Source organism: Nuphar pumila, chromosome 3 (genome assembly GCF_984573655.1).
Source record: "Nuphar pumila chromosome 3, dmNupPumi1.hap1.1, whole genome shotgun sequence".
Taxonomy (NCBI): Eukaryota; Viridiplantae; Streptophyta; class Magnoliopsida; order Nymphaeales; family Nymphaeaceae; genus Nuphar; species Nuphar pumila.
Window position 1 is genome coordinate 31904134 of NC_143251.1, and position 72089 is coordinate 31976222.

At 38.0% G+C, this 72089-nt stretch overlaps 1 protein-coding gene across 1 annotated transcript; it reads left to right on the plus strand.

Moving 5' to 3' along the window:
- The first annotated feature begins 41641 nt into the window (after positions 1-41641).
- LOC149842498 (putative serine/threonine-protein kinase PIX13) lies at positions 41642-45574 on the plus strand. Its single transcript, XM_089999231.1, has 5 exons — positions 41642-41745; positions 42817-42952; positions 44228-44370; positions 44492-44615; positions 45102-45574. Exons 1-5 carry the CDS (start codon positions 41686-41688, stop codon positions 45557-45559), a joined length of 921 nt encoding a protein of 306 aa, XP_089855357.1. The 5' UTR covers positions 41642-41685; the 3' UTR covers positions 45560-45574.
- Positions 45575-72089: the final 26515 nt, after the last annotated feature.

Sequence of the window (72089 nt, forward strand, 5' to 3'; positions counted from 1 at the left end):
TCCTATATTCATTAAGCAAAGTGGCTAGTTCTAAAACTCCATTCTTTTATATGTAGTTTAACTCATCTTTTATTGCTTTCTTTCATAGTTCAAACTCATTGGAAGTAATTGCATCTTTAAAACTCAAGTTGTCAAGAGTTTTATTCAAATCCATAGAATAACATATTCTCTCACTTAAAAATATATAATAATCATTCAAATATGATGAAGGAGTTCTTGTTCTTTTTTATCCAATTACTGGTTATGAATTATGCTCATTATTCACAATAGAATCGTTATGCTTTAACTCTTGATTTGGTACCCTAGGATCATTTATGATATCTAGAAAGATACCATCATCTTTAGGATCAAAATTATTTTCTTTAGTTTTCAGGAATTCTACCTCTCTACTCTCTATAAATCCCTTTTAGTATTATATAGACAATATCCCTTTAATCATTTTGGTTATCCTATGAAGATGTATTTGATAGTTTTGCTATCTAACTTGTCTCTTATTTGACTAAAAATTAACACATGAGCAGGTGACTCCCACTTTCGCAAATGACTCAAGTATGACTTCCTACTGGTTCATAATTCATGGGGTGTAAGCTTTACAACCTTAGAAGAAACCTTATTTAGGATATACATGGCAGTACAAATTGCTTATCCCCAAAATTTCTTTAAAAGATTTGCATGTGCCAACATGGACCTTATCATATCCATTAAGGTTCTATTCCTTTGTTCTGCTACACCATTTTGTTGTAGTGTATAAGACATAGTTGTATGAAGAGTTATATTATTATCATTGCAAAAGGCCTTAAATTCATCAGAGTTATATTCACTTCCTTTATCAGATCTAATAACTTAAATTTTTCTTTATAGTAATCCTTTAACTTCATTTTTATATGCCTTAAACTTTTGTAGAGCTTCCGATTTCTTAGACATTAGGTATATGTATCCATACCTTGAGTAGTTATCTATAACTGTGATGAAATATGATTTCTTTTCATGTGTTTTTATTGTTAAGAGTCTGCATATATCTGTGTGTACTAAAATTAGTAAGTTACATGATCTACTTCTCTTAGGAAAAGGTTTTCTAGTCATTTTACTTGATATGTATAGTTCACATCTTTCAAATTCTATATTTTTAAGAGATGGTAATAGTTTTATGCCAATTATTTTTTTCATTTTATTGATATTTACACACCCTAACCTTAAATAAATATGCATCAACATTAAATACATAATCAATATAACTAGAAATATTCATTGTATTATTTATAGAAGGAGTTACATTTAGATGGAAGATACCATGGTCAGCATCATAGCGACTCCTGAGCTTCACTTTTCCATCTTTTCCAATAGTGACCTTGTCCCCCTAGAAGTTGATTTTGAAACCCTTTTTAGCAAAATCTCTCACTGCTAAAAGATTTCTTCTCATGAAAGGTACATAAAATATATTTGTTAGTAGAAGACTGGTCCCTTTTACCTAAAGCTTGTTGGTCCTTATCCCGACCACATCACTATAGGTGTTATTTTTTATATACACCTTATGATCTCCAGGCTTCAACTCCTTCATCTCTATAAGTCCTTCATTTGACTTAGACACATGTCGCGTCGCCCTTGAATCAATCCACCACCCTAGGAGATCACTATCTGCGATTAATGATTAAGATACAATGCATACTAATTCTCATTCTCCATTTACTTGCTTTCTTGGATTCTCTTTCTTGATTCTATTTGGGCAATTATTCTTAAAAATGCCCAACTTTTCTGCAAGAAAAACATGCTCCCCTGGTTGCACTCTTAGAGTTTTTTGTTTGCATTGGACGCTTCTTATTGAGTTTATTCTTCTTAAATTTCTTGAAGAACATGTCTTTAGGGTTGAACTTGTGAGAGACTGTCGGGAAGGATTCATGGGCATTCATAACTTCTTCCTTCCTGTCTTTTGACATGTGCTCTTACTCAAGGGTTAATTGTAGAAGGAGCCCAGTTAGAGTAAGACTTTTCTGATTTAATCTCATGGCAATTGACACCATCTTTCAAGTTGGAGGAAGGTTGTTTAGTATGGTGGATATTTACATTCGTTCGTGAATATCATTTTCAACTATGACTAAGTCCTTAGCCATTACTAGTATTCGATTCACATGATCGACTACATTGTCTAACTCTTTCATCCTGCATGAATTATATTTCTCCATAATAAGTTGAATATGGGTTTCTAAAGTTATATCATACTTTTTTCTGACTTCTTACATCATTCTCTTTGCAGTGTCAAAGTCTTCAAACACTCGGATGAGGACATCTTGCATAAATGTTAGAAGAGTTGCTCGAGTAAGTTGATCGTCTTCGATAAATTATTATGAGTTTTATTCTCTTCTTCACTTGATTTATCAGTTAGTGAAGATTTTATATTACTCAATATATATAGAGTCTTATCATATGTTAATAGATATTCCATCTTCCTTTTCCACATTCCAAAATTCATTCCATTGAGTTTTTCGATTTTAGACAACTCAACCATGACTATTCGATTTGCCATATTCTTAATTATGAATAAATATTAAAATTAATAAAGCTTATTGTAATTAATATTTATAAATGTAACTAGTTTTGATCCTTCTAAACTAGTTTAGCATGCAATATGATCTTTAAGTACGCAAAAAATTTACAAAAATTGCTAAATATTAAGCATTATTTGACAAAAATAAGTAGTAGGTGGTTTTCAGAGACTCATGATTACTTTTCTGCAATTTCAGAAAAATAAAGTAAGATGTTTTGTGTAAACAAAACCACAAAAACCTATTTCTGCAACTTTCTGAGTTAAACAGAAAGTTCTGACCCTCTTTCTGTAAGATAAAAAAAGATCTAATGCGTTGTTCTGCAAAAATTCAATAAAGCAGAATACTTTCTAAAATTTCTGAGTTTATTAGAAAAGATAAACCACCTTTCTACAATTTTCAACAAAATAGAAGCCTTTGTAAGCAAAATTGAAAATAGAAACTTTAAAAAAAATTCTTAGTTAAACAGAAAGATTCTACTCTCTTTCTATAATTTCAGAAAATATTAGTAGCTTTTCTGTAATTATCCAGCAAGCTATATATATATATATATATATATATATATATATATATATATATATATGAAATTTCTTGAGTTTAACAGAAAAGAAAAGAACCACTATTCTGTAATTTTAGAAAAGTCGGCGAATTGATTTTTTATTTTTTTTCAGAAAAACCGAATCAGCAGATACCCTTTTTTGAAATTTTCTTCTATTTTTTTTCTTTTTGTTCTTTTCTTTGAGAGAGAGGAATGACAGCTAGAGCGACATCGGGTTTTTCGGTGAGTGATTTTCCAGCAACCTCCTCTGACTTGTCCAGTGACGCCCAGGCAAGGTAAAAGCCCCTTTTCCCTTTATTCTTTCTTCTTTTTTCGTTCGTCTGCCGTTGCGGGCGAAACCCGGTGATCGGTCCGGCGGCAGCACACCACATCCGACGGCACCCGACGACCAGTCTGGTGGCAGCATGCCACACCAGACAAGGTGATCGGCGGTCATCGCACAACCTCAGAGGATGAGACCTCCACTGGCAAGGTTTTGAGGGTTGTAAAAATTTGGCCAATCACTTCCTGGCAATGGTGCCACTATCGGCACCATTGGCGACAAATCCGGCCTCTGATAAAAAAGGATGAGCGGTTCTGGGCCCCTTTTTTATTTTTTAATCCCTGCCCTCTGCAGCTGGAGTCACTCTCCAGTGAGATTGTTAAGGTGTGCCAGGAGTATTAGTTTGCGGTCTGATTCCATTAGCTTTGCAATATTTAGAAAATTCATTTGAGGTATATTCTCCACCCTAATCAGACCGTAAAATTTTAATCTTCCTATCAAGTTGGTTTTTGACTTCTTGAAGATATTTCTTAAATTTATCTAATGCTTCATACTTATAAGTTATAAGATATATATAACTGTATCTAGAAAAATCATCAATAAAAAATATAAAATATTATATTCTTTTATGGGTTTGAGTCTTGAAAGGACCGCAAATGTCAGTGTATAATTTCTAATAATTCTGATGCTCTAATAACATTTTGTGGAAATGGTTTCTTTGTCATTTTTCTATAAATACAAGGTTAACATCTATGAAATAAAGATTTAATTCAATAAGTTTCATCTTTTTTAATTTAATGTGTCTAAGTCTTTGATGCCAAACATTTACATCCATATTAAAGATAGTATCAATATAAGCATAATTTGAGAAAATTTATTCACGTCAGAATCATTAATTTTGAATAATCCATGATGTTTATCAAAAACTCCATAAAATAGCACATGATCATGTTTCTTCATAGTAACTTTCCTTAGAAGAAATCTAACTTCAAAACCTTTAACAACCAGGGCAGGGACATATACTAAATTACATCTTATAGATGGTATAAACAAGACATTGGACAACAATACATTGTTTCTAGAAATTTCAATCCGATAGGTTCCAACACCCATAACATCAGAGTAACTGTTGTTGCCCATATACACACGATGTCCACCAGACTTATACTCGACCATGTCCACCATTATCTTCTTGCTCATTGCTATATGATGCGTTTCCTCAAAGTCCACTCACACTCACCAACCAGAAAGAGCTTGATCCACATAAGAACATTATGATATTATGTAGATTATATCTTACCTCTCATTTTGCGATCGTTTTTGTTCCTTCCAGTATTGTTGTTTAATCAGCTCTTACAATCTCTCTTGAAGTATCCAAGTTTTTCACACTTGAAGCACTTGACATGGAAGGTGGTTGTCTGCGGCTAGCGGAATGTTGAACATTTCTTCTTATCAAATTTGTCATTGCCTTTAATTTTTTTTTTCTTAAAATGTGGGCGTTTAAAAGGGCTATAGATGCGATTGGAAGCATCTTTCGCGAAGTGTAATTCACTTTTCCTATCTTGTTGCATATGTTGATGCTCAATTTTCAATTGATTCAGAAGCTCTTCTAAGGTTAGTTTTTTAGAATTTAGCCTAAGAGCAGTTTGTACCATCTTTTATGAAGATGAGAGGCTATGCATAGTGGTGGATATCTGTATATGGTCAGGGATCACATTCTCTACTATTGTTGGGTCCTTGGCCATAAAAAGCAACTTTAACCTCTTTGGTAGCTCCATCACCAGGGTCCCTCATTTCATTAGTGAGGGTATTTTCAGTGCCCTCTAAAGTTAAAACAAGAGGGATCCTCCTCTTCCAAATATAAAAATTGGTGCCATTAAGTTTGTTAGTTTTAGCTTATTGAGTGTCACAAACCCTACTTGTCATTTTTCTGTGTTTGGTTATTTTAAGATGGCAAAGCATGATAAGAATAAATGCAACATTCAACAAGTAGATAAATAAAAGAACATTAGCCATAAGCTCATGAAATATAGCTTTCATAGTTAGAAATTTCATGAAGAGCTACTAAATTATTGCATGTAAGTGCCAAAGAAATATATATGACAATCAATTGCTTGATTTTTTAAGAAAATGAGCTGATTTGCACTTTCTAAACCATTTTTTGTAATTTCAAAAAAAAAATAGAAAAGAGCTCTGCAATAAAAAATATTATCCGAAGATAAAAAACAAAGTTAAAGGAAACATGAGGTTTTCTACAAAAAATCAGAAAACTAACCCTGTTTCAGATAATATTTTTCAGGTTCAGGTCTCTTTCTAAAATTACCAGAAAAATCGAGGACCAATGTTGTAAATTTGGGAGACAAATGTAAAATACAACAAAATTTAAGGGTAGTGCAGTAATTTAATAACAACAGGATATAACAGGTAAAAGGTTAAGGTAAAAAAATGTAATTCTCATGTGAAGGGGCATGATCATAATTACAAAAAAGGCCAGGGATTAAAAAATAATACAATTATTCAAGGACTTGATTAAAATTACCAAAAAAGACTAGGAATAAAGAAGTAACTTACCCGTGCAAGGACTTGACCAAAATTATCGAAAAAGACCAGGGGCATGAATGTACTTTTACTTGTGCGAGTGTATAAAAGCCTACGGTTCTTGAAAAAATAAAAAGTTTATGGATGAAGCTTCTGCCTTTTCCTTTCTTTTTTTTTCAGTCGGCAAAAATGCCAATCTACGTCAGTTGTTTGTCGAAAAGAAAAAAAAACTGACGAGGGGTTGTATAGAGGTCATTCGTCAGTCGTTCACCGAAAAAAAGAACAATCTGTGCTGGTATCTGGTTTGGTCGTCGAAAAAAACAAAAAAAAATGCCAATGAAAAAAATAGACGATAATCTGCCTCCCTTTTATTTTGTTTTGTTTGATTTATATCAGAGTTGTCGGATACCATATGTCGACGATCTTTCCTTTTTTTTTGTTGTTTTCTCAGTCAGTGAGAGAAGAATCTGGGAAGTTAGTGACGAAAATTGATCAGGCAATGATAAAGAACATGATCAGTTGGTTTGATCACCTTGTCAGGGTTGTTGCAAAAAAAAAAAATCATGCATTAATGAGGTCGGCGACTCAAGAAAAAAAATAGATCGTTCGGTATGTCGGTTGGATCTCCCAACAAAAAAAATATGTTGCCAACGAAACGAGAAGAAAAAAAACAATAACTTCCCGATTTTCTTTTTCCCTTTGTTTTATTTGAAAAAATATTATTCGGAAGAAGAAAAAAAATATGTGCCTCCCCTTTTATTTTGTTGAGGTCGCCTGCAACAAGCAATATTCCAAAAAGTAAAAAAAAATAAAATCCTCTTTTTTTTTACTATCACTAACAGACCCGAGACGCGGTCTGTTTTGCTTGTTATTTTCAAACAGAAGCAGGAGTTGCCAGAATCCGACGACCTCTTCTGATGAGCCTTATAAACAGAAATGACTGACCTTTTTGATGATTTTCAGTATTCGCCTGAACTATGAATGAGGGTCGATGGTCCCGAGAGATTACCAACGAACTTGAGTTACGACAGGCGACCTGTGGATGAGTGTTTACACGCAGCAAGAGCCTGACTCTGATATCATTGTAGGATTGAACAACATGGAAGAATTAAGGGAGTTATTTATGGCCTTCTTCAAGAGGGGTTTGCTCTCACACAATATGTTGTGTTCCGGTGAGCGAGTCTTCTCTCATTTAAATAAGAGAGCGGATGAGTTGAGGATTTTACTCCCTCCTGGGTAACCGATAACCCAACTGGATAAAGAGATAACTGTTTCACGATTGAGCTTATCCAAAAATGAATCAAAGTTCATTTTGGATAAGGCCCTCATTTGGGCGGTTTCACCCGTTAGAGAGAGAGAGTGGGCCCACCTCTCACTCTCCGTGAAACATGGCTACGAAAGTCACGTGTGACCTACAGCATGTCCTTTTGCCCCTTCTCTCTTTGCACCTAATCAGTAAAAAATACATCTGTCATGAATGAAACAGCAATTCCTCCATGCAGAATTTGTGCATAGCTATCCCCTTTCACCTTCAATGTATAAAGAGAAGGTTTAATTTAAGCCCTCAGAAGATGTTCCATCAATTGATGATAAAATATCAAGTGGCAGTGATAGCCATAATGAAGCCCAAGAAACTTGTTAGGATCTCTTTTTTTTCTTAGGATCTTTTGAATTTCTCTGTGATTAATGATGAACATCCACAATGTAAAAGAATTCAGACTAGCGGACGACTCAAAGTGTGCCACAAGTACAGGCATAGATGTATCACAGGGACCCCAACTCACATTGTTGCAAAGAGAGACACCTTTGTTGATGGGTATTGTAGGGGACATCGGAGAAGCCTTGCTGGTTGCGTGAGGGATGGTGAGAGCTGCACAGCAATATGGTAAAACCTTTGGGTAAATGGGAACCCGTGGAAGGGCCAATTAAAAAGGAAGGAGAGTTTTGAGGGCAAATTAGTAAACTTACCTTATGAACTCAACTTGGGTTAGTGATAACTTTAAGTTAGATGGATGAAAATTTCTTTTTGATTAACTCTGGAAAATTTTAAGTGTATTTTTAGAAATAGCTAAAGCTTAGGTATGTTTTTTGGTTAATGCCAAAACTTTAGGTGTTTTTTCGAAAATTTCCCATTCCAAAATGCAACAAATGTTGATGATTTTGAGGTTGTGTGGAGTCAATTCTGTTTGGGTTGGCTAGAGGAGATTTTAGTTGGAGTTTTCATCTTGACCCAACCTTGACAAGCTGACAGCACTCTTGCTTTTTAAATCTTTTTTTTAACCAAGGAAAACTACCTCACTAACTTGCAATTAGGGATGACAGTGAATAAAGGGGAATGACCCCACCCGGCCTGGGAATGGACCCACCTGGCCTCGCCTCATTTGGACTAGGAATGGAGGTTAAAATCAAAACCCATACGGGGATGTCTAAAACACAAAAAATAAAATGGTTGAAAAAAAAAGAAGATATATGGTGTTAGGGTTTCTGTTCATCTCATGGATGAACGGCATCCAACGCACCTCTTATCATCAGAGGTTTTACTCTAACCTGATTACGGTAGAGTTAGGTATCATTTTGTCAAAAGATGGACATCGATTATCTTAAATAACTAATGGGTTTATAATCACTTCAGTGTCAAGCACCTTGTTCCCCAATTCTGAGAAATTTGGTGTTCGACTGTTGGAAACAACTAAACCTATCACTCTAATGTATAACAAAGTAACCAAAGTCTACATGAGTAGGTGGGTTGGCTTCAAGTCTAAAAAAGCCAAGAATTTGATGCCTAGGCTGGAAGGACGGGAAGATATGTCCTGGGATGGGAGCAATGTTGTCAAAGTCGGTATTGGCCGGTTCCGATCAAGTCGGCGGAGCCAGAAATCTGAATTAGGGTGGGCACAAACTCTAGTGCTGGGAAAACGAGATGAACAACTTGCCATTTGGCTCGGCTTGACTCAGAAATTAAGCTCAACGAGCCAAGCTATCATCTAGCTCATTTGGGTAAATGAGCCGGGCATGAACATGGCAAGCTCGATTGGGTAGACTTGTATAAGTCATTTTACATATTATATATCTATATATACTTTTATATTATATATTTATAGATATATTATATACATAAAATGTAAATTATATATGTTTTATTCATGGATTAAACATATATTTATATGTATGATACATATATTTTATATATTATCAAGCTTTAAAAAACATTTTTTAGAAGACGAGCCAGCTCGTTATTGGCTCACAAAGAGGAGGGGTGTAGCTTTAACGAGAGCTTGTTTACCAGCCCTAAGAAATTAATTAACCCCTCCATTAAGGGGATTGTTGGGTTGAGAGAGAGAGAGAGAGAGAGCTTCATCCTTCTTTAATTTATTGTGTCTGGGTGGGCACTGCCCACCCTTGACCTGAGCCCCTTATTAAAAAGTTTTTGTTCAGGGTGGGCACGAGGGTGGGCACGTGCCCACCCTGACCTCAATGTGGCTCCACCACTAAGTTGGCCTAAAGGCAATTCAAAAGGTGCTGATTTAAGGTTGGCAATGGGTCTCTCTCTCTCTCTCTCTTTTAGTCAAGCTAAGATTAGGCAGACTAAATTAATTAATGAAACGTGTTGACCAATGACTTTCTTGTGAACATAAACCTTTTGACATGGTAAAGCCGTTTATGTACGTAATGTCTTTCTCTTAGGGATGGCAGTGTACCCCGGGGGAGCCGCCGTGCGGACCGGGGATGGAGGCGGAGATGAAGGTTAAAATCAAAACCCATTCAGGGATAGAGGCGGAGATGGACTTAAACTTTTTCCCGCCCCCGCTCCAACTCCTTCCCCGATTCCCGTTAGTAAAATAACTAAAATGCCTTTAGGGATGGCAGTGGACCAAGGAGAAACGGGGCTTCGCCCCGTCTCACCCTGTTTAGACAGGAGATGGAGGGCAGAATTTTGAGACAGGGGGGGATGGACGGCAGAATTTTGAGACAGGGCGGGGGTGGAGACCTTGTCCTCTGCCCCCTTCCCCGCCCCGGTCCACTGCCATCCCTACTTTCTCTTAAAAATGACAACCATTCTTAACTTTTGAAACCATAATTTTATAAGTGTGTGCACAAGCGGACGCAGTGGTATTTTCCCATAAGAAGGCAAAGGGCGTGCCCAAAAAAAAAGTTCAGTAAGAACTAATTAGGCAAGTTATTTTGTTAATCTTCAGGCTGGCCTTTGCCTATGCCTTATAGCTTGGTGTCCTTGGCTTCTTCTTTTGTGGTTGGCTTAAATAGTCTTCTGTTAGAAGGAAGAGATCTCATACAGGAAAATCTAAGCTCCCTAGCAGTAGTATTATGTTAGGGAAGCAAAAGAAAACGTGTGAACAAGAGGGTCGCTCGGAAACAGGCTACGTCTTGGTAACTGATGTTAAATTTAACCTGACAAGGCACCAACAAGAGGGAGATAAATGAAATAATCGTGTAATGCAAATCACTACAATTGCATGATATTCTTGCGACTGAGCCAATAAAAAGAAACTAAAGAAACTAACATATTATTTTAAATAAAATAGCAAAAAAGAAAAGAATAAATTAAATCTGTAGCTTGTGCTTGTTAGGTGTAAGAATGAAGGGAGAGAAAATTCAAAGAAGAAAATGGGTTGTTTAGAGAAAGTGGTCTTGATGAGGTGGAATAGTCCCATATTGCTTTTGCTTGAGTTTTCTGAGGGCTTTATAAGCAACTAGTGAACTCATACACTTGTTCCTGAGAACAAGGGAGTGAGATGTCCACCACACACGCGCGCGCGCGCCGTGCCGTGTCGCGCCGCGTCGGGTGGAAAGAAAAGGATAGTATATGCCGTGGCTGTATACTGTTGGCTCTGTCCAACACATTGTTCAATGTGTATTGTTCTTCGTCTACCACTGCTAAGGGTCTATGGGATCAACTTGACAAGAAGTACAATACCGAAGACCAAGGTTTCTGCTACTGCTCCATAGTTTAACTGAGGCCAAAATGAAACTTCCTGAGAAGTTTCAAGTTATGACCATCGTAGAGAAATTTCCTACTCTCAAGCACCGTAGAAGGAAGATTTCCCTAGATGATCTTATGGTAGCTATTGCCATTGAAGAGGAGCATAGGAGCCAGAAACAGATCGTGATGCCAACTGAACCGCCTAAGGTGAACATGATGACCAGAGCTTTTAAGGGCAAATGACAAAAACCGAAATCTGCAATGAAAAACCAGTTTAAACCTAAGGCCAAAATCCAGAAAAAGGCAAAGAACAAACCGTGCTGGAACTGTGGGCAGGTTGGGCACTGGGCTAAGGAATGTCCTTCCAAGAAGGCTAAAACTCATGGGACCACAAAAGGAACACCTCAAGTCAACATGGTGACTAAGATCGTTGGGACTAGTACTGGGTATGTTTCTGTTAACCCACAAATCTATCACGTTTATGAGCCAACTGAGTGGCTGGTTGACACTGGGGCTAATGTGCACGTTTGTGCTGATAAGTCTGTCTTTGTCTCATACCAGGCTGTTGCAGGCAGATCCGTGACTATGGGCAATTCAACGGCTGCAAAGGTGTTAGGGATTGAACGCGTGGATCTGAAGTTTCCTTCAGGACGAGTTCTATCTTTACACAGAGTGCACCATGTGCCTGTAGTTAGAAGGAACATTCTAAGTGGTTCATGTCTTGTTAGAGAGGGTTATGAATTTAACTTTAAATGTAATAAAGTTGTGATTTTACATTCTTGAACTTTTATTGGCAAGAGGTATTTAGATGATGGTTTGTTTAAACTTCGTGTTGAACATGTTTGCAGTGATAAATTAGAAAATGATGTTTCATTTGATTCATTGTCTAATGTTGCATATAACATAGAATCATGTGACTTATGGCATAATCGATTAGGTCATGTGAATTTCAACTCTGTGAAACGCATGATGAACTTGAAAATGATTTCTGAGCATTCCATAGATAAAACTAAAAAATGTGAAATTTGTGTGCAAGCAAAACAATGTAGAAAACCATTCCATACGATTGTTAGAGATTCTGAAATATTGGATCTGATGCACACAGATATCTCTGAGTTTAATAGAGTGTTAACTAGAAATCATAAAAAGTATTTTATCACTTTTATAGATGATAGCACTAAATACTGTTATGTGTATCTGCTAAAATCAAAAGATGAAGCTTTTGATAAGTTTCTTAATTTTAAGAATGAAGCAGAAACACAATCCGGTAAAAAACTTAAAAGATTGAAGTCTGATAGAGGAGGAGAATATACCTCTAATAAACTCGATGAATATTGCAAGTCTGTTGGAATAGTTCATGAGTTTACTGCTCCATATTCTCCTCAATCCAATGAGATTGCAGAAAGAAAGAATAGAACCCTAACTGACATGATAAATACTCTACTTGGGAGTTCTGGATTACCTACCTATATGTGGGGGGATGCTCTGAATACGGCTTGCCATATTCTGAATAGAATACCTCAGAAGCATAAGGACAGTAGCCCTTTTGAACTCTGGAGAAATAGGAAAGCTAGCTTGAAATACCTTAAAGTTTGAGGGTGCCTTGCTAAGATACTTGTCCTAGAGCACAATATGAAGAAGTTGGGTCCTAAAACAGTAGATGTTGTCTTTTTGGGTTATGTAGAGAACAGCTATACTTACAAATTTTTAGTAATTAAGTCTGACATATCTGGCATAGATGTTAACTCTATTGTAGAGCTTCGAGAAGCTACATTCTTTGAGGATGTATTTCCCATGAAAGTTGTGAAATTCCACTAGAGGGGGGGTGAATAGTGAAATACGATAAAGATCGATAAAATAAAATAATCAGGCAATAAAGCACAACACATAAAACACAGAATTTATACTGGTTCGGTCAATACCCAGACCTACATCCTGTCCCCAAGCAAACCACTTGAGCTTTCCACTATAACATCCGAGTCACCGGATAAATAATACAACACCCTCTTCCTCAGAGGTCTTCTTCTCTCAACAGAGAATGGGCACACCCTCTTCCACATAGGTCTTCTTCTCTCAACAGAGAAGGACAACACCCTCTTTCTCAGAGGTCTACTTCTTTCAACAAAGAAGGAATACAGTGAATAACAGAGTTACAATACTTCCTATAGAACCTTCAGAATGATATGAATGCACGAATGAAGGATTCTCAGAATGTTCTGTTTGTCACTCAGAGGATACTCTTTGTCAAAGAGCTGGACTTGACTTTTTCTCTTTTCTTTCTTTTTTTTTCTCTTTCTTTTTCAAGGCTCTCTTTTCAAATAATGAATAAAAATTTTCTCGTTGTAAGCTCATACGTCTATTCCATTCCATGTTGAATAGTTTATTTGAGTGTGTTTATATAGCTTTTAAAAAAGTAGTCGTTACATTTTGAAATCGTAGCCTTTTTGAAATGTGAAATGTTATGTCATTTCAAAAACATCTTTTAGAGAAATTCGAGAATGCCTTTTTCCATAAAAGTAAAATATAGGGTACACTAGTCGTTGTAATATTTTAGGTAATACATATTTTATGTAAAAAGTCTATTTATTACAATAGTACATTGAACGCTGGATTGTAGTTTTGTCTTTATTCTAATTAATGATTTGAGGTACATAAGTACTTCTTTACTTTAAATGAGTGTAAGTACAATGAGTGCTTTGAGATATTTATTTGTACATAGTCATGTCAAGTGTTTTCTTTATGTTGTGTTTTTCAAAGTCTTCAGAGAGAATGAGGACTACAAGAAGGTCGACATTCTTGAGAAGGATATTAAACAAGAATTTCTTACAGGAGGTATTTAATGCTTGTATAGAGAGAATGATGACTTCAAGTAAGTCGACATTCTATGGGTTTGTAGAAAGGTAACTAGAGTCTTTATCAAAACATATTATATTTGTTTTTCTTTATGTAGCCAATTTCATGTTTTGTCTTTTACCCATATTTAAAATTATTTCTTTAAAGAAGATAACTAGAGTCTTTTCAAAAAACATATTATATTTGTTTTTCTTTATGTAGCCGATTTCATGTTTTGTCTTTTTCTTACATTTCTTTTCATGTTGTCTTGTATATGATGTAAGGTACAATTATTACATTTTAAAATCATGTCAAAATACCTTTTCATAAATGGTTGTAAGAAGGTACAATTATTAGTTTTCAAAAAAGAGCTTTTTGAAACTATCGTATACTTTTATGATATAGTTTTTATGAATGAGTATCTAATATGCAATATGCATGTTCCTGAAGGTTCTGTTACATATGACTCTAAAGAAGAAAAAAATCTTCATCTTGAGGTAGCCGATCTCTTCAGTTGAACTTTAGGAATGCATGGCTCATCAAGCTTTTTTCTTCAAGGAGTATGATTGCACTAGTTGTACTTGAACAGGAAGTCTCCATCCTTTTTGGGTGAGATATCCTTGCATCAAATACTCGTTAGATTTATGGCAAAACATATTCAGTCATAATATAACATTTTTTAAGAGGACATATTATCTTATCATATAAAATCAAATACGACAGTGTATCATATTATGTGACATCAAAACAGAGTTTCTCAACATTCTCCCCCTTTTTTATGATGACAAAATATGCTCCCCTGTCAAAAAGACATTATGCATAGAAATAATAATATGATAAAATATTGAAAAATATTTAAAGAGAGTATTTCTCCAATAATGGAGACAGGTTTTCTCCCCCTTTGTCATGGACAAAAAGGAAGGGATCAGAGTAAGAGAAACCAAAAGTAATTAAAAATTATTACAGACCAAAAAAAAAGTTTATTTTGAGCCGGAGGAAGGGTGGAACTTTTGGAGTAATGCATCTTGGCCGAGTTGTAGTGAAGCTTGATTCTTCAGAAGGAGATCCTGGGTGTTCTGAATATTGACAATAGCTGTGAAGATGTCAAGGTCAGAAGTTGCTGCTTGATCTGCTTCTTGAGGGCCTTCGTCGTCAGAGTTTAGAGGAGAGGATTCTTCTTCATGAAGAGAGGAGTCATCAATTATATTGTTTGAGTAGTAGACGACATCGGTTGCAAGAGGAATCTGGAAGAATTCAAGAATGAGTGAGATGAAGTATTCGAAGGGAAGAGACTTAAAAGAACGAAAGTTGATCATGTTGTGGAAGATGACACTGGACCAGTTGATAGGAAAGGCAGAGAAGATGGCATAAAGAAGAAGGGAGACTTCATTTGCAATAAATCCCCTGGAGGGCGACTTAGAGACGATATTGGAGGAAAGAATTTTGGACAACAACAGAGCATGAGGTAGGAGATTGCTCTCATGCCATGGGAAGTGAGTGGAGCGAGTGGAGAGGAGGATTTTCTGAAACACAGAGTGGTCGAGAGGAACAATGTTGGGAAGTTCAATACCGTAAGAAGAAATATTCAAAACATTGCCTAACTGAGATATGTCAAAGGAGAAAAATTTTCCATGTACCATGGAAGTGATAGAAGAGTGATCATGGTCGATAGAAAGGTTGGTGTAGAAAACTTTGATAAGGTGAGGATAGATGGGCATTTGTTTTGGAGAGGCTAGAACATGAATAAGTTCAGAAAGAGAAGTTTGTAAGTAAAATGCTGGAAGGGCTTCAAGGTGAATCAAGCTGCCTGGTAGGATGGTCAAAGATTTTATGGAGTGATAAGTGTGAACGAGATCAGAAAATCTCAACTCAAAAGCTTGGAGTAAGTCGGATGTGCCAGAGAATGCCATTGCAAGAGCAAAAAGAAAACGAGCAAGAGAGAAGATCTTGGAACGAGTAAAGGGTTTGTAAGAGAATAGAGAAAATTGTGGGAATGAGATATGAATCAATCTAATAAATAGAAGAAGAGAAATAATGGTGATAAGAAATAAATGATATTGGAAGTGAAAGATTTTTGGATTGTAGTTTGAATAAGGAAATGCGTGAGTTGCAAAATAAGAGACTTGTGAATGACAAATCAAATCAATGGTGGAAGATAGTGTATCATATTGGTGTGTAAGTTAGGAAGGACATAGATTTGAACAAATATACTATGGGAGAGTGTATCGAGCAGTGAGAGATGTTATGAATGAAGTATGGAGTGACCTATTGAAGAGAGTGAAGAAAATAATGGCCTAATAAAACAAACAACTTTAACTACATGATATTACTTGATATGGAAGCATTCCAAATTCGTGAAGTGTGATTTTGGAATAAGACAAACAAAGATGAGTGAGTGAGAGACAATAATTGGTTATTTAATAAATATATATTTTGATAGGCGTGGAAGAAGAATGAATAGACATGAGATAAAGTTATGATTGACATGAATTAATGTTTATTTGATAAACATATTTTTAAAGAAACTCGATTTGAGGAAGTTCATAGTTTTTAAAGACTAAAGTTAAGTTTTAAATTAGTAGAGGAGTCACAAACATGAATTGACAAGAATGGAGGCTCAATTCGTATGAGAGAGAGAAAAAGTACTAAGGTACTAATAAGAATAAAAAATATGAAGGACAAGGTTTTAGTGAGTCTCGATTGGAGAGAGATATAAAATGTATGAGAGAGTCATGGTCATGGATGAGAAGGAGCTATATATAATGTAGAGAGAGAGATAAAAAGGTGATACAAAACGTACAAATGGGTGGAGTACAAGTGTTTTTACAATACTTTTTGTAAAAGATGTAAAATATGAAGAGATGATAATAGATAGTTCTTTAGGCTATGATATAAAAGATGATATAGTAAAAATTTACGTGAGAACATAGTAACTAGATCTTTAGAATAAGGTAAAAGAACCAAAAAAAAAATAATCATCCGAATTTAACCAAAAATTTGAAAAGCAAGATTTTTCATGAACTAATTATGTTATTATGTTGAAGGTGAATCAATTTATCGTAAGAGAAGTTTTCACAAAATGACAAAAATAATAAAGGAGTTATGAGATGAGTGATGTGAACAATGTTATGATAGCTTTTAATATAATTAGTTTTTATGGATATGAGTGAAAGGAGATAGAACAAGAAGTCATAATGGATGTGTACTTGAAAAGATGACAAGTTGAAAGACATAAAGAATGTGTCTTATAAGATTTTTAAAGTGTACGTGAATATGGAAATCTAGTTTGACTAACAAAAATCGACAAGAAGAAGAAAACTTTTTAAAATAAGATTTTAACAAAACTTATAATAAGTGTGATTAATTTATAAGTCACTTAGTTTGCATATTCCTAGTTCTCTTCTAATTCGTGTAAAGTCTTCATGTTTCAATGGTTTAGTGAAAATATCTGCTAACTGTTGATTAGTGGGTATGAATTCCAGTTTAATTATTTTGTTTAAGACTTGTTCTCTTAAAAAGTGGTGTCTTATTTGAATGTGCTTAGTTCGTGAGTGTAGAATAGGATTTTTAGATAAGTTTATAGCACTAGTATTATCACAGAAGATAGTTGTATTTTCAAAATTTAAACCAAAATCTTTTAAGGTTTGTTTCATCCAGATAACTTGTGTACATGCTAGGCTAGCAGCAATATATTCGGCTTCAGTAGTTGATAAGGATACACAATTTTGTTTCTTACTGAACCATGATACAAGAGAGTGCCCTAGCATATGACATGTTCCACTTGTGCTTTTTCTATCAGATTTACTTCCAGCAAAGTCAGCATCGCTGTATGAGATTAGATCAAATGAAGAGGATTTTGAATAGAATAATCCAAAATCAACTGTGTCTTTTAAATATCTCATTATTCTTTTTACAGCTTTAAGATGTGATTCTTTTGGATTTGACTGAAATCTAGCACACAAGCAAACACTGAACATAATATCTGGACGGCTAGCAGTTAAATATAGAAGTGATCCTATCATACCTCGGTATACCTTTGTATCAACAGACTTACCATCTTCATCTTTGTCCAAAACAGTAGTAGTGCTCATAGGAGTAGATTTTGAAGCAGTTGAGTTCATGTTGAACCTCTTCAGAAGTTCACGAGCATACTTAGATTGATTGATGAAAACTCCATCCTCGGTTTGCTTAATATGCAGTCCAAGAAAGTAGGTGAGTTCTCCCATCATACTCATTTCAAATTCTTTCTGCATGGACTTAGAAAATTCTTCACAAAGAGTGCTGTTAGAAGATCCAAAGATGATATCGTCTACATATATTTGAACAATTAGGGTATGATTATTCACTATTTTAACAAATAATGTAGAGTCTGCTTTGCCTACAGAAAAACCAGTTTTTAACAAAAAGGTTTTAAGTCTATCATACCAAGCACGAGGTGCTTGTTTTAAACCATACAAAGCACGTTTGAGTTTGAAAACATGATCTGGATATTGTTCATTCTCAAATCCTGGAGGTTGTTTTACATAAACTTCTTCATTTATAAATCTATTTAGAAAAGCACTTTTAACATCCATTTGATATAATTTGAAATCCATATAGCTTGCATATGCTAAAAACATTCTAATAGATTCAAGTCTAGCAACAGGAGCAAATGTTTCATCAAAATCAATACCTTCCTCCTGGTTGTATCCTTGAGCTACTAGTCTTGCCTTATTTCTTACAACATTACCTGTTTCATCTAGCTTGTTTCTGAAGATCCATCTTGTCCCAATGATTGGATGATCCTTTGGTCTTGGTACAAAATCCCAAACTTCATTCCTTTGGAATTGATTCAGTTCTTCAGTCATGGCTAGCATCCAGAACTCATCGATAATGGCTTCATCAATCTTCTTTGGTTCAAGTTGAGAAATGAATGCCATATTTGCAATCCGTTCTAACTGAGCTCTAGTCTGAACCCCCTTTGTCAGTTCTCCCAAAATCTGCTTTTGAGGATGATCTTTGATATCGACAAATGTTCTTTGATGATCAACTTCATTAGACTTAGCTGTGTTATCTAAAAATAAATCTGTACTTTCAACATCATCATCGTTAGTTTGCTTATGAACAGATTGATCAATAGATTCACAGAAACTAACATGCATAGATTCTTCAATAGACTTAGAACACTTATTGAAAACCCTGTATGCTTTACTATGACTTGAATATCCTAAAAATATGCCTTCAATAGATTTAGCATCAAATTTATCTAGGCTATCTTTTGTGTTTAGGATAAAGCATTTACAACCAAAGACTTTGAAATAGTCTATTCTTGGAGTTCTGTCATAGAATAGTTCATAGGGAGTTTTATTTAATAAGGGTCTAATGAGAACTCTATTTGTTATGTAGCATGCAGTATTAACAGTTTCTGCCCAAAAAGATTTAGCAAGATTGTTGTGTTGGAGCATAGTTCTAGCAGATTCCTGAAGGGTTCTGTTCTTTCTTTCTACTACACCATTTTGAGGTGCAGCTCTAGGAAAGGCAAAGTTATGAGAAATACCATGCAAGTTACAAAAATTTTCAAAAAGCTCATTTTCAAATTCTCCTCCATGGTCACTACGGATTTTAACAATAGAACAAGATTTTTTATTTTGTAATTTTTTACATAAAATTTCAAATTGACAAAACGTATCACTTTTGTTTTTCAAAAATATCACCCAAGTAAATCTTGAGTAGTCATCTACAATGACAAAAACGTATTTATTATGATTATGACTAGCTATCCTAGAAGGACCAAAAAGATCCAGTTGGAGAAGCTCTAAAGGTCTTTTGCTTGAAATGATATTTTTTGATTTGAAAGATGATTTTGACAGTTTTCCTAATTGACATGCATCACAAAAATAATCCTTTTTAAAAGATATTTTCGGTAACCCACGTACTAACTTATCTTTAGCTAATTTAGACATGTATTTAGAATTGATATGACCCATTCTCATGTGCCATAGATGTTGAGATTCATTATTAGCTATGAGGCAATGTTCTGTGATGTTTTCTAGGTATAGTTCATATATATTATTCTTTCTTATACCTTTTAAGATGATGTTTTCGTTGGTGTCTGCTATGAGGCATGCATCATGATTAAAGCTCACATTATAACCTGTGTCACACATTTGACTGATACTTAGTAGGTTATGTTTTAAGCCTTTAACAAGGAGAACGTCTTTGATAAGAGGTCTATCTATGTTACCAATATTACCAATGCCAATTATCAAACCTTTGTTGTTATCTCCAAAGGTGACGGTTCCTCCTTCTTTATGATGAAGAACATCAAAAAGGTCTGGATGTCTTGTCATGTGTTTTGAACATCCACTGTCTAGAATCCATCTGTTCTTCTTATTTGGAGCCTGCAAATCATCAAGTAAAATTTCTTTTTGGTACCCAATCGGGTCCCTTTTTGTTAGACCATGGAACTCATATCCATTTGGATTTGGGTTTGTCTACAACCTTAGAGGAGTTAAAAAAATTATAATACTTCTTATTTGGTTCAGACGAACTTTTCACAAACGTGGTCTTTTGATTCATACAAGAAGGCTTGTTGAAATGAGAGTAGCCAATACCATTCTTGTAGAAGGGGACTTTTTGAGAAGATAGGAGTTTATCCAAGTTCTCTTTTCCTTTAGTAAACTTGAAAACCGTTTTCATAAGGTTTTCAGTTTTACTTTTTAATTCTGAAATTTCTACTTGCAGATTTTTAGTCTTGAAGCTAGTAGATAAGATTTCAGAAGCAATAAGAAGATTTTTCTTTTTCAACTTAGAGTTTTCACTGCTGAGTTTTTCATTTTTCTGGGAAAGCTCTAAATTTTCAGATTTTAAAGTTTTATTTTTGGAGCTTAATTTTCTAGATTCTTCAAATAGTTCTTGAAAAGCATCTAGAAGTTCTTCAAAGGAAAAATAAAAAATGTCACTTACAGAGCTTTCGTTTGCCATGAAGTACATGTTTGCAGTTTCGGCTTCATCATCACTTGACTCTTCACTGGTGGATGATTCTGAGTCATCCCATTGAGCATGCAGAGCCTTTTTCTTGAAGAACCTCTTCTTTGGTTCCTCGGTCTTGGATTTTGTTTTGAGAAGGGGACAATCATGCCTTAAGTGACCTGGCTTATTACACTGATAGCACATGGGATCTTCCTTAGGATCTTTTCTTTCCTTGTGCCTGTTTGGAAGCCGGTTCCTTCTCATGAAGCGCAGGAATTTTCTGGTTAGTAGCGCAATTTCGGATTCTTTATCTGAGTCTTCATTCTCAGATGAAGCTGGGAAAGCTAGAGTTTTCTTTATTGGTTGCTCTTCTTCCCTTCTTTTTTTCATGTGAACTTCATAGGCTATAAGATTGCCTATTAAGTCGTCCAAAGTAAGCTTAGATAAATCTTGAGCTTCTTCAATAGCTGTAGTCTTTTTCTCCCAATCAGTTGTGAGAGATCTCAAGATTTTCTTCACCTTTTCTGTCTCGGAATATGTTACACCCAGAGATTTCAGATCGTTGGTGATGTTGGTGAATCTGGTAAACATCTCTGTGATGGGTTCATCTTTGTTCATTTTGAACAACTCATATTTTCTAACAAGAGATGAGATTTTCGCTTCTTTTACTTTGTTGGTTTCTTCATGAATAACCTTCAAAGAATGCCAAATGTCATATGCAAATTCACATATAGATATTCTATTGAATTTGTTCTGATCAATGGCACAATATAAGGCATTCATAGCCTTTGCATTTAGGTTTGCCATTTTCTTTTCTTCATCAGACCATAAGTTATAGTCTGCAGATGGAGATGTGTATGGATGCTCAACAATTTTCCATACAGCAAAATCTATGGATTTAAGAAATATAGCCATTCTGCACTTCCAGTATCCATAGTTGGAGCCATTGAAGAAAGGAGGATGAGATGCGTGTTGACCTTTAATATCACGAGCATAAGAGGTAGATGCCATTTGTGTTAGAAGACTTGTTATGTCGAAACCAGCAAACCTGCTCTGATACCAAATGAAATTCCACTAGAGGGGGGGTGAATAGTGAAATACGATAAAGATCGATAAAATAAAATAATCAGGCAATAAAGCACAACACATAAAACACAGAATTTATACTAGTTCGGTCAATACCCAGACCTACATCCAGTCCCCAAGTAAACCACTTGAGCTTTCCACTATAACATCCGAGTCACCGGATAAATAGTACAACACCCTCTTCCTCAGAGGTCTTCTTCTCTCAACAGAGAAGGGGCACACCCTCTTCCACAGAGGTCTTCTTCTCTCAACAAAGAAGGACAACACCCTCTTTCTCAGAGGTCTACTTCTTTCAACAAAGAAGGAATACAGTGAATAACAGAGTTACAATACTTCCTATAGAACCTTCAGAATGATATGAATGCACGAATGAAGGATTCTCAGAATGTTCTGTTTGTCACTCAGAGGATACTCTTTGTCAAAGAGCTGGACTTGACTTTTTCTCTTTTCTTTCTTTTCTTTTTCTCTTTCTTTTTCAAGGCTCTCTTTTCAAATAATGAATAGAATTTTTCTCGTTGTAAGCTCATACGTCTATTCCATTCCATGTTGAATAATTTATTTGAGTGTGTTTATATAGCTTTTAAAAAAGTAGTCGTTACATTTTGAAATCGTAGCCTTTTTGAAATGTGAAATGTTATGTCATTTCAAAAACATCTTTTAGAGAAATTCGAGAATGTCTTTTTCCATAAAAGTAAAATATAGGGTACACTAGTCATTGTAATATTTTAGGTAATACATATTTTATGTAAAAAGTCTATTTATTACAATAGTACATTGAACGTTGGATTGTAGGTTTGTCTTTATTCTAATTAATGATTTGAGGTACATAAGTACTTCTTTACTTTAAATGAGTGTAAGTACAATGAGTGCTTTGAGATATTTATTTATACATAGTCATGTCAAGTGTTTTCTTTATGTTGTGTTTTTCAAAGTCTTCAGAGAGAATGAGGACTACAAGAAGGTCGACATTCTTGAGAAGGATATTAAACAAGAATTTCTTACAGGAGGTATTTAATGCTTGTATAGAGAGAATGATGACTTCAAGTAAGTCGACATTCTATGGGTTTGTAGAAAGGTAACTAGAGTCTTTATCAAAACATATTATATTTGTTTTTCTTTATGTAGCCGATTTCATGTTTTGTCTTTTACCCATATTTAAAATTATTTCTTTAAAGAAGATAACTAGAGTCTTTTCAAAAAACATATTATATTTGTTTTTCTTTATGTAGCCGATTTCATGTTTTGTCTTTTTCCTACATTTCTTTTCATGTTGTCTTGTATATGATGTAAGGTACAATTATTACATTTTGAAATCATGTCAAAATACCTTTTTCATAAATGGTTGTAAGAAGGTACAATTATTAGTTTTCAAAAAGGAGCTTTTTGAAACTATCATATACTTTTATGATATAGTTTTTATGAATGAGTATGTAATATGCAATATGCATGTTCCTGAAGGTTCTGTTACATATGACTCTAAAGAAGAAAAAAATCTTCATCTTGAGGTAGCCGATCTCTTCAGTTGAACTTTAGAAATGCATGGCTCATCAAGCTTTTTTCTTCAAGGAGTATGATTGCACTAGTTGTACTTGAACAGGAAGTCTCCATCCTTTTTGGGTGAGATATCCTTGCATCAAATACTCGTTAGATTTATGGCAAAACATATTCAGTCATAATATAACATTTTTCAAAAGGACATATTATCATATCATATAAAATCAAATACGACAGTGTATCATATTATGTGACATCAAAACAGAGTTTCTCAACAAGTTGATGTACCTCAGAATCTGTCTTTTTTAGATATACCTTCAACTTCTGGTTCCATTCTCGAACATGTGAAAAGGATGACAGATGTGGGGGTAGAACCATCTTGTTCTCATCCTAGACCCGGTGAGTCTGAGGAAGTGGTTGAACCTAGAAGGAGCAAGAGACCAAGGATTACCAAGGATTTGGGAAGTGACTTTATCACTTACCTTATCGAAGATGATCCTCCCACTTTCTGAGATGCAATGGCTTTACCTGAAGCAAATCATTGGAAAGATGCCATCAAGAGTGAAATGGACTCCATTATCTCTAATGGTACTTGTTAACTGGTTGACCTCCCTCGTGGTAGTTCCACAATTGGGTGCAAATGGATCTTTAAGAAGAAGTTGAAACCAGATTGATCCATTGACAAGTACAAGGCGAGACTGGTTGCCAAGGGGTTCAAACAAAAGGAGGGAATAGATTACTTTGATACCTATTCTCCGGTTACCCGGATGACCACTATTAGAGTGCTTATTGCACTGACTTCCATTTATGATCTCTTGGTTCATCAAATGGATGTGAAGACCGCTTTCTTGCATGGCGATCTTGAAGAAGAGATCTATATGGATCAACCTGAGGGTTATGTGGCTCCTGGTAATGAAGATAAAGTTTGTAGACTTGTTAAGTCATTATATGGACTAAAACAAGCCCCTAAACAATGGCATGAGAAGTTTGATAATATTATATTATCATTTGGCTTTGTTGTCAATGAATCTGATAAGTGTGTTTATTGCAAAGTTAAAAGTGATGGCTGTATTATTTTATGCCTGTATGTAGATGACATTCTTTTGTTTGGTTCAAATATGAGAATTGTAAATGAGACAAAGTCGTTTCTTAGTAGTAAATTTGATATGAAGGATATGGGTGTTGCAAATGTGATCTTAGGCTTAAAGCTGACTCGTTCAGCTGAGGGAATAGCCATTTCTCAATCTCACTTTGTTGAGAAAGTACTTGTGAAATTTGGCTATAATCAAGGGAGATCTGTAGCAACTCCATATGACCCTTCTATCCCTCTTCATAAGAATATGACTGGTGTTCCTGTGTCTCAATTAAGGTATTCCTAGATTATTGGAAGTTTGATGTATCTTGCAAATTGCACGAGACCGAATATTTTGTTCTCCGTGACAAAATTAAGTCGATACACAAGTTGTCCAAATCGCACTCATTAGAAGACATTGGACAGGGTACTTAGATACCTGAAAGGAACTATTTCCTTGAGTTTGCATTACAAGAGATTCCCTGCAGTCCTTGAGGGATATAGTGATGCAAGCTGGATAGCCATGAACTCTGGTAGTTATGGCGTGACAGGGTATGTATTTACCTTGGGTGGCGGCGCAGTTGCCTGGAGATCAGTAAAGCAGACCATCTTGTCTCGGTCTACTTTTGAAGCTGAACTTTGTGCTTTAGATGTCACAGGATTGGAAGTTGAATGGTTAAAGGGACTTCTTAAGAAACTTCCTTTAATGTGCAAGCCAATTCCTGCGATATCTGTGCATTGTGACAATATGGCCACTATTGCAAAGATTAAAAGCACAAAATATAACCAAAAGCAGAGGAGACACATCCAAGTCAGAATAAAATCTGTAAGGGAACTGGTGTCTCAGTTAGTGGTTGCTGTGGACTATGTTGGATCCAAAGAGAACACAGCTGATCCATTAACGAAAGGACTAGATAAGTCCTTAGTCCTAAAATCCAGAGAGGGAATGGGACTGAAACCCATCAGTAGTTCATTTGCAGTAGCAACCCAACCTATCTGAGTGGAGATCCCACAAAGTAGGTTCAATGTGGTAATAACAAGCTGTAGGGTGAACTGAATAGCACCTTATTAAATATGATACCTTGTATCTCTGTCTGTTCCTCTATTTACTCTGGAAAGGTGTTGTAGCTGCAAGTTAAGGAAGAGTTAAAACTCTGAATGGGTTCAAAGCCTTATAGGCGAGATGTTAGCAGTGCATCTTTGGAGAAGCCCACCTATGTGAGTGTGACTGTGTGGCCGCAGTTTAAGGAATTGGGTTATTCCTGAAGTCACTCATGAAACAGGATTCGGGCGCATGGCCTTTAACGCGCCGCCCCTAAAGATTACAACCAAAACCTTTATCATGTTGTTGCTGATGAACACTTCTACACCAAAGGTTCAAGTTCAAGACTTCAGTTCACTTCGTTCCTGTGGGGGTAAAGTTAGTCAACTAAGGTAGTGGTTCAAACCGGAAGGTACCATTGCTGAAAGCATGATATGTTCTGTTGCAGATTGTCTCATTTTGCACCTTGGTTTCCTCCCGTTTCATTCTTTGAATTTGTGGGGGAATGTTAGGTGTAAGAATGAAGGGAGAGAAAATTCAAAGAAGAAAATGGGTTGTTTAGAGAAAGTGGTCTTGATGAGGTGGAATAGTCCCATATTGCTTTTGCTTGAGTTTTCTGAGGGCTTTATAAGCAACTAGTGAACTCATACACTTGTTCCTGAGAACAAGGGAGTGGGATGACCACCACACACACGCGCGCGCCTGCCCGTCGTGCCGTGTCGTGCCGGGCTCGGGCTCGGGCTCGGGTTCGGGTTCGGGTTCGGGTAATTGGCCCTTTAGGGCCATATCCAATCAAGACAAAGTATCTTTTTACCCAAAGTTTTTTCGGTTATTTGGATTCGGTAACGGGTTGTGGGAATGAATAACGGGTCACGACTCCTCATATTCCGTGCCCGTTATGGCCCCTCGGATTCCGTAACGGGTCTCGATCTTTCGAAGACCGTTAACGGATCACGTCTCCTCAAAATCCGTAACGGGTCCTTCCACGTTTCATAACCATTCGTGGGTTATAAAAGCGTGGTGAGGGCTGGGGTTACGGATAGACTGAGACAGACGAACTTCTGGCTCTGCGATTTCCCATCTCCTCTGTTGCTCTCTCTCTCTCTCTCTTTCTTGAGTTTTCCCGAAAGGGTGTTCTATAACATTTGGTTCGTGGTGGTTGTTTTCGAAGGACGACCCGCCGGAGTGCACCGTTCGGTTCGTCGTGGCTTTTGTATCCTGGGGGAAGGACGTCGGACTCTGATCTGCACAGTATGTGGGGGCGAATCTTCTCTAAGGGGAGTACTTTCGTACGCCTTAGCCTTTTACACAGTATTAACATGCTTTTGTTGTTTTCATTGTGTTCTATGCAACTGTTTGTCTATTTGCTGTCGTCTGGATTTTGGTTGTTTGTGGAAACCGATATGCCTGCTCCCTGTAATTGTTTCGGTCGTCTGTTAATCATGCTATTTACACTGTTGTATTTCATGATTTATTTTGTGTTTTATATCATGATGACGATTGTGAAACTGTGTGATCCGAAAAATGATCCAACAGTTATAGGTCACCAACTTCCACTTCCTGCCTTGGAACTGGATTCTAAAAGAAGCAATTCGGACCAAACAGTTGATCGTCATTGTACAGTTACATCAATGTTGACAATGATGTGATCATTTCATGAGATAATCTTCAAAAGATGCAAAAAGGAGCATGATGTGTAATTCGCGTATTATTAAAATTACTAGTACTATGAAGAGGTTGGTGAGACCAAAAGTGAAACATTTGTTCCAAAAGAAAATAAAGAAGAGAGCAAAAGAAATAAAAAAAAACACATGCAATGAATATATATATATATATATAGAGAGAGAGAGATTAACAGAATGAATGACTTAAATACCTGAACTTGTGAATAACAAGAGAAATCCAAGAGGAGAACTTAATCTTGTCTAGACTGAAAATTTTGAAAGTAAACAATAATCACAAAAAAACAAACAAACAAAAAGAGATACAGGAACAAAAAGTAGCAAATTAGCAAAAGGAATGTCTTCTTAAATATCTAAAACCCCATAATTGAAGCAAAGTAAGAAGGGAAATCAAAAAGGGGGAAAAACAACTATTTAATTCTCCCTAAAAAGAAATTAATAACAAAATGAAGGATTAAAAAACATGAGATAGACAGAAACAAATACATGAGCAAGAAAGTTTCTAATTACAAGTTTCACGTACCATAAGAAACAAGAACTAATGAAGATGAAGGTGCTATTTGAAAAGAAGGAATATAAAAAAGAAACTGTTACGTCCTGATTTCCAAGATACACCCCAGGATCCACGCTCCAAATCCCATATGCCACATCATGCCCACATGGGAGTGATTTAAACTAGTGTGTGGGGTCCCTTACGTTGACATAGAAGTTTATGTGGCTGAGTATAGTGTAGAAAAGACAATAAACACATGTTCATACCAGAAGAAAGGAGAGCTTGGCACATATCCACATCAGAACCAATAAGAGCCACTCAACAGGGCCTATAAGGAGGCATCAAATTAGAGGAATAGGTTGGGGGTATCCTCTCCTCTCTAGATGTTTTTCAAGTTAATTAGATAGACTCTAACTAGGTTTTCTTTCTTAAGTAATTAAAATTGTTAATTAAAGTAGGAGTCATGACAGAGGTAGGACTCTAAAACCATCTCTCTAGTCTAGTTCTCATTTTACATTAAAAATTTTTTGTGGCTTATGGATTATTTGTTGTATTAGAGCTTTACTTCAGACCTCCATGCTATAAATAAAGGTCGGAAGAGCCCTTTTGGATTATGGATTGAATAATATTAAAAAAATTCAAGTTCTTTCTCTTAGTTGTCCTCCTCTCTCTAGACAACTCTCTCTCTCTCTCTTACCTCACTTTTCTCCCTCTTCCCTCTATGATTCATGTGAGGCCATGCCTCCCTAAGCTGGTCTTTCATTTAGTCCAAGGGCCCAAGTCTTTTTTGTAACCATGTATTGCAACATAGTGCCTCCTTACCTGTGGAAGCTAATGTTGGAACCCTGTCAGTCATGATTTTGTTGATCAGTCATCCTCTCAACTTTATCTCAAGTATTTATACAATCCCTAGGCTTCTATCATACCTTAGAACCAGTCCTTAACCTTCTCTAAAACTGCTTAAGTTGTCTAGACAAAGACCATATTTGATTATTTTGTTTGACCACATCTGAACGTATAGACCCTTTTAAGATCTCCTAGACTTGATACATAACCCCTGAAATTGATCTCAGCCTTAGCTAAGTCTTTACCCAAGTTTGGAATACAAAATATAGAAATTGCACTCTCTTGATTTGATAGAATATGTAATTTTGCCCATTTGACCTCATCGACCTCCCAAACGACCCAGCTAGACCTCTATGACCCCTAGCACATATATCAAGCCTGAAAAAATGTTTCTAGGTCTCTCTAGAAGCCGTGGATCAAGTCCTTTCAGATATAGATAAAAATCTCTTCTCAATTCATGTATCGATCTCAATTGACCCTATTTTTCTTGTACCTCTCACACAATTGAGATGCACCATGACATAGATCTTAGGGTTGCGGGCAGTGGCTACAACAAGTGGTATAAAGTGAAAAATATATCATAGAGTGATCTTAACTCCTCTATGATGATAAATTCAAAGAGATTCGTCAGCATGCCAAAAATGCTAAGGCGATTGCTGAACAAACCCAAGTCGAGTTGTTTCAGCGAAGGCAAGAGAGTACCGACAAAACCAACTACTTGAAGTGCATTGAGAGGATTATACCAGCCCTAGGAGATTAATTGGACACTCTCCACAAGTGAAGGCATGTCACTGATTGGGGTGCCGACTTCAACAGTGGTCGAAAGGGACACCTGATCGAACAGATTTATAGGGGGTACCACATGAGTTCGCTTAAGGCATGGGTAAGAAGCCTTACATTGAAGTCTCTATTTTTGCAAATGAGAATGTGTGTGAATAGATCTTTAAACTCAAGCACTTATTTACCTATCATAATGTACCCCGAGAGGTACATGTTATCGAAGTGGTCACTCCATTTGAAGGTGGTGCCCTTCGATGGTATGAGTGGTTTGACTTCGTACATGAGAAGACCACTTGAGCTTATTTTAAGTACTGAATCATAAAGAGATTCATCATTTACTATAGTGGCCTTTAGAGGCCCCAATCCGTGCATGACAATTTTATAAAGTTGAATACCTCATCAATAGATTTGCCACCAGCGGTGATTCTTCCCCCAGTGGGGCCATCACCGATGCCACACTAGTGCACTATGGACCAGAAGTACGTCCAACTAGGTTGACAACTCAACTAGCCCACATCACATGGCTGCAGCAGTGATGATAGCCGCCAAAATTTTTGCAACACCATGCCTACGGAGGAGGATGCCTCTATGCCCATCAAGGAAGCACCCTTGTGTATAGAAATGGCCTAAAGCACCCAACCCACAAGGATCGATGCACTCTCGTGTGTGCAAGGCACTCAAACCAAGCTACCCATGACTCAACCTGACTAGTATCCAAATGCAGCCTCTCGCCCTTTCCTACTACAACTCGTGAATATAGTTGTAGTGATGGTTTTCGTAGACACGTTAGGGCCGCTAATTGAAGTGGTTGCAAGCACTCACATGACTTCCATCTGACATGATTTCATGAGCAACGTGTTCTTGTCTAGAACAAGGGATGGGCATGCTCAATAGGCTACTCTAGATCTGATTGGACCACTGAACTGCACCCATCTCAACTTCGTTTTAATTGATGAAACATATCAGATGGTATTTGATCCCCAAAAAGATAAGCATCATGAGTTCTATTTGCTTGAGAGAGTTCCTACTATCATTTTGAAACTCTGCCCCTGTAGATGAAACATTATGGCCTGATTCCTAGAAGACTCATCAAGATTCACGCTCTAAATCTCAAAAACCATATCATGCTCATAGGGAGGTGATTCTAGCTTGTGTGTGGGGTCCATTATATTGACGTGGAAGCTGATGTGGTTGAATATAGTGTGAAAACATTGATGGATACATGTTCATACTAAGAAGGAGAGTCTGACACATGTTCACATTAGAATCAAGGCGAATCATTTGTGGGCCCCACATGAGGGCGTTTAATTGGAGGAATAGGGAGGGGTGTCTCCCCTCTCTAGATGTTTCTCAAGTTAATTAGGTAGAGTCTAATTAGGTTCTCTATCTTAATTAATTAAGACTTTTAATTAGAGTAGGAGTTATGATAGAGTGTATGACTCTAGAATCATCTCTTTAGTATAGTTCTTGTTTCATAGTATAGCTATTATATAGCTTATGAATTAATTGTTGAATTAGGACTTTACTCTAGACCTTTATGCTATAAATAAAATTCAAGAGAACCCCTTTGAATTATGGATTGAATAATATTAAGCTCTATCTCTCATTTTAGTCATCCCTCTCTCTAAATGACTCTCCTTGTCTCTCCCTCACATTTTACCATGTCTTTTTTATGATTTATATGAGACCAAACCTCCCTAGGCTAGTCCTTCATCCCTTCCAAGGGCCTAAGCCCTTCTTGTACCCTTGTCTTGCAACATAATGCCTCCTTACCTGCAGAAGCTAAGATTGGAGCCCTGTCAGTCGTGGTTCTGCTGATCAGTCATCCTTCCAACTTCATCTTAGGTATTTATACACTCTTTGAATCCCTATTATACCTTTAAATCACTCATGCCTAAGTCGTCTAGTCCAAGATTGCATCTGAAGGAGTAGTGCAGTCTTGTTTTGCTTCTTTAACCTTAGATTAACTTTTGTTAGCTCCCTAGATCCCGAAACCCAAAACAACATATTATCCGGTGCCCAAAACTCCTGAATTATCTAAACCAATAGCCCATAACCGTTAGTTATCTTTTCCTATATTTAGACCATATCCCAGAACCTTACACACATTTCTAGCTTTTGTTAGTACCCTAAGTCTCGAAACCCAAAACATCTTGTCGGGTGCCCAAAATGCCTGAATTCTCTAAACCAATAACCCTTGACTGTCAACTGCATTTTCCTGTGTTTAGATCATATCCAAGAACCTCATACACATTCTTAGGTGTCCCTAAAACTCTTGAACCAGATCCTTTTAGTTCTGGATCAAAACCACACCTTAAACACTTGTCAGGTCCAAATCACTCTTACCTAATTTATCGTTTAACCCTATTTTCACTGTTTTTTCTAGTCCATAACAACAAGAAATTTCAAATCTCTTCCTCACTGTGTCCAACAAGGTTATGCACTCCTCACATTTGTACCCATGGTCCCACGATCTAACAATCTCAAGTTCAATCCTCTTTAGTCCATCAGACTCAAATTGCAATACATGTCCATTGAAAATTTCTTCTAGGCCTTCTTCTAAACCATCAACTTCAAAAGTTTTGAAGGTTCTAACAGAGTGATATCAGATAGAAAACATGCAAATGGAGCCTCCACTCTCCAATATTGATAAAATAAAAGAAATTTGCAAGCATGAAGAACAAGATTGAGCAATTATCGAATAAATGCCAGCTAAACTTTTTCAGCAATGACAAGCAAGCATAAAACAAGGTAGCCACTTAGAGAGAATAGAGCAGTCGATCATGGACCTCGTTGGTTGCATAGAGGCCCTCTCCCTCAACATACTAGAGCAACTAGAACTCTGAGTCTTTGTATTCAAAGGCAGATGCATGGAAGGATCAAACGATTAGATTCTTGGGGAGCTACTTCATAACTTTGTGCAACGTATGGGTAAGAAACCTCATTTTGAAGTACCTTCTTTTACAGGTGAGAACATGCAAAAGTGTATTTTTTAACTCAAGCATGTTTTCACTTGTCACAATATACTCTCTGAGACACGAGTGGCCGAAGCAGTCGCTCGCCTTGAAGGGAGTGTCATTCAATTGTACGAGTTGGTTGAACCTCATACATGAAAAACCCTCTTAAGAAGAGTAAGTTGATCATATTATGGAGAGGTTTGGGCCCACGGTATTGGTGAATCATCATGTGGAACTTAAAAACCTCATGCAATGGGAAACTTAGGTGATTAATAAGCGAAATTTGAAAATCTATGCACTTTTTTATCCCAAGTCGATGATGAAACATGAGTCTTATGTCGAACTACACAAAGAAAAGCAATGTTGGTTCTAGCCACATATATGAGGAGTCTAGAGGAGGCTTATAAGGTAGCTATGTTCCACGAAGAAAAGCAATGTTGGTTCTAAGCGATGTGGAAGCTAAATTGGCCAACTGATCCCCGTGATCGATCCCTGAATAGATTGTCTAAACTGAAGCCAGTCAGGGAGGTCACGTGGACCATTAAAATGTAACGGATCATAAGTGCTCAGCACGAACAATGCCTTAAGAATGGCCTATGCTTCAACTACAATGAAAAGTGGTTTAACGACCACACATATAAGCGCTACCATATCTTCCAAGTGGTAGAATCATACTTCGAAGAAGAAAAATCGTAGGATGAGAAGGGGCCTTGCTATGAGGTCTCCTATCTTGCACTATCGGATGCTTTTATGCTCAATTCTATATGGATATATGACTTGCTAAGCACCCAGGAGGTGATCATGCTTATGGATATGGGAGCACCCATAACATCATCCACAAGGGTGTAGTTTAGGAAATCAGGTGCAAAATTAAAGAGCACCTCAATTTTGATGTTATGGTTTGAAATGGATTACACCTTCAGTGTGTGGAGATCTACTTTGATGTATGTATGCAACTTCAAGTATTAAAGTTTGTGTTAGACCTATATGTCCTACCCATTCATGGTGTGGATATTGTCCTAGGTATATAGTGACTTTAGATGTTGGGCGAGGTAGCTTGGGACTTCTCCGTCATGAAAATGTTATTTTGTAGGGATGAAAAGGAAGTCATACTCGCTGCCATTAGACCTCCAATGAAAGAGAATGTCCAATGCCATCAATATCCCTGTTGATTGGGTCATGTTTTGGTTGCCAGAGCCTTAAATACTCGATGGGAGATGTACATGTGATACTATTTAACCTAGGTGGTGTATCAATTTAGAGGGTTGTGGTCGCTACTTTGGGGGTAAAGTGGTATAGAGTGTGGTAGTCTATTACAACCTAAAATTTCGAAGATGACCGAGATCCAGTGCTCGGGATCTTGACGCCACCTTAAGAGTCTCGGGAGGGTCAACCAACATTGTGTGGGTCCCAAGTTGATGACATGGCAATTGAAGAAGTTTCTCTAATTAAGAAAAGGCTAATTGTTTAGTCTCAATCAAGAAGAGGAGAAATCAAACACATGGTATCACTTAGAGATAGGTCCACTTGTAGAAGAGCCCCACATGAGGGGTTCATAAATTTAGAGAGTCCTAGAGAACATCCCCCCCTCTTATTTTAGAAGTTCATTAATTACTTTTAATTATGAGTCATTAATTAGTGTGTAGAATTTTTAATTAAGTAAGAGTCCTAGCCTAGATGGGTTATTGACTTTTCCAATTAGATGAAGTATTGGATAACTAGGACTCAACCCTAGCCCTCACTATATAAGGAGGTCTTGGGAAGCCTATGTCATTATTGAATAATTGATTGAAATTCTCACACACTCTTTCTCTCTTATCGTTCCCCTCTATCTCTATCTCTCTCTCTAATGTTTGTCTCTCTCTTCTCTCTTTCTCTCTTCTCTCTCTTCTCTCTCACGACCTCTGGTCCTCACTGGAACCCCTTGCACATCAGGCTTATGAGGGTTGGACATCCAACCCTTCTTTAGAGGTCAAGCTTCCCCCAATACCCAGACTTTGCATTTTGCTCTTCTGGTGAGCTGAGTAGTGTATCTGCATTGTTGATCATGTGTTCAAATTTCAGAACGTGTGGAACCCCATCATAACTTGCTACAAACCTCAAAAGTAGTTCTACCAACCTTTCGTAGCCTTAGACTAGTTTTCTTTAGCTCCCTAAGTCCCAAAACCCAAAACAACATCATGTCAGGTGCCTAAAACACCCAAATATTCTAAACTGATAACCCCTAAAGCTACATTTTTCTGTATTTAGATCATATCCCAGACCCTCACACACATTCTTAGGTATCTATAGAACCCTTATATCAATGCATTTCAGTTCTTGATCGAAACTACACTCGAAATACTTACCCAATCCAAACTGCTCTTACCTGATTTGGTCGTTTAACCTTGTTTTCACTATTTTTCCTAGTCTTGTAACCAAGAGAAACCTCAGATCTCTTCCTTACTGTGTTCAGTAGGGTTTTTCACCCTCGACGTGTGTACCAAAGGTCCCATGATCAAGTTATCTCAGATTCGATCTTCTTGAGTTCTCCGGGGTCAAATTGTAATATTCGTCTATTAAAAATTTGGACCTACCTTCTGAGCCTTCTTTCGAACCATCAACTTTAAAAGTTCTAAAGGTTCTGACAATGGACTATCAGGGTCATCGTGAAGAGAAAAATTATTGCCAATGGTCTGCGGTCAGCCCCATGTTGTCGTTGCATCCCGACAGTCACCCAAAGTTGCATCCCTGCAGCAGTGATGAGCTCAGTTGCATGCTCATCATCGCAATGCACAATAGCTGCCTGATAGACATACACATTAGAGAGTGTGTTGAGCAGGACAACAAACTGAACAGGCTTAGTTCAACCACCTAACATAGTTATGAAACCACTGATGTTTCAAAACCACCAATCGAAGCACACACATGTCGCTCATCCAACGTAGCTTCACAAGCAAGGTATTTTACCCTACTACCTAGGGATTGATTGTCATAGAGCTGCACTTATGCCAGCTTCAATGCAATACAACCATGTTCCAAACTACTTCATCTAGACTCAGCACAACTTGGAGTTGAGCAGCGTTTATGAAACAATGAAAGAGAAACTGCAAAGTCGCCACAATGCATGGGGTTGATCAAAACATTGTTTTGGTCTTGGTGGAGCAACAAATCAGTTGGGCCATGGTCTCTCTCACTCTGGGGCAAAGTGGTGCAGAACATGATAGTCTATTACGGTCCAGAATATGCCATAATTTACTTTTTTATTCTTTTAATTCTAGTTAGATATGATGTTTTAATTTTTTGCTATAATGGAGCAGGTGTAGTGGGTCTTCGGGTTTGGATGTTAGTCTTTGATTCATTTATTTTCAAATAAGTGGGTCTTGTCTATATATATTATGGTCTAGCAGTTGTCTCTTGCCTAAATCCAGCTACAGTTCTAAACCCAAGAGGATATCCAAATCCAGCCAACGATACAAATCTAGATGGCATCCCAAATCCAGTGTTGAGGTGGACAACCCAGTTAGCATGAGAACCACACATGCTGATATGGTAACTTAGGTGGCGGATCAGGAGTGGACCCTACTCAAGGCAGGTGCCAGCTTCCTACAGAGTTTTTAGAATTGAGATGACATATTCAGCACGTGACACATGTTAACACTATAATGAAGGAAAACAAGCTAATGGGGCTCACAAGAGGCACAACTTCTCCTCTCTAAAATGTCTCGTATTTTTCTTCAATGTGTAGAGTCCAATTATGCATATTTTATTATTTTATGATTTTAGAAAACTCTGTTTAATGAAGAGCCTTGTCAGGATAGAACTCTAGACTCCTTTTTCTAGTTTAGTTCTTATTGCCACTTATGACTCATTTTTTGGCAACTAGAGGGTATTTTGGTTTTATGGGTAAACTTAACCAAATCTATAATTGGAGGTCTGAGAATCTCCTTATAAGGAATTGAATTATGGAATAAATTGGGAACTTCTACCATCTCTGGATGTCACTCTCTCTAGACGTTGCTCTCCCATTCTTCTTCTATCTCTCTCTCCTCTCTGTGACTAATGTGAACCCAGCCCTCACTGGAATTAGGCTGATCGCATCTTGGTAAGGGCCCAAACCCTTCTAGCCACTAGACGTCATCTAAAGGTGTTGTCTATCTCAGTAATATGAGTTGCTTCTACTCCCCAATCATTGTTTTGTTGGTTCATCCTCTTGCGGGTATTCTCAGGGGTATATCAAAGGCATACCTAACTTGACATAACTTTTCGAGCCTCGTTGAACCGTCCCACAACCCGAATCTAGTCGTATGCCCAAAATCGTACCTACCAAGTGAGTGATGTTTATGTACCAGGACATTTCTTACTTCAAAAACTGACATATCCCAACATCCTAGTCTCTCTTCAGACCTCTTTCCATGTACCTAAAACCTCCCCTAACTCAACCAAGTGGTGGTTGAGCTCTTCCCAGTCTTCACTCGTAGGACCCAATAACCAAATAGGCCTACTTAATTTGGTCATTTGGTCCTATTTATATTGTATGACCATTTCACACTTTTTTTCAATCTTTTCATGTGTTTCTGACCATGACCAACTATCCTTAGCCTTGCACACATTCCTAAGTAGATCTTAGAACCCTTAGTTCAGACTTAATACCTCAGATTTTTTAATCATGAATATCCAAATTGTTGGTTCCCACCTACAGCTTGCAACATGCAGCCCATAACACACAAGTCCCAGGATTTCAAATCACATGCTTGAAATTTGGGACATAACACAATCTATGACCCAAGGGTCCTGGAATCACTAGATTCTAATACCTAAAAAATAAGACTAGATAGCCAAGGAAGTTGTTGAAAAGTTTTTTGCGGTTCTAGAACCAGTTTCAGATTTTGACACTAGTTTTGGGATTAGAAAATTGTAAAATCTAGAAGAACTATTAAAAGAATAGAAAAATAGAGCTCTAAGAGCTTTTCAATGACACCTAAATTGCTATAAAATGATAGATAGGTATTGAGATACAAGTCCAACAACGTGCCTATAGAAGGAGAAAAAAGGCAACTGGGTACCTGTTTTGACAGTTCTAATTTATTTTTTAGTCACTGTCACTAGAAATCCAAACAAAAGTCAAAAGAACTATTAGAATATTAGATACGAAACATACCTTGCAGAAGCGAAAAACGAGTCTTTGATGCTTGCTTTTGCTCAACGGATGCGTGCCTCCACTTGGAGAGAACGATGAATCCACAAGTCTAAGTGCCCCACGATGTTCAATCACTGTGAAGACGTCTCACCGTCTTCTTCTTCTTCTTTTTCAAGATTTTCACACTCTGTGTACTTTTTTTATCTCACTATGCACACACTGCTACAATTCCCCCTCTTGTTGTTTCTTCTTTCTGTATCTTTCTTTTTTTACTCTCTCTCTCTCTCTCTCTCTCTCTCTCTGTGTACGCATATCAGAGAGAGCCCTTAAGATGGGAAAAGTGGGTGGTTTGTAAACCACCCCCTTCACAAACATAGGCCGGGTCGAGATCTTGCCCATCATGGGCGGACCCGGTACCCAAACCAACAAGAACAAAAAAAGATACGAAAACTAGTTTTTCAATGACACCAAATTCACCCCTGATCTAATGTACGATTAGAGAAATATGGCTTTCATAAAATAGATTGTCTGACAACCACTAACCATAGGCCAAAAATGTATCGGTTTTGAAACCCAAAAATGATAACCCTTGAAGGGTTTTTCATTTTGACCTAAAACAAAGAATATTTAGATCAAGATCTCAGCTTTCTAACAACTATAAAACATTGATTTTTGAAATTGAAATGAATACAATATATGAACGACTTCATTTTGTAAAAGAATAGAATGAATGCAATGTATGATTGACTTCATTTTATGAAAGAATGAAATGTATGAGTGACTTCACTTTGTGAAAAAATTATTTATTTGGCGAATTTGATAAATTATGAGGCATTTTAAAAAATACATCTTTTTATTTTGTTACAATACTATAATTTTCCTACTGAGATTAATACTCTTCTTTCCAATATGGTGCACCAACTCCTTAACAGCGTACACACGTACCCTGACAATCGCTCGAGTGGACATAGCCTTATTTTCAAATGTCACCTGATTTTTTAACTGCCATAATTTCCATAAAACAACTTGAAAGACTACCATCCAACAACAATGAATTAACCTATTTTTAAAATCACTTCTACCCCCATCTCTACATCTAAACTTCAACACATTTAAAATGGTATACTTTTTTCCACCCCAGCTTACGGGCAAGAGAAAAGGATGTGTTAAGGCTGCCCGCGCGAGATGGTTAGAAAACAAAATGAGCTTGACACATTTCAGCTTGTCACCCCTTGTTTCTCACTTGAATTAGGGGTGGCAATCGGGTCGGCTTGGCGGGTTGGCGTGTCAGCATACCTCAACCCGAACCCGACCCGTTTATTAAACGGGTTGACTATGGCAAACACGAACCCGACCCGTTTAATAAACGGGTAACCCGACACGACCCGCCAACCCATTTAATAAATGGGTTGGGTCAGGTAAACGGGTTTTCAGGTTCGCGGGTCAGGTTGGCGGGTTGACGGATCGGGTTGACGGGTCAGGTTGACGGGTCGGGCAGACGGGTTGGCGGGTTGGCATACCCCCAACCCGAACCCGACCTGTTTAATAAATGGGTTACACGGGTCGACCCGTTTATTAAACGGGTTGGCTTAAGCCCAACCCGAACCCGCCTAAGAGGCGGGTTGGCGGGTTGTGTCAGAAATTGCCACCCCTAACTTGAATCCAGGCCAAATTGATGGTTATTTCCTCTGTTGACCCTTCCCAAAAAAACCGATCCTCCTTCAGTGGTTCCCACCATATCAGGCAAAATACTCGGGAGATTTTGAAATTTTACATAGATCACGTGTTTTTTTGGCAAAAATTTGGGAATAAAAAATAAATGAAAAATATAAAAAATAAAATTTTATAAGAAAATATAAATAAAACACATTTAAAAATAAAAATCTTGAGGGTTTTCATGATAAATTAATATCTTTTAAAAATATAAATATCGTGATATTTGTCACGATTTGAAAATCTCGCAAAAAATTGTGTTTTAAACTTTCAGGCAATTTCTTGCGATATATCGATGATATTTTTATAAATATCAAGATATTTGTCTTGGAGATACTCGGGTCAATCATACCATGCTCCTGACTCATACTGTATAGAAACCTCAAAAACTTCAGCCACCCAAAATATGTCTAAATCTTTTGAGCACCGTGGTTTACCCATGGGTCATACCAAAATTCTACTTGATTCCCTCACCCCATGTCATAGTGATACGGCATTTAGGGAGTGTTTCATGGATGACACGAGTCAGACACGCTATGACAACCAACACATATGGACACTATTTTAATACTTTTTTCATGATTTTATCAATAAAAATAAATTTTTATAGTAAAATATTAAAAATAGTGTTTATTGATTAAAATTTTAAAAAAGTTGTGTTGCTAGCTTTATAAATTTTCAAATTCACGAGTCGAAACTGAGTGATGCGTAGGGATGTCAATGGGTAGGATATTATAATCTGAATTCAAGTAGTATTCGTTAGCCAAAATTGGATACGAACGGCAATTAGACTCGGATTCGGTATTAAATTTTGCATCTGAATCTGACTAAAATGTGGATCCGAATACATGTAAATGTCAGATCTTAAGCTACTGGGACCTAGAATTAATTTTAGCTCATCTTATCTGACTTCAAATCCGAATCCGATTAGGTCTGACTTGGTATTCCTAGATCTAACCCGAGTTCGTACACGTTTCCAAGCAGCGAGAGAGTATAACACGTGAGATTTTTTAAGACAATGCAATATTAGACCCGAGAGATTTTCCGGAGATTTGTCAGTGGGAAATGGACAAGCGTGTGAAACCCACACGTTTGGATACTTGTGCGTTGACCCCTTCTCCGTCCTCTACTCCTCCCTCAGGCAATGTGAATAATATATATATATATATATATATATATAGAGAGAGAGAGAGAGAGAGTAATGGGTGGGTGTTAGGGGTGGCAATCGTGTCGGGTTGGCGGGTCGACCCGGGTTGACGGGTTAGCATACCTCAACCCGAACCCGACCCGTTTATTAAACGGGTCAGCTGTGGCAAACACGAACCCGACCCGTTTAATAAACGGGTAACCTGACACGACCCGCCAACCCATTTAATAAATGGGTTGGGTCGGGTAAACGGGTTCTTAGGTTTGCGGGTCAGGTTGGCGGGTTGACCCACCCGCCTAACCCGTTTATTAAACGGGTCAGCCGGGTTGGCCGGTTGGCATACCCCCAACCCGAACCACCTGTTTAATAAACGGGTTACGCGGGTCGACCCGTTTATTAAACGGGTTGGCTTAAGCCCAACCCGAACCCGCCTAAGAAGCGGGTTGGCGGGTCGTGTCAGGTTTTGCCACCCCTAGTGGGTGTTAAATTCATTTAATGTTAAACTGCATGCAAAATAGGTTTTTCGGAAGTTTTTTCATTTTATTTTTAAATTCTGACAGTACAGATGTGATCTATGTACTTTATTTTATTGGGTTCCGCTCTTGAAGTGTTTGATTGCAACACATGAGTGGCTTTTATAAAGTTAGAAAAAATTGAATCGTCTAAAATCTTTGTAAATTTTTGAAGTTCCAAACATCATTTTTTTCATACCATATTCAACACATTTATAGGGCCAAAACCGCATAAAAAGTACTGGAGAAGCTGAATAACACATTTAGCATGCCATTTAGCACCAAACACTATATATATAGAGTAATGTGTTTGAATCAAATGCAAAAAAACTGTTCTCATGTGTTGAAATCAAAAGCTATCTTTATAAAATCAAGTATATAAATGTACACATTTAAAAAATAAAATCAAAATACCAAAAAAACTTATTTAGCACGTGGTTTAGCACCTAATGGGTTTAGCACCGACCCATTCCTCATATATATATATATATATATATATATATATATATATATATATATATATATATAGAGAGAGAGAGAGAGAGAGAGAGAGAGAGAGAGTATATAAGTATGATAACCATCCAAATCTTGCCTCCATTTCTGTGTTCCCTGAAAAAGAAAAAAAAGGTACAAGAAAAGAAGTAGGGAGGGACGGAGGAGCCGAGGAGGTAAAGAATTCCAGAAAAAAAGGTGAGAATTCCACGGATTCGTAGGAAAAAAAAAAAGAATCCATGGGAAGCTGCTTGGGGAAGCAGGAGAAGCCGACGCTGACGAGACCCACGAGCCCAGGCAAGCCCAATTCCCCCCTCAAGCACAAACACGCTTCACCTTTCCTCACTGTGTCCAATTCCGTTGTTTAGCTGCAGGAACGTCGGCGTCGAAGTGGAGCATCACTCGGCTCTCGTCATCGACGGGCGAATGCATGTTTTCCGGCGATGTGTCGCCGCCGGAGGGACAGATCCTGCCGGCTACCAACCTGAAGGTGTTCACCTTCGCGGAGCTGAAGACGGCGACGCGGAGCTTCCGGCCGGACACCCTCCTGGGGCAAGGGCGGGTTCGGTCAGGTCTTCAAAGGCTGGCTCGACGAGAAGACGCTGGCGCCCGCCAAGGTCGCCACCGGGATGGTCGTCGCCGTTAAGAAGCTGAACCCGGAGAGCTTGCAGGGATGGGACGAGTGGCAGGTTTGTTCACTGATTTCCCTTTTTGAACTCACTCTTTTACAAATATGACATCTACGTTCCTGGTTTTTATCTTCCTTTCTGGTTTTTCCACTCCAAAACTTTTCGCTGGTAAAAGTTTGAAAATGAAGTTCTCGTTCTCGTGTAACACGTACGGGCTCCTAATCTACGTTTTGCTTGGGATGTAAAAGGATCTAATTCGGGTTGGATGTGGCCAATACCATATTCGACTAATCGGATGTTGGATAAGTAGCTTTGGATTCGAATGGTGAAAAGAAATTCGGATATTTATCGGATTCAGTAGTAAAAAAATCAAAATCATATCCACATTCAACTATAATCGGATATGGTTTTGGCTTACCAAATTCAACTAAACAAAATCCAATTTGGTCAGATACAGGTTAAAATCTGATTCATTGACATCCCTACATTTAGCCACCTCAGTTTTCATCCTATCTTTTTAACAAATTGCTCAACGACTGCTTGCGTTTATTTTATTTTATTTTTACCTTTAGAATTTACTTATTTAGTCCTAATTACAGTTGGGAAGAATAAGCAGCTAAAAAGTGACGATCAATAATTAGATAAAGAAAAAGGTTAGACGTGTTATATTTGAAGAATTGGCTTGATATGAAAAGTAACTTTGACAATCATCCGTCGTTTGAGCAATTTGTTGAAAAGGTAGGGTTTATATTAAAATATTTGAAAACTGATACCTCTAAATGAAAATTCATGACATTTACCAATCGCGCTTTGTTGATGTTGAAAATGCAATTGTATTCTAAAATTTTATGAAAATTCTGCTTACAAAAGATAGGAGAATTGTGCCTTCTTTTTTTTTTAAAGTTATGTTATAATAATAAAACCTTTATATTTGACGAGTAATATTAAAATCGTTTCTACTAGCATCCACGAAATTAAGCTTGGAGCTTCACATTGGCAATTTCAACGTTTAGGGACATGTGAGTCATTTTAAAATATGATGGAGGGTATATCTGTCACTTTCTTTTGAGTTCAGACATCTTACCGTCATGGTTTTCTTGGTTTTTTTTTTCCCTGGTTTTGTTGGTGCAGTCTGAAATCAATTTTCTAGGGAGGCTGTCGCACCCTAACTTGGTGAAGCTGCTGGGATACTGCTGGGATAAAAAAGAGTTGCTTCTTGTCTATGAATACATGCAAAAAGGAAGCTTGGAAAACCATCTCTTCAGAAGTGAGCCCCCCTCATCGATCTTCATTCAGGCTGCGTTTGATACACCACATTGGCGATTGTCTGGTACTGATCAGTCGCACCCCTCACAAAGTCACACACCTGGGGTGCGACTGGGGTGTCCCGCGCTGACGTGATGTAATGATGTTCCTTCTGTCCCTCGCAATTTGTGGTGTGTGTATCAAACGCTGGATGGCATCTGGGCAGGGACAGGTCTGTCCCATGCACGGGTGTATCCTGCATATTAAACAAGCCCTTAGGGAGCGTGTGCCACAGAAGAAGCCCTCCTTCTCAAGGTAAAGGGGGGCTTTTCCTGATGGGCTCACACCAAGAAGACGTGGCACAAATAAACAGAGGAAGGATTCCTGGTCTCAAGACATAGGAATGTGGCATCTATGGTAGGGGTGGCAATAGGGTCGGGTCGGCGGGTTAGAATACCTCAACACGAATACGACCGCCGTTTATTAAACGGGCCGAATGTGGCAAACACGAACACGACCCATTTATTAAACGGGTAACCCGACACAACACAGTTAACTCGTTTAATAAACGGGTCGAGTCCACACGACACGATTACATGACACGGTGACCCGTTTATTAAACGGGTCAACCCGATAACATAGACACGATAACCGCACAGGCGCACACCACCACTGGAGAGGAGAGGTCTCGGGCTGCGGGTTGACGGGTTCGTGTAAACGGGTTGACCCGACCCGTTAGAAGTTAGGGTTAGATATATATATATATATATATATATATATATATATATATATATATATATATATATATATATATATATATATATATAAACGAGTTGCGGATTGATGGGTTCGTGTAAGCGGGTTGACCCGCCCGCCTAACCCGTTTATTAAACGGGTCAAACGGGTTGATGGGTTGGCATACCCCTAACACGAACATGAACCGTTTAATAAACGGGTTAGGCGGGTCGACTCGTTTACGACACGAACCCGTTCAAGCCAAACCCTAACCCGGCTAAGAAGCGGGTTGGCGGGTTGGGTCAGATTTTGCGACCCCTAATCTAGGGGACGCTTTATTGAGAAAGCACATTAAGGGCGTGCGAATTGGGATGGAGGTCCAAAAACTCATACATAATTGAAGTGGATTTACTATTTAAGTAAAAAAAAAAAAAAACACCTTCAGTTTTTTTAAATTAAAACTACAAAGTAATCTTTATTACTTTTGTAAGTACTAATCATGTGAGGGAACAAGTGCTTAATTAGTTGTTAGGCATTTAGCAATGAAGGACATGTTTTGCAGGAAGCTCAGCCTTAGAGCCGCTGTCATGGTGGATTCGCATCAAGATAGCCATATGCGCCGCGAGGGCCCTGGCTTTTCTGCACACTTCTGACAAGCAAGTCATCTACAGAGACTTGAAGACATCCAACATCTTGCTCGACTCTGTAATTTAATGGCTACCAACTTAGATCTTGTTCCCAGAATCCAACTTTGAAATCCCCTTGCCCCCCAATTAGCTGATATATTTCTCTAATTTTTCTTTTCTTTTTTTTTTCCTTTTTGCAGAATTACAATGCAAAGATTTCGGATTTTGGATTAGCCAAAAACGGGCCAACAGGTAGCAACTCACACGTAACGACACGTGTCATGGGGACCCAAGGTTATGCCGCTCCTGAGTATGTAGCCACAGGTAAACAATGTTTGAGAATTAGATTAAGTTGGGAGACTAATAGGGCTGGACTGGACTGGACTGGGCTGGGCGACCAGGATGTCAAAAAATCAGATGTTATCCAATAAGTTACCCAAATCCGACTCCAATTGGTCAGACAACTCGAATCACTTAACCACTCGATTACGTTTTGGAGCAATAAATGAATTTGTTTACCAAATCTGATAGAAATGTATATCCGAATCCATTCCATTAGTATTACTTTTTTCCATCCAAATGTGAATTAGAAATCGATTAATTAGTCAATATTCGATTAGGTCGGATTCACTAAATTCTGTATCTGACTTGAATCCAATTCCTTTAACATCCCTAGCTAGGTAGGAAATGGGTCGGCCCAACCAGGTTCCTTGAACTGGTCTGGCCGGGCCAAGGTCCTTTATATGGCTTTGGAGTCTTATTTGGCTACGAGTCTGATTTTCAGCTCGGCTGCATGCTGTTTTGATGCAGGGCACCTCTACGTGAAGAGCGATGTCTATGGGTTCGGGGTGATGCTGCTGGAGATGATGACAGGACAACGGGCGCTGGATACGAAGCGGCCAAGCGGGCAGTACAACTTGGTGGACTGGGCAAAGCCCTCACTCGGTGACCGCAGGAAGCTGCTACTTATCATGGACCCTCGTCTCGAAGGCAAGTATCCAACCAAGGGTGCCATTGAAGCAGCTCGGCTCGTTACAAAATGTCTCGAGTCTGAACCAAAGAAGCGGCCACACATGAGAGAAGTGCTGGATGCGCTTGAGCACATTGAAGCCATCAGCAACAAGGAGAAGTCCAGGGACACGCAACCCAAGGCTTCAAGCAGTCACCATCAATACCACTGCCACCATCACCACCACCACCACCAGGCAAGCGGGCGCTCACCTCAGCGTCCAAAGATTTTTAAAAGCCCAGTCCTAGCCCAGCCCTGATTCCATATGAAATATATTTTTTATCCATTTTTGTAGCCCAGCCCAGCCCTGACTGCAACAAATAGTTTGATTTGTCCATATGAAATAGATTTTTATTAATAATTGTAGCTATTTTTTATTTTATCTCAAATTTTTGTTGGGGGGGCGCTGCCCCCTAACTCCTGACTATCACACCAATTTTTTTTTCTACACCCGTTTGCGCCCCCCCCCCCCCCCCTTAATCCTAGCTACGCCCCTGCCCACCTCCTTTCTCGTTTCATGTCCTCCATCCTCGGTTCAAATGGAGCGAGGCGGGGTGGGGCCTCATTTCCCCTTGGTCCAATGCCATCCCCAAAAAAGGATTGGAGACGAAGTGGGGTGGGGCAAGGCGTGGATTGGGACGGAGACTGGGCAGGGCCGAGTGAAGCGTAAGTCCATCCCCGCACGGGTTTTGATTTTAACCTCCATCCCCGTTTCGTGTCTTCCATCCCCGATCCAAATGTGACGAGGCAGGGCGGAGCCCCATTTTTCCACCGGTCCACTGCCATCCCTAGTTGGGCAGGACACTTATATAAGCTTTAGGATTAGAACACTTCTGCTTCACTGTCCATGACTCGTCCCATGCATCGTCAAACTTCAATGTGTCGTGTAGGTAGGATAGTGTTTTAGAACAACTGTCCACGCATCAGATAACAACACAAAATTCGTTTAAGAAACCACAAACAAAAGTATTAAATGTTCAAGAAACTGATCCCAATTATTTGAGAAGCTTGTACCCTAAGGAAACTCATCTCCATTACATTACATTATGATTGAGCTTCAAGCTTGTTTCTATCAACATCTTTGCCTACAAATAACAATGTCGTTATGCAAATTAATATACTATTTTCATTAAGGTATTTGAATATTGCAACCGATAAAAATACAAGATAATACTGATTGGCTAAAATTATAATATTAACTATTTGAATCCATGTTATTTTATAAAAATATATCCTTTCTATCGCGTTTTTTTAGAAACTTATACTAATTCTTTTAGAGACCATTTCAATCTCCATTAGAAACACGTATTAATATTTTCTGAGATTGCATTAGTATGTATTTCAAGACATAAGTATGTGAACCCTTTTAAAACCCTTATATACTTGTACCTATACACATTTCTGGTAACTATAGAAATTTCAAAGGTCAATGCAATACTCGAAAAAATGTGATATTTTCATAATATCATGTATTTGAAAAAAGTCATATTGCACCATGATATATTAGCATGAGAGATAAATTATAATATGTTTTTATGTTATTATATCATTTATATACTCTCTATTTTTATATTTTTTCAAGAAAAATCAGATTTTTCCAAAATATCACTAGATTTTCCCTGGCTAAAATTTTGGGTGAACGAACAAAATATTTAAGACAGTATTAGTCTCCATTTTCAACTTTCTTAGGGAAAAACGGATCGCATTTCCATCAAATCCCTCATATACTACTTTGGAAAACCATTGATTGGATAAGTGACTAATTACTCTATAAACCAACTGGAAATTCCTGGTATGCATTCAAATTAATTAGAGACTCTATAAACCAACTGGAAATTCCTGGTATGCATTCAAATTAATTAGAGAATAAAGCAGGTGTCCCTAAAAAAGAAAGATAAAGGCAAACATATGTTGGGACCTTTTTCTTATGCCAAGTTCGAGAGAAAGGGGATACTCCTTTTGTAAGGCAAAGCAATCGAGGGGGGCACTCACAAGAGTTTTTTTTTTTTTTTTTTTTGAGTTTTAGTTCGAGAAACCGGCTCCAGTGCAGAGACCTGGCCGCGCTGGCTCAGACAGTCTCTGTCCATGTCGGTGTAAAACTCTGAGGGCTTTTACCCCTCGACAGCAGAGTGTCGGGGGTGACGCCCATGGGATTTGAACCTAGACTGTCCGTCTAACAGTCTAGGTCCCATCCCACTAAGTCAAACCCCTTGGGTCTCACTCATAGAGTTTTATACTAATGGCATAGTGATCATATTTTTGGCAAGCCAAGTCTAGTGTGATCAAGTCTCCATCCTGAGTATGGCAGTGGGGTGGGGCGGGGGACAAGGTCTCCACCCCCGCCCCGCCTCAAGATTAGAACCTTCATCCCTGCCTCCATCCCCGGCGGTGATGGATTTGAACCTTCATCACCTGCTTTCATCCCCGTTTCACGTCCTCCGTCCCGGGTTCAAACGGGGGCGGGGCGGGGCAAGGAAAAGTGTATGTCCATCCCCGCCTCTATCCCCGGACGGGGATGGATTTTAACCTTCGTCCCCTTTTCATACCCTTCATCCCCGGTCCAAACCGGGCGAGGAGGGGCGGGGCCCGGCTTTCCCCTCGACTGCCATCCCTAATCCTGAGGGCGTTTTCTCTGTGTTATAAAGAAAAAGAAAAAGAAAAAAACATATAAGCTATCACTTGCCTCAAGTTGCAAATATTTAAGATAGGTGTCTGACCTTTTAGGAATTACTCAAATGCTTGAGTTGCTTTTTTTTCTGAAATTACTTATCCCCAGCTGTAGCTTGAAAAGGTAAGACATTCAGTTATTTAAAGCACAAGGAAGGATGAGACTATCATTTTCAAAGTTAAGTGAATAAAAAAGCAATTAAAGATGTTATTTGAGCAAATTTTCAAAAAAGTAAACCGTATATCTTAAATATTTAAAACTTAAGGCAGCTAAAAGTAACTTTTCCATACATTAGGCACCTATATGTAAATTAACCACAAGAAGGGCATCATCTATCCCAATTCTTTAACACGGAAGAACTTAACAATGCTAATGCACCATGGCTGGAATTCTTTACAATAGTTTGATAGAAGCTTTGTTATTCCTTCAGATGACAAAATAGTCGAGAGCCTTTTGTTCATTTCATCGCCAGCCACCAAAGTTCATTACCATCGGTGGTGGGCATATTTTACCCATAGCGATAGATCCTTTTACTGAAGTTTTTTTGCAGAGTTGTCCCGAGAAGCGCGGAAGCGAAAAGCGAGACACTTTCAAAATTTTAAGAAGTGAGAAGCACAAAACGACTTAAAAGCGAACAAAGAATCGTCTCAAAAGCGACATACAAAGCGAACCGAAAGTAACCTAAAAAACGAACCAAAAACAACATAGAAAGCAAGGGAAAAGCGAAAAGAAAAAAAAACACAAAAAAAAGTGAACTTTCCCTAAATAGGAAGCATACTTTCTCATTTTTTTTGGCGCTTTCCAACACATTTGTAAAGCACTATATTTCACGCTTCCAAAACACATTTCAGAGAAGCGTGCTTCCCCAACACATTTGTCACCCTGGTTTCCCGTAGACCAAATCATTCATTAGGTTTATAAAAAACTGCCTAATCTATTAGCTATTTACAAAAAAACTGCCTACCATTAAAGTAATTACATTTAGGCACCTCCTTACATAATTTATGTTTTAAAGACACGTTTGGGCCAAAAATCATTCAATTTACCTTTGTCTAGCCAAAACAAAATGATTGAATAATTTCGTTGTTACTTTGTCAACAGAAGACATAACAAGATTTGTTCTACCTAAAAAACAAGTGCAATTTTGTACCTCAGGCAGGTATTTGAAATGCATTTGCATAAAGTTAACCGGTTAAATGTAATAACCTAAAGATTGGTCTGCTTTTTTAAATAGCTGATAGAATAAGGGCGGCTTTTTTATAAATTATGCTTTAAACTCATGAGATGGAACTATCTGGACTGCATAACCAAAGATTATTATATGTTGTTTTATTAATCTGAATATACACACCCTTATTGATTCCATTAAAGAAACAAATAAAATATACACGCCTTGCCTTATTCACACAAGCTAAGCTAGGCACATAATGGGAACTTACACATTGGGTTTCCTTGTTTCAAATGAAGTATTCTTTCCAATCAATGATAGGCAAATGGGAACTTACACACCCGGTTTCTTTGTTTCAAATAGAAGGTGTTCTTTCCAATTAAGATATGTTTCACATTGTATATAAATCTGCTAATATTTGTGGATGATGATTAACAAATCAAGCATCATGGGCCCCACTGTAGCCAGCCCTGGGGATTAAGAGTGGCTTGACTGGAGAGGATGATTGACTGATGCACCATCTAAAGAGAAAATGGGGATCATTGTCAATTTTGTAGCCACCATCTAAAGAGAAAAAGGCCATCATTGTCAATTTTGTAGCCTATGTATGAATGCATCTGGAAAAATGTCCATGGATCTTTGAATATACCTAAAAGCTTTTAGGCTCAGGGTAGGGTCCCATTTTTCCTCAGTCCGATCCACTGCCATTCTTAAATAAGGACGGGGGATGAGGCGGGACGGGGAAAAGCGTAAGTCCATCCCTGCACGGGTTTTGATTTTAACCTCCATCCTCGGTCCAAACGGGGCAAGGCCCCATTTTCCCCGGTCTACTGCCATCCCTATTAGTTTGTTTCATTGCCACCAATAAGAAAAGAGTCCCATGTAGGGGTAGCAAAATCTGACACAACCCGCCAACCCGCTTGTTAGGTGGGTTCGGGTTTGGCTTAAACGGGTTCGTGTCGTAAATGGATCCACCCGCCTAACCCGTTTATTAAACGGGTCGGGTTCGTGTTAGGGGTATGCCAACCCGGCTGACCCGTTTAATAAATAGGTTAGGCAGGTGGGTCAACCCGTTTACCCGAACCCGACCCGCCATCCCGTTTACCCGACCCGACCCATTTATTAAACGGGTTAACAGTGTCGTGTGGGGTTACCCATTTAATAAATGGGTCGGGTTTGTGTTTGCCACAGCCGACCCGTTTAATAAATGGGTCGGGTTCGTGTTGAGGTATGCTGACCCGCCGACTCGACCCGATTGCCACCCCTAGTCCCATGGGAAAGACATCCACATTGATTGTGGGGCCCGCAGGAAAATGGAATGGGAATGTTTGTTTTATCTGCATACTAAAATAAGCGGTTTCATACGTAAACCACCCATTTTCATGTATAAAGTGGGTGAAACAAATATATGGCTTTAGGGTTTGTTTGGATGTGAACGTAGGGTTTCTTTAATCAGAACGTACAGTAGGTGTGATGAGAGGAAGCCACCTTTTTGTGTGTACAAACACGCGGGATACGTTTGGATATCCGATCTGAATCTGGCAGATTATTTCTGGATTCGGATCCTTCAAGTAAGATCCTAATGTGCTTTTCAATTGGATTCAGATTCACTTAAACGGATCATATTTGTTTCCAGATCAATATTTTGAGTTGGGCCTAATTTGGGTTCGAGTTTACCCAATTGCAATTTTTACGTGTAAGAAGCGCGTTTTGGATATGTTTCCACATGATCTAACATAATTACCACATATAGTTCAGATTCAGGTTGAAGTTGAACCTTAGATCATTGGATCTTTTCTGGATTCGGATCACGTGCTTCAAATTCAGATTAGAATTAGGATCCATCCCATATCTGGTATGTTTGGATCCCTACTACTTTTGCACCACATTGCCTATGAGGGTGATGCACACCCATGTGTTTATGTGGGAATTGAGCTCGAAGAAATGATCCAACATCTATCAACTTTGGTCCCACAAATGGGAATGGCAGCAAAGGCAGTTTCACTTAAAACAGAGATCACGAGTGGATATTGGGCTTGGGTCTGGAGTCGAAGAGCCCTAGTGATGTTAATGGATTGGGTCTGGGTTGAATATTTGACAGAATCCATTCCAATTAGATGTATTCGATAGTAAAGTCAGAACATGAGTAACAATCAGATTTGCATCTGATCAAAGTACAACAATAGTTCTTTTTTTGGGCCACTAGGGTTTAGGGTTTAAGTGATGATTAACATTCAAATTTGCACATGATTAACAATCAGATTTGCATCTGCTTCACCCTCCCATTCCCTCGTGCTCCTACGTAAGAAACTATCTGCAATTTGGGCCACTAGGGTTTAGGGTTTAAGTGATGAACGATTTGCCACCGTCCTGACATCCAGCAGGAGCGGAGCGGAGAGCTCTCGTGCAAGGGAGAAAACGAAAAATTAGGGAGGGAGAAAGGAGGGTTTCCTCCCACACAATTTAAGGCTTTCACCGGAGCCATTAAAGACTGTGCCAGTGAAAGAGGATTTTCACCTGCCTCAGTTGAAGCGTGCGGGTTTTTACAGGTGCATTTTTACGTGCATCAAATATTTTTTTTACTTGCGCACTTCTTTGTTGCGCTAGAAAAAATTATTTTTACTGGCATAAATTTTGCGTGCACCAATAAAACTTAAGAAAATTCAAAGAGAGATGTGTTTATACAAGGAGTAATCAAAGTCGGTCAACAACAATAGTGGTCAGATCAAGAGAGACAACTTCAATCAATAAGAAGATCAAGTAGGGTGAGACATCAGATTTAATGATAGGTGCATTATGAAAATTTCAGCATAGATTTTTAATGCTTCCTTACTCAAATTAAACAGCAAAATATTTTAGCATCAAATAGGTGCACTATGATAAAAAATATAATTGGTTCAAAATGGGTGTATAAAATAAAATATAAACCTGATAAAACTATCAAGAAATATAAAGTTTGCCTAATAGCAAAATGATTCACTCAAGAGTATGGGTATGATTATGACAAGACCTTTCATCCTATTATCAAAATAAACACTATACAAATCATCCTTTCTTTGGCAGTTGATCATAGGTGACAACTAAGTCAATTGGATGTAAAGAATGTATTCTTGCATGGGCATCTTAAGGAGGAAGTTTATATGAAGCAGCCACTAGGGTATAGTGAAAATGATCCAAAAACTCTTGTTTGCAGGTTAAAAATAGTTATTTATGGACTGAAACAAGCTTCAAGGTCTTGATTTGAGAGTTTTTTAGTTGCAATTCAAGGTTATAGTTTTACTCGTCCCCATTAGATCATTCACTTTTCAGTTACAAAGATAATATTTTTATCACTTTGTTACTCATTTATATGTTGATATAATTGTTACTGACAGTTGTAATGAATATATTAAAAAAGTGAAGAGGTTTTTGTACAAAATTTTTAAGATAAAAGATCTCTGTCTGTTACAGTATTTTCTTGGGATAGAGGTAGATTGGCAAGATGATTCTCTTATTTTAACTCAACATAAATACATGATAGATCTCCTAAATAAAACGGTCATGAAAGATTGTAAACCTGCTACAACCCCCATTTTCATTCATCAAAGATTGGGCGCAAATGATGAAGAATTGTTTCATGACCCAACACAATTTAAAAGCATAGTTGAAATACTATAATATCTCACTTTCAATCGTCCAGATATTATTTTTGTTGTTAATCAAATGTCATAATTCACGCATCAACCTAGAATACTACATATGAATGGTGTGAAATGAATTTTAAGATATTTAATGGACACGGTTGAAGATGACTTGCTCTACATAAATAAGATACCACATGAAGATATGTTAATGATTACAACTTATTCAGATGTCAACTTGGCAGGAGATCCTGATGAGAAAAAGTTTATTTTTAGATACTGTATTTTTTTTTAAAGAAATTTGGTCTCACGAAATAGTAAGAAGCAAAAGACTGTTGCGAGGTCCAATACAGAGGCTGGATATTGCTCCATTGCTTCAGTTACAACTGAGATGACATAGATTAGACACATTTGTATGATTTAGGAGAAGTCATCCCTAAGTCACTCTTATTGTGTGATAATCAATGAGCTATCAAGATTTCAATAAATCTCATTCATCATGGAAAGACAAAACATATCAAAATTGATCAACAGTTTATTCATCAGAAAGTGAAGGATCAGGACATTGAGACCAGCTATGTTTGAACTGAAGATCAAGTAACTGACTTGTTCACTAAAAGTCTCACAAATAACATGTTTTGGTATTTAAGAAGCAAGTTTTCCTTGGTTGTTAACTATGTACAACTTGAGGATGGCTATTAGAGCGTGAGGTTTGAGGTGGTCGGATCTAGATCTTAATCATGATTCATATCACTCACATCACTATTCACGATGTTATTGCTCATGTCTCCTAGTTTTCTATTGTATTTTATTATATACTGTGTTCTTAAAATACATTTTAATAATCTTATATTTTGTATTAATATAGGTGTTTTAGTAAATATGTATTTTAGTGTAAAGTGAATATAAATAATTACAATGAGGCACAATTTTCCTATATTGAGAATCATAAGAGTTTAGCCCAAACCTTTTTCTTGTCTTCTTTCTCTTTAGAGGACCCTTAGAAAACCTAAATCTAACAAATGACAGCCTAGGAGATGCTTAAAATTATGATTGTAACTTGTGAATGTCAACTTTTTTTATCAAATTTGATAGATTTCATTGATTTATGAAGATAACATCAGATGATGGCTGCAACATTCAAATTTGTGAGTCAAATGAGATATTTAAGTTTGAAACATCATAAAGATTACTTGTAAAAACAACATTCCCTAGGTTACCTATAAAAAAAACAAAAGAAAAGAAAACAGATTTTAAGTTTGCAACATCAAAAGGATTAACAGTCAACTGTAAAAACAAAAGTTTAGATGACATACATTGGGATTATTAAGATTAAGAGAGAGACTTTATCATATAATTGGCATTTGGTCTTTGCTCAAGCAACCTATTTTGCTTATTTTCCTTCTAAATTGCTATGATTCTGTTAAAATTTCGTAGAAATTATCAACTGCTGAGCATCATCCAGGGGCCATGCTTGTGACATTCAACACAACAAGACTATAAGATTTACTTTGTTTTCTGCCATGGCATTCTTCAAACAAAGTAATTTAAAACTTCAAAGCTCCTTTGCCCAAAAAAAAATCGCAGCATAATATTTTAGTCGTCGTGTTCACTTGAAATAACACATTAGGAACAACCAATTCTGCATTTCAACATGAAGTGCCACAATGGTTGATAATAAGCAAGTGAAAATATCAATCGTATAGAGAAGATAAACTCTGATGGATTTCATTTAAAGTTACATTTAAAATATCATGAAGCCTTTGATGATAACATTTGGTTGTACCTTGGTGGCTTTTGATTCTTCAGGAGCAAATATGATGGAAGGAAAGAAGGAATAATAAATGCGAATCCAATACAAAGTAGTGCTAAAATGCCCACCCACCAAGCTCTGTGTGGAATCCCAAATAAAAAGTGGATCACATACTGCATTTTTTAGAACAAAAACATGAAATCAATAAGTGACAACTATTCATAGAAATAAGAATTTATTAGAAATTAATCACTGATGCTCTCTCTCTCTCTCTTCAAAAGTTGATGCTCTTCAAAAGTGAAAACATAAATATAAGAATTTATCAGGAGCAAATAAGTGACAACTATTTAAAAGTTGATTCCTAATAAACAAACCATGTAGATCACATTTGTGAAGTTAAATTCCAAAAAAAGTATCAAGACCGTCCACACCCTCCTACTGTCAGGAGGAACCAATCACTATATATATATATATATATATATATATATATATATATATATATATATATATATATATATATATATATTTTATTTATTTATAGGATTAATATTTGGTATGAAACTATTGAGCTAGAAATCATAGGTTCAAGCTTTATAAATTCAATTTGACCACATAGATGTGTTCAACAAGGCTTGTTTGCTAAAGATCAATCCCGGTATCGGGTTATTTCAATTTAAAAATATGATTTTTTGAGTCATGAAATTTTAACCATTGTAGAGCCATTGATTTTTAAAGCCCTTAAAAGACCTCTTACATATCACAATTACATGATTCAAAACTCATTTTTTACTAAATAAACCTTGTAGATCACATCCACAAGGTCTAATCTATAAAAAAAAAAATCTAAAAACTACAAAAAGAATGTGATTTATATTCACCTTCAATAGCACCAAATATTAACGATATATATAGTAATGAGAAAGTGCTCCCAGAGCACCTACTCCCACCTAATAGAAGCTTTAAAATTTCAAAATTTGAGCATTTTTTTCGTTGATAAGACCAGTGTTAGTACGTATCATATTGTACCGTACGATATGATACGATACTATTGTTAATTTTTGGAAATATGATACGATACACACTCATATCGCGATACGAGTGTGTATCATATCTGTATCGAGTATATCACATGATACACCATTGTATCATATTGTACTGTATGATACATGGCTTATCGTACAGTACGGGTGTGGCACGGTTATAAAAGACTTGAAAACTTATTTTTTAAGTTTTGGGTTTTAAAGGCCTCTTGAGGGCCAACTTCTTTATTTGTCTAGAGGTTGTTAGAAGGGAACCCCTGCACTATAGAAGTTGTGAGATTGATTTGGGAGCCGATTCATGCGCAAAGGAGAGGGCTTTTGCAATTTTCTCGAGAGTGCATTTTCATAATTTATTCACTAAGAAAGTGGGTTAAAGTAAAAAAAATCCCTATTTTTTGCTTTTTATTGATTTTTTTTTGGAAGAATGCATCAGAGGATCCGACATGACAATGGTGCATACAAGTAATTAGTGAAAATCGATTAAAAATCAAGTGCAACTATTGCCAAAATTCTTTGGAACATTTTGATGAATTGGATGCATGGGTGGGTTGAATAAGAAACAATAACTATTTTGAATGAAGAGTACATTTAGTGGATTAACATGGAAGGAGCACAAGAAGAATATGATGAAAACCCCACGTATGTTAGAGATGATATGGATGTTGAAAGAGGAGAAAAAGAAGAAGATAATGATGATGAAGAAGAATATGATTATTGAGGTTTTATATAATATGTTTTAAAAAAACTTAGTTATTTAACACTTAATTGTTCATAAACTTGATTATTTTGTTTTTGTTTATGTAATATGAAAGTATAAGTCTTGTGACATGTTCTTAATTGCAAGATATTTAATATTTTGCATTGTTCTTGATATACATGCAATATTATCTATGATTCTATATTTGTTGATGTTTTATGATGTCTTATGTGGCTCATGGAGACATAAATGCTTCATATGTGATTTTATGGATGTATTTTTTGCCATTCATGATTGTTTCATGTTATATGATTTTTCAGAATTTTTTCTATGTTTTTTTTATTTTTCTTGATTTTTTTAGATTTTTTTAGATTTTTTGATTTTTTTTTATTAAATTTATGATACGTTTACAATACGATACGATACGGTATTACTTTGGGCCCGATCGATACAAGTAATGATATAATACTTACAACCTTGGATTAGACCCTATAAATATGATCCACAATCAATCATTATTTAGTGAAAATAAGTTTTGGATCATGTGATTATGTGTGAACACCCCAAATTTTTCAAAATGTTGTAAATATCCCCTTTTTGCCTTTTTCCCCCATCTTTTGGGTAATTGAGTTGGTTTTAAATCTAAATTCCATTTTCGTTTCTCAAATTTTGTTGAAATTAAACTCATTTTACATATCTGACTCAATTTCGGATCCGGATCTACATCAAAATCCAAATCTGAGCTTCATTATCCGATTTTAAATCAAATTCTCAAAATTATCAAAAATAACTTTTGAAAAGCTCAGACAGTTCGTCTGGTATCCGTTTGGATCCATTGAATTAAATTTCCTCAATTAGAGGCTTAAAACTCGAATGTTTTCTCAAAACTTGGATCCAAACCCATTCCTCTGAAGAAATTTTCCCAAAATGGTCTGAAATTCTCAGAAAAATACTCTTGTAAATATTTCTCAGAAAAATACAAAAAAATAGTATTTAATCTTTGTTTTCGTGTAAAAAACTTAGATTCTGTTCCAAAAATACAAAAAAATGGAAAAATCATCAAAAAAAATTAGGAAAGACTGCGTGGTTTTCAAAGATTTTTGCCGAAAAACTCACCTTTAACCATCTTTTTAGAAAAACTTGAAAAGAAGGCCTTTTTTGGAAAAACTAATTTTTAAGGTTTAAGGGTCGAGTTAGGGTTTTTGGAAACCCTAACTCGCCTTCCTCCCTCAGCCGCCTCTCTCCCTCTCTCAGTCTCCTTCTTCCTCTCACCGAAACCCTCCATGTGCGACCATCCCCATGTGCATTTCCCCTCCATGAACCCTCCGATCATCTCACCTCCTCCACCTTCGTCCATCTACAACAAACTCGCACGCTTCTCTCCTTCACGAAGTTTCCATCGAACATCCCCATGTGCGACCCCCATTCTCATCCTCCATGGACCCTCCATCACCAACAGTCTCCTCCGCCTTCGTTCATCTCCAACCACATCGCACCCTCCAGAAACCCCCCTCCTTATAAAAGGGGTGCAAAGGGGGGGAAGAGGAGGATGAGAGTTCTTTTTTTGTTTTGGTATATCCCCACGCCCTTCCCAATCAACTGGACACCATCTCTCAGACATCAATCATCGTCGATCTGTCACGATCTTCCCTCTTTTTTTTTCCGTTACCCCTCCTTCTTTTTCCTGGTGTTCTGGTTTCTCTTAAAACTGCTAGAGGAAGCTGACCGTTCTACGCTAAGGCCACACCTCTCTTATTGATCTGAAGCCATCGTGGACCTTCTTGAAGCTGAAATCATCCTTCATCGGAGCTGACCTTATCCTGCAGCAACTTGCAATAGTCGTCTTTTCTCTTTCTTTCTCTCACATCATCGAGTTCACGGTGAGTACTCTTTTTTTTTTAGATTTCATTCTCTTTGATCTTTTCTGTTTAATGCCCCACTGAAGCACCCTGGGTAATATCGGGTTGCTCGTAGCAACTCCGACCTACCCATGTGCAAAATCAATGAAAAATGCTTATTCCAACATTTGTTTTCCCTCTAGTTACAATTTGTTTCGGGTTCATTGTGATTTCTGGTAGGTTTCTCGCCTTATTTATCGCTTATTGCTGTTCATACATGATTTACTTCATATTTTCAATGCCATTTCATTGTCAATCGCCTGCATCATTCTTCTCCCGCAACGGTTCATGTTCTATCAGGATGCTCGAGATGGGATTCATCACACGTACAATAATCTGACGTCTAGCAATGAAACCATGGTGTGTCGAATTGTTACAAAATGCTAGTTCTGGTGCTCAAATCATCCTGTTTATACCCATTTCAATACTTGCTCATGTCCTTGCGTTTGTTATTTCTCCTATGATAGCACCCACTCTGTTGCTCTGTATGCTTCTGGCATTTAGATGTTCATTGCAGATTGTTTATTCAACCTTATATGGCATCTTGATCATTTAGATACATAGTTTCATGCTCTGTATAATGTTTCTACCTCAATCTAAATGTCGCATCGTTTGAGATTTTTTTTGTTATTAATGCTCTTCTGCATCTTACCCCCAGTTTATCATTTTCGTTTTGAAAATTCAGTTAATGCCCTTTAGTAGAAGCGAATGTTCAAATTATTCCAAAACAACCTTATGTTTTCCTAGCATCTCGCGCTCTATGTTATATTGCGCACCATCACCATGGTACATGCCTCCACTAGAGGATCAGAATTCGTAGATATTGCTAAAAAGGGTTGAGATTCTATCACTCTGAGTCTCTAAAGATCCAGGAATTTCCAAACAAAGATCTCCAGGAGATATAGTTCTGTCTCCTTTCTGAAGTGTTGAAGAAGTTTTGCCTCACGTTCCCAGCCTTTCCACCAAGGACTCATCTACACATGCCTATTGCCGCATATCCTATCTTATGATGCCCATATGTCTTCACAAATTTTTTTTTCCTTTCTTTTCTCAGTCCCGATGATTGGAGATTTAATAAATAGGATGCTTAGTATCATTTGAATAAGGTCGATCTATTACGATAAGAAAGTGTTGGATGTTGTTGCAACCGACACGGGGATCAACTACATGGATCGACAAATGGATATCTAGCAGCATTTTGGGGATTTAATACGGCACCACAGTCCGGCTTCAATCAAGAACAGGACATCCCAATTGCAGGGACTCAGCAGTGGTTCTGTGATCCGATCAATGTTTATTACCTTCAAGAAATGGATCTGACAACATTATCTTTTTTTGACAGGGTATATGTGGCCATCATCAACAGCTAAAAAAAAACCAACAAAAGAAAAGCCAAGGTATGGTACCTATATGTTAATGTTTAAGTATTTTTTTTTTCTTTCCTTTGTCTTTTCTCTTTTTTCCCTTTTTTTTTTGTTTTTAAGTATGTAGGCTTTATCATGTCATTTTCTGAGTTTGAGAAAGGAATCTTACAATACTCTGTATGTATAAGCCACATGAATGGATGATATTGAAAGTTAGCATAAAGGAGGGTTAAGTCAAGTTATTTACAGGAAAGAATTTCTGCTAGATTAAGCATCAAGGGATGTGCGTAAATGAAATTTATTTATTTTTTTAGAATGCCAGCATCAAGAATTCTTTGTAAATGTCAATTAGTTTTCACTATTACAGATAGCCATGATGTAATGTATTGGTCGCGGCAGCCTTGCCTTACCCGACTATTAATTGAAATTTGTTTGGATTAGAGGCTAGGGTATTCGGTCTGCCCCAAAACATCGATTTTTCTTCTTTATTTTGCTGGTCTAGAAATGGGTTTCAGGATCTCTGAAACAAAAAAACCTAACTGTGAAGTGCTATTATCTCTTAAGACTGGTTTGGTTATTAACCTTCTGAACATATATATAATAACAATAGTGAAAAGACTTTTTGCCTTATGGTTTGTTCAAAACTGATGCTAGTAGAGCCCTATTGGCCATATGGAATCTAGTATGCAATGGGATGATGACTGTCATGCTTAGTTTCAGGCTTGTCCATATTTTCTTCCTTCTTTTAGCTTCTTCGCTGGAACTCTACCACCAACAATGACTTCGGTAACATCCACCATCAGCACATCACCTTGCGATACCTGTCATCATCTCTTTGCATCCTCTCTTAGTCACTTACTAATCACTGTCACCTGTGTAAACTTGCAAATTTCCCTCTTCATCTGCATATTAATGTTATTCCTTGCATATAGAATGTACCATAAGTCATGCATCTGCTACTGTAGTTTCAGCCTAGGTGCGTTGGTCACCTAGGTACCTTGTATTCATCTCTAAGGATGCATTATGTTTCCGTGTGTTGCACAACATTTCATTACATTTCTGCATATCACATAGCCGGTCACCCGCATACCATATCAATCGTCAACATGTTTTTTTTTTACTTGTATCAATGATAATTCATACATTACCTGTGTGTCACCTAACACCCTGGCCGTGTAGTTTTCGGTTTCAGGCATAACATCAAGCACAACTCAACAACAGTAGTTCCATCAGTACTTTAAGTGTGATCCATGTGAAACCTGTGGAATAGCAAGGAGAGTTCACAGTGGTTAGCAGAAGTCCTAGTATGGCCTTAGTTCTGAATCACAATGTTCATTGTTGCACAACTACATTCACTGCAGCACCTATCTTCTGAAATTCATCTGCAAAAATCGATCAACAAGCCAATTTGTTATGTTGCACCATGGATCCGCTGTCACATTAACCTATTTGAAATGAATATGTTGGCTGAAGGTAAATCATTGTTGATTGATTTGCTGCTAAAAGGATCATAAGTCTGCTCTTACAGGAAAATCCCCTGGTTTGCTAAAAGTGATTTTAAATTGTTATGAAAATACACACTGAAGTCATTAACCCAACCACTGAATTTTCGGTGGCAAAATGTATAGACATTTCACTTGAAATCATATCTTTGATTTGTTGTGTAGCTGTATGTCAGTCATATCCCTGCACTTCCCATTCCTTCACAACTGCAGCAGTGCTAATCACTGTTGTAGCTTCCTTGCATCTACAGCAGTGTCAAACACTGCTGTAATAATTGTTTGCATCTATGTTTAGCATGGTGGTAATAGTTTTATGCATCCACAGTCATTCTTTGAGTTGTTGTAGCTTCATACCTCCTACAGCAACTCAGTGAATTGTTGTTAGTCACCCCCTTTAGTCTTCGTAAAGTGCACTATGTCACTTCACATATATATATAGCATATCTTTCACTTTGTCCACTGCACCTCATCCATAGATATATGTACGGCCTCGGGTAGATAAATATAGATCCTCATTTAATCTAAGGCATGGTATATGCCTTTCCCATATGGGACTTCATTAGCCTTAGGCAGATAAATACCTCTTTTCCATTTAGCTTAAGGCATTGCATATGCCTTTCCACATGAATTTTAGATTAGCATTTTGTGTATATATCCTCCATTGAAATAGGCATAAGCATGTACATTTGCATTTTCAATGAAATATCTTCCATTTCTTTATATATTTACATGGTGCTAATCTAGGTGCATTTCAGGAGAATACTTGGAAAAGGTTATTGTTTGGAGTTGTAAATTCAATTTCATGTATTGTAACAGTTAGATCTTAATGAAAATTTACATTTCCTGTTTTAGATAGAATGAATGAGCATTGTAAATATCATGAATTACTTGTTCTTCATGCATTTTTCCTTTATTTCTCAAAATCTCACATTGGTGAAACACGAATGGCACGAGCACCATTTCGTAAGAGGTAAATCAATCCTAAGTTGATGATCCACATCAATGGCCATAGTCAGGGTGTGGACAAAACTTAGGATTTTTATCTTTTACGAAATAACACTCGATCCACACTGGATCCATTTTCAAAATTCATCATATTCCCTTAAATATTTTCTCCTTTTATTAGAATTTAACTTAAAATTAACTCAAAATATATACCAATGGCCATAGTCAGGGTATATTGAGGGATAATTTCATTTTAAATTCTATAAAAGCATCAAATGTATTTCATTCTTCACCTGAATTTAAATATAGATTATTATATAATACATTCAATGACCATAGTCAAGGATGTATTACATTTTCAATCTTATTTTCATTCATTTAAAGAATGGAATAGCTTTTCAAAAATCCAATTTCAAAATTTTAAATTCATTCATCATATAAGATAGAATTGCATCATATTTTCAAAATTCCTTTTTAAAAAAAAAAAACTCCAAGTGACATTAATATCTTCTTCAATCTATCTTCAATTCTTATAAAAATCCCATTCATCCTTTCAATTTTTAAAATTCTATTTCATTTTCAATCTCAAAAGTTCAATTTAACTTTGAGATTTCAAATTCATTTTATATTCAAAATCAGATTTCAAAGTTCAATTTGACTTTGAAATTCCAATTCATTTTATATTCAAAATTCCAATCAAACTCAAAGTTCAATTTAACTTTGAGATTCTTGATTCATCTTTCCAAATTCAAACTTAAAAAAAATTCAAGGTCTAATTTGACTTTGAAATTCGTTTGTATATTCAAATTCTAAATTTCATTTTCCAAGTTCAATTTAAACTTGGAAATTCTTGATTCATCTTCTGAATTTAACTCCAAATCCATTTTAAGATCCAAATTTCAACACTCATTTTGGATCTCAGACTTCAGATCCAATTCTATTTTAGGATCCAAGACCCAATTTCACATTTGGATCTCAGATTTCAGATCCGATTTCCCTTTAGGATCCAGAATCCAAATTCACATTGGATCTCAGACTTCAGATCCAAATCCTTCTTAGGATCCAGAACCCAATTCTACATTTGGATCTCAGACTTCAGATCCACTCCATCTTAGGATCCAGAGTCCAACTCTATATTGGATCTCAGACTTCGGATCCAAATTCATCTTAGGATCCAGAACCCAATTTTATATCGGATCTCAGATTTCAGATTTTAAATCCGTCTTTAGATCCAATTCCATTCCCAATTCTAGATTTCAAATCCAATTCTCTTTTTAAACCCCATCTGAATTTCTTAAAGTCCATATCTATTTTTCCATATCCAATACCAATTTCTATATTTCAAATCTAAATCCACTTACAGATCATATTTGGAATTCATTTTTACACCATTTGGATCTCTCGATTCCATCCTGATTTCAAATTTAAATTCAAATCCATTTCAAGTTTATCTCTTCTAAATTTAAAATCCATTTTCTGACTTTGAAATTTCCTATTCTTTTATCTCATCTTCAAATCATTCTCTCTCAGAAATCAAGATTTATTCATCCAACCCTAATTCACTTCAAAGACTTAGAACTTCTATGATCTATCTCAGGTTCTAAGATTAGATTCAAACATTTCTTCACTCCTTTACCAGGTTCATCTCAGAATACTTGGAATCTCTAAATCAATTTTCAAAAGAGCATACATACATTGCACAAGCATGATTCTTTGTTCATCTAGAGTTAGGATAAATTCTTAGATTATGTTTAGGCAAAGCAAAAGGCATAGATTCAATCCTTGGTTCGATTACCCCTGATAAAGGCGCCAGGAACGGTCGAACCTCGTACCGACGAGCGAATTCCGTCTCTCCATTTTCCCGCAAATTTTCAAAATGGAGGCGAGTTAAATTTCTAAATATTTTCAAATTAAGGTCAAGTGAGACCGCGCAAAAGAGTTTCTCTTCTCTCTTTTTTTTCTTTCTTTTCTTTTCTCTTCTCTTTCTCTTTCTTTCTTTTATTCTTCTCCCTTCAAAAAGGAGGAAAATAGAGGTTAGAAAAGGAAAAGAGAAGGAAGAGAGAGAAACCACAAGAGAGAAAAAATTTTGCGATGATCATAGGTTTGGCGAGCGAGATGGGACCCGTCTTCGTCCGGTTGGATCTATGTCTTTGCTTTGCTTTAATATCATCTAAGTCTTTATTCTTCTATGTCAGCTTCATTTTCATGCAAACCTTAGGAGCCTAGACTCTGTCCTAAGCTGACATTATTGCATATAGGATCTAAGTATGGTTTGGTAGGACCATATTGAGGAGATTATCCATGTTCACATTAGACTTAGGTCTTAAATACAACTCTCCTCAATTTTAGGGATTGAATGCAAAACAATGTATGCAAGTGTATGCTTCTCCTTATTTAAATCTATCTCTTTAGGACTTGCATTAGAGCCTTCTATTTTTTGCATGCTGATCATATTTTGAAAACATCCCTACCTATATTGTCCCGGTCTTCACGTTGCTGGGCTGTCTCACTGAACCATAGTTTGGGGGAGAGCCTCACAACTGGACCACTTATTTGGGTTTGCGCCCCCCTACCACGTACCTAAGGGCCATAGTCCGAGATATATCGGTAGGTGCTCAAAGGATGTTGGGAAGCCCTTACCTTAGAACCGGAGAAATATCTTATATGCCACGTACTTCGAGCTTCGGCTTGAGTATATCGGCATACCTTGATTGGAATCAGATATTCTGAACCGTAGAGTTAGGATTAAGGTCCTACAAGCCATTTCAAATATTGCATATAGAGTCAGCCTTTAGGGATTGTTGTGTGTGAATCCTTGTTTGTGCAGCTATGATTATGCGATGTTTTCCTTGTGTTCTCCTATATATATCAACCTCTTTTAAAACCCTGGGTGTACTCTTCAAAACTTCCTCTATTTTCAAAAACCCTGGGTGTATATTTTCTCCTTTACCTACGTTCTTCTCTCTTTTGTTGTCAATCTTTCTTTTAAAAACCCTGGAAATTCTTTCTTTAAGTCCCTTGATCTTTTTACAAAAATTCCAGGAAATTATGTTTGTTCCTCCTCTCATCAAAAACCTATCCGTAAGTCCTGCATTCTATCTGACTCTTTTCCTCTTTTTTTGCCTCAGTATCACTCTGATGGCATCCGAATCTCCCGATGCTATCTTTCCTTGGGATCATGTCTTCTATCAAATGAGGGATGGAACCCCAGATCATCAGGTCATCCAGTCTCGTACCTTCTTCCCTCGGTGGTACTATTCTTGGTTCACCGCCTTCTCGCGTATGTTCCCAGACCACTTGGACGATTATGGATTGGAGATGGCATCGGCAGTGGGCAAGCGAACCATCAACGGCAGTTTGATTCAAGCTATGACAAAGCGATGGAACCCGCGTACCTGCACGTTTTGGTTTCCATGGGGAGAGATGACTATGCTAATGGACGAGTTCAGTGACATCATGGGGTTGCCAGAACCAGCTGGTCAGCCAGATGATCCGGTCGAGCAACAATTCTTGATCAATATCAAAGGAATAGATGTTCGAGAAGCATTGGTCAGAGCTACAAGGAGCAGATCCTGGCCCCTCGCAGAGATCAACGGAAGTCAGTTCATCGATCTGTTCGAACTCTATCACAAGTATGGAGCCTATGAAAAAGTCGATACCTTGTCCCGGGCAGCAAAAGAAAGAATCCAGCATGCCATGGTCCTATGCACAGTGGAACTAGCGTTCTTTCAGGATGGTCAGAATTTCATTGATATCAGAGTCGCCCAACTTTTTCGAAGATGGGAAAGCAAGCAGACCCGTCAACTTTCAGTCTCCATGGCAGCTCTAGCTTTTCTCTACAGAGGTTTGGCTTGATTTGCCCTCGGAGAGACCATTTTGGTAGAAGGGTGCACGTATGCCTTGCAGTCGTGGTTCCTGCGACATGCACCCTCAAAAGCCAGTTCTTTCAGATTCAGCAACAAGCAGCCGAAGTCAGCCATTCAGTGCTGAACTTTGATCGAGAAACTGCATCAGGAGGAAACCGTTTGGGATTTCTTCGACAGAAGAGAGACCGTTCCTCGCTACACCTATGCTCGTGACAAGCACTATAAACTGCTTGGCCCTTTCTTCTGCGTAGACTATCAGCCAGAGAGGTGTCTTCAACAGTTCTCGCAGCGGCAGATTCGTGTCAATACCCGCTTCCCGACAGGCCGCATGTCAGAGTTTAATCTACGGTCGGATCAGTGGTCTGGAGCATACCACGTCGCCAAATACACTTGGGACTCTTTCATTCCTTTGTCTATATTTCCCGGTCCTAATGTATCATCAGAGTATCGAGAATGGTGGCAAACTGTCTGCCCACCCTCTCTTTGTATTTAAATTTGGTCATTTAATGAAAATGCAAACTTTTATCCTGATAAAAAGCTTTTATGGCCAAATCTTATTTTGTTTCATATAGTTACGGATTCATCCCCAGTGATGAGACCCATTTTGTCTATTCTTTTATCCATCGTCATGACAGATGACCTCGCCTAGGTCATAAGGCGCATTTTGTCACCATAAAAGGGTGACGCGATCATTGCAAAAATTTGTCAATTCCTTCCCTCATGTCTTTTCCTAAAAGAAATCACATTTCCAAAAATTTCCTCCGAACCCTAACCATTCCTTTCACCTTCTCAGGAAATCACTGGCATTGGCAAAATGGTTGTAACGAGGGCAAGAAAAGAAACAGTTCCTCAACACAGCGACAGTGAGGCCGAAGGGATGGATTCTCCCAAATCAGTCAAGGGACAGAATCAAAATCAAGCAGATGATATAGATCCAGCCATGTATAATCTATTCAAAAGAATGATGACCAAAATGATGGCTGAGCAGGCCGAGGCTAGTCAGAAAGAAGTTGCTCAAAAAAGCAAGCCAAAGAAGAAGGCTATAAAGAAGCCAGTCCGGATTGTTAGAAAGCAAGTACAGCCCGACACCACTTCTGAAGAAACATAATCAGTTAAGGAATCGAAAGAGAAAGAACAGCTTGTTTATCAGAATCCTCCACCGCAGTTTGCAAAGACCGCTGCAGAGCCCGAATCAATCAATAAGCCTGTTCCGACTAATGACCCGATGCAAGAGCAGATGAAAGAAATGAATAGGGCTATCAAAGATATCCAGGCCAAAAGCAAGGATAAGCAGACCTACTCTGGCGAAGATTTTTACCATGGCCTGGACGGGGAAGACAATCTGGAGAATCTCCCTCGAAAGTTTCTTAAATTTGACGGAACAAGCAATCCCAAGGCTCATTTGACCACCTTTTATGCCGAATGCGGTTGTTTCAGGAAAGACAATCGGGCGTTATTCATCTGTTTTCCTCGAAGCATTGAAGGGGTAGCGGCCAGATGGTATGCAAACCACATTAATCCTATCGAACTACGAGAGTTCGATAAAGTCGTAAACTTTTTCATTGAGTGCTTCATGTTTAATGTCGAAGCCTCACCAACCCTCAATTATCTATACAATTTAAAACATATGGAGAATGAGAAAGCCAGTGAATTTATCCACAGGTGGAGAAGCACCTGTAACAGAATGAAAGTTCCCATCCCAGAGGAGCATGCCCTGCAGATTATTCTAAATAATTTCGCCCAGCCTTTGAGGAACCTCATTTTCACTTCGCCTGCCAAGTCATTCATCAAATTGATTGAGAGAGCCGAGTGGCTCGAGACTGGCCTAGACAATGGTCTATACGAAGGATATCCTTTTGTCAGAGGAAATCCTGACCAAAAGAAAAAGGCGCACGTCGCCTATGCCGCAGGATTGACAGATCAGGGCAGCAGTGGTTCCGGCAGAAAAAAGAACAAGAAGGGCCGCAGCAAGAACTCACGGCATCCTAGGGACGAAAGAGCAAACTCTGCAGCCCAGAAGGGAAAATTTGTGAAGCCACAACCTGTCCAATCAGTACCTCAGCCAGAAGTAAAGCAGTCAGAAAAGCCGAAGCACGAAGGTTGGAGCTATGATCGGGAATTTTCAGCTTTAGAGCAGTCCCGCGAAGACATCTTGGAATATATGATGTCGAAAGGAATGATTAAACTTCCCAAGGTAGCGGATCCTCCCGTCGCTATGGGTAAATGGACTGATAAATTCTGCAAGTTCCATCGGACTGTCGGACACGACACCGAACACTGTTTTGTCCTCAAAAACATCATTCAGGATTGTATTGACAAGAACATGCTGATTGAGGACGAGGATGAGCAGCAGCCAGAAATCTTGTCCAAGCCATTTCCTAAACATTCAGCTTCGGTCATCACAGAGCAGGCATTCTCTCTGCAAGGCAGTATCCAACCATGTTCTGAACAGGACATTCAGGATCAACATCAGGTCCTAGTCCTTCGCCAAGCACAATCTTCCGCCAAGAGGGCGGATGTCACTACATTTTCTAGTAAATCAACAAAGGCAGCGACAGGAACTGCCAAGCTAGTTCCCAGGATCCCGAAGCGCTTTATCAAGGCAGCTTCGAAGAAAGAAGAGGCTTCAGGGTCAGTTCAGAAGCCGATTACTGCTTTATCCAACATCTCTATCTTAGACTGACTCACGCTTTATCTGAGCACCAGCAAGTGCTAGAAGATCTTCTCAAAAAGATCAAGGTCAAGCCTAGCACCACTCCGCAAGACATGGCTCAAATCGTCAATCAGGCCATGACGAATGTGCCAATCACCTTTTCGGATGAGGATCTGCCAAAACCTTATTCTTTTCATAACAACGCACTTTACATAGTGGTGCGAACCAGGGGCATGACAGTCCTTCATGTACTCGTTGATGGAGGCAGCAGCCTCAATATCTGTCCTGAGATGACGGCCAAGGCATTGGGCCTAAAAGAAGAGGAATATACCCCGGATCCGATCACGATCTATGGTTTTGATAACCATGGGCAGACAGCCAAGGGGAAGATATTTCTCGAGATCTTCATCAACTATTCGGTGCATACTGTACTCTTCCATGTGGTCAATGTACCGCCAACATACAATCTGTTGCTGGGGCGCACCTGGATCCACAATGCCAATGTTGTCCCATCAACCTTGCACCAGTGTATCAAGTGGTCGAAGGGAGGCATGATCACTACGGTCCTATGAGAGGATCCGGAAGAACGACTCCCGCAGCCGATGATTCCCCGTCCTACTTTCACTGCCGACATTCCGAGCATCCGGGAAGCCAAAGAAATTGATCTAAGTGAAAGTCTGGATATGCTAAATTTGAAAGAAATCCAGCCAACAGAAAATGTCACCGCAGTTGTTCAGTGGCAGGGACCTCGCTTCTTCAAGCTAGGAGGACGCCTCGATTACACTTCGTTCAAAGATCACCCGCTTTTTCCTCAGTTCTCAAAAACAAGGAAAGGATTTGATCTTCTAATGAAGCACGGTTACCAACCCTTCAAGGGTTTGGGCAGAAATGAGGACGGCATTCTGGAGCCGATCGTCCCCGCTCAGCATGTCACCGGCACAGGCTTGGGTTTCACAGGTCAGTCATTAGGCAGAAAGACCATCTTCGTCAAGGGAGCCCAGTAAAAAAGACAATGCCAGTGTTTTCTGCTTTTTCCTTTCTTTTTGTCATCTTGTAAGGGCAAGATCTGCCCCGACTTCTTTCTTTTCTTCAAACAATCACTTGTAAATATCAAAGATTACCCAATCAATGAAAAGTTTGTTTTCTCTGTTCATCTTGGTATTACACAAATTCTTTGCTCATATCTTCAGCTATTCTGTCGCTCTCTGTTTCTGTGCAAAAGGCTATTTTTTAAAATATCTTACCTCTTTTTTTTTTCTCCTTTCTCAAAAGCCTTCTTTTCGCTTTCAGGATTGCCAGGATCATGGCTCCTAAATCGTTCAAAAAGCTCGTTATCAATACCAACCTTTTTCAAAATAAACCGGCCAGAACATGCAAGGTGAAGGCAGGAAAAGAAGTCAGCAAAATGACAGAGCAGATTGAAGAGTCGGCAGAATTCGACTCGACAATTCAAGATTTGCCAGAATTTGCCAGTGTTCAGAAGTAGGATGAGCCATCGCCGTTAGTTCAAGATCCAACGGAGGATGTCAATATTGGTTCAGAAGACGACCCAAGAATCCTCAAAATTGGTTTCAGTCTAAGTTTAGATGAGAAGGAAAGGCTCATCTACTTCCTCAAACAACATCAGGAAGTCTTCGCTTGGACTTATGAGGATATGTCAGGTTTAGACCCCAAGTTAGTCGAGCATCGCCTTGTGTTGAAGCCGGATTGCAAACCGATCAAGCAGAAACTAAGAAAAATGGATCCGCGGGTGGCACCGCAAGTCAAAGAAGGACTTGAAGAATTGTTAAAGACAGGATTCATTCGGACTATGGAATACCCAGATTGGTTGGCGAACATCATGGCGGTTCCCAAAAAGAATGGCAAAGTTCGAATTTGTATTGATTTTAGAGATCTGAACAAAGCCACCCCAAAGGATGATTATCCACTCCCCAACATCGATCTTCTGATCGATAGCACGGCAGGCCATGCCATGTTCTCCTTCATGGATGGATACTCAGGCTACAATCAAATCAAATTGGCCGCTCGTGACCAATCCAAAACTTCCTTCACTACGCCTTGGGGGACCTTTTGCTATACAGTCATGCCGTTTGGACTCAAGAATGCTGGGGCAACCTATCAGAGAGCTAAGGCAGTGATCTTTCATGATCAGATGCACAAGAACATGGATGCCTATGTAGATGACATCCTGGTCAAATCTAAAGAAGGAGAGGATCATCTTGATGCTCTCAGCCAAGTTTTTGAAAGACTTATCCTCTACAAGTTGCGACTCAATCCGCAGAAATGCGTCTTCGGAGTGGAGTCAGGCAAGTTGCTCGGCTACATGATCAGCAAGAAAGGCATAGAAGTAGATCCTGCCAAGGCGAAGGCAATCATTGTTATGCCGCCTCCCACTAATCTTAAAGAGCTGCGAGGCCTTCAAGGTCGCATTCAGTCTATTCGGCGCTTCATCTCCAATTTGGCCATGAGATACGAGCCCTTCAATCACTTGCTAAGAAAAGAAGTGAAATTTGAATGGGGACCAGAATGTCAGCTCTCATTTGAGCGCATCAAGCAATACCTTCTCAATCCACCAGTTCTGAAGCCACCCGAACTTGGAAAGCCGCTGCTCTTGTATATTTCTGTCAACCACAATGCTTGTGGCGGATTTCTTGCGCAGTATGAGGAAGGCAGCCGGATAGAGCATGCCATCTACTACATCAGCAAGACTTTCATCGATTACGAGAAGAGATATTCTCAGATGGAAAAAACATGCCTAGCCTTAGTGTGGATGTGTCAGAAGCTGAGACATTATCTGATGGCCTTAGAGATCAAAATTCTGTCAAGACTTAACCCTCTCAAATACATTCTTGAGCAGCCTTTCCTTACGGGACGGGTTGCGAAATGGCAAGTTCTCCTGATGCAGTATGATTTGGAGTACGTTTCTCAGAAATCAGTCAAGCGTCAGTCCATCGCAGATCAGTTGGCAGATTTCCCGTTGAGAGAAGAAATCAAGGCGAAAGATGATTTTCCTGACGATCGAATTTGCAGTATTCAGGAATCTCCAGTCTGGACTCTATTCTTTGATGGAGCCAGAAATATGTCTGGTATAGGGATTGGGATCTTGTTGATCACTCCTGAAAAGGAAATGCTCCCTTATTCTCTCAAACTCAATTTCCAATGTACTCACAACATGGCTGAGTATGAAGCTCTAATACAAGGCCTCAAGATTTTGCAAGATTTTGATGTCAAGAGAGTACATGCCTTTGGCGATTCTTTGCTTGTTGTTAACCAAGTTAATGTAGAATGGCAAGTAAAAGACTCAAAGTTGATTCCCTATCAGAAGATCGCCTTGGCTCTCATAGGCAACCTTGAAGAATTTCAGCTCAATCATGTCAAGAGGGAATACAATCACATAGCAGACGGCCTAGCCTGTTTAGGCTCTATTCTGTCTTTCAAGGATAGTGAGTCCTGTTGTTCCTTCGAGATCGGCAGACTTAATCAACCTGCCTACATTCCAATTGAGCAAGTGAACCAGGCCGCTCAGAAGGAAAAGCTTTGGTATCAAGACATCAAAAGCTTTATCGAAACTGATGAATTCCCACCAGACGTGCCAAGAAGGGAGCAACGTGCAAT

Excerpts from the sequence above, each read along its gene's own strand:
- LOC149842498 (XM_089999231.1), top strand. The coding sequence starts at position 41,686 with ATGGTCGTCGCCGTTAAGAAGCTGAACCCGGAGAGCTTGCAGGGATGG. Across the intron at positions 44,371-44,491 it reads CCAACATCTTGCTCGACTCT|AATTACAATGCAAAGATTTC; the intron begins GTAATTTAATGG and ends TCCTTTTTGCAG. Across the intron at positions 44,616-45,101 it reads TCCTGAGTATGTAGCCACAG|GGCACCTCTACGTGAAGAGC; the intron begins GTAAACAATGTT and ends GTTTTGATGCAG.